Source organism: Globicephala melas, chromosome 4 (assembly GCF_963455315.2).
Source record: "Globicephala melas chromosome 4, mGloMel1.2, whole genome shotgun sequence".
NCBI lineage: Eukaryota > Metazoa > Chordata > Mammalia > Artiodactyla > Delphinidae > Globicephala > Globicephala melas.
Window position 1 is genome coordinate 105501250 of NC_083317.1, and position 72089 is coordinate 105573338.

At 41.2% G+C, this 72089-nt stretch overlaps 1 protein-coding gene and 1 pseudogene across 5 annotated transcripts; one reads left to right on the forward strand and one right to left on the reverse strand.

Annotated features, from left to right (window-relative positions):
• The window catches only part of LOC115844897 (uncharacterized), a 10018-nt pseudogene extending 9308 nt beyond the window's left edge, over nt 1-710 (forward strand).
• Nucleotides 711-11771: 11061 nt separating this feature from the next.
• On the reverse strand, nt 11772-35409 carry MFSD1 (major facilitator superfamily domain containing 1). 5 transcript variants are annotated; one of them, XM_030842347.2, is made up of 16 exons: nt 35146-35409; nt 32941-32993; nt 31891-32003; nt 30068-30110; nt 29685-29752; nt 28109-28217; nt 23208-23310; nt 20942-21040; nt 20312-20423; nt 19333-19389; nt 18820-18976; nt 17434-17531; nt 16709-16821; nt 14983-15030; nt 13660-13717; nt 11772-12501 (listed from the first exon to the last, which is right to left on the reverse strand). In XM_030842347.2, exons 1-16 carry the CDS (start codon nt 35315-35317, stop codon nt 12498-12500), a joined length of 1407 nt encoding a protein of 468 aa, XP_030698207.2. In that variant the 5' UTR covers nt 35318-35409; the 3' UTR covers nt 11772-12497. The 5 variants fall into 5 exon arrangements, with proteins under 5 accessions (XP_030698207.2, XP_030698209.2, XP_060154466.1 ...); XM_060298483.1 differs by lacking the exon at nt 11772-12501 and having other exon boundaries at nt 13656-13717; XM_030842349.2 differs by lacking the exons at nt 30068-30110; nt 31891-32003.
• Nucleotides 35410-72089: the final 36680 nt, after the last annotated feature.

Genomic DNA, 72089 nt, shown 5'->3' on the forward strand with positions numbered 1-72089 from the left:
TGCTGACCTGCATCTCGGTGCACCGCTTCCTGGGCGTGTGCCACCCGCTGTGTTTGCTGCCCTACCGGACCCGTCGGCATGTCCTGCTGGGCACCACCGCCACGTGAGCCCTGGTGGCTCTCTAGCTGCTGCCAACGTTGGTCTTCTCCCAAACGGACTACATCAACGGCCAGATGGTCTGCCACGACATGACCAGCCCAGAGCATTTTGATCAGTTTTCCACCTATGGCGTGGTCCTGATGTTGTCCTGTTTGTCTTTCCCTCCTTGGTCATCTTGGTGTGCTATTCACTGATGGTCAGGAGCCTGACCAAGCCAAGGGAGACCCTCACGAGGGTGGGCAGCGCGGCCCGGGCCAAGTCCCTCCGGACCACCCTGCTGATGTGCGGCCTCTTCACCCTCTGTTTTGTGCCCTTCCGCATCACACGCTCCCTCTACGTCACGCTCCGCTTCCTACCTTCACAGAACTGCCAGCTCTTGAAGGTGGCCAGCCTGGCCTACAAGATACGGAGGCCTCTGGCGAGCCTGAGCAGCTGCCTCAACCCAGCCCTGTACTTGCTGCCAGGTGGGAACAACAGAGTCAGGCTCTTGCAGGAACTGAGGCGTAACAAGGTGGGTGAGCACCCAGCTGGAGCCAAGGGAGAGAGACCCAGGGGTGGGCACATCTGGGTACTGTCAAGATGAAGTTCAGGGGGAAGCTCCAAGACGTTGACAATGATTTGTTTGAACACAGTCATGTGCTATGGGACAGGGGCTCAGGATCTCCTAGTGGTGTCCTGCTAGAAAGGATTTTATATTGATGAGAGACTTTTAAATAAGAATGTTTGAAAGAGTCACCAACACAAAGGAAAACTTTCTTAATTTAATGAGAGCTGACATTTATCTCTTGTCATTCAGATCTCAGCTCAAACATCACCTCGTCCAAATCCACTCCTGCCACCCTAGCCAATGTTGGCCTCTCTCCCCCTAGCCCAGTCACTCTCTATTTCCCTATTTATTGTCTTTGTAACACTTATTAGTACCTAGACTTGTTCATTTTTTTTTTTTATGGTCTCTTCCCCCTAAAATGTAGCCTCCAATAGGACAGGGACCTCTTCTGTCTGAGTGCTGTACCCCTAACACCAGCCTCCACAGCAGGGCCCAGCACATGGTGAGTGCGCAACAGATAGGGGCTGAGTGAGTGGGTGGATGGAGGCATGGATGGAGCCCTTGATATGTAAGAGCGCTTTATGAGAAGTAACTCATTTAATCCTCACAACAGCCCTTGGGAGACAGAAGCTACTGTTAGCCCCATTTACAGATCAGGAAACTGAAGCACAAAGCTTTAAGTAGCTTGTCCAAGGTCACCCAGCTGGAGAATGCTCAGATCATAGTGTTGGATGGAAGCTTTGAACCCAGGCACTGGCTCTGAAGCACACACCCCTGAGACTGAAGCAGATGGCCCAATCCAAACACTGATCAAGAGCTGGCTGACGCTATGGAGAACAGTATGGAGGTTCCTTAAAAAACTAAAAATAGAACTACCATATGACCCAGCAATCCCACTCCTGGGCATATACCCTGAGAAAACCATAATTCAAGAAGAGTCATGTACCACAATGTTCACTGCAGCTTTATTTACAATAGCCAGGACATGGAAACAACCTAAGTGTCCATCAATAGAAAATGGATAAAGAAGATGTGGCACACATATACAATGGAATATTACTCAGCCATAAAAAGAAATGATATTGAGTTATTTGTAGTGAGGTGGATGGACCTAGAGTCTGTCATACAGAGTGAAGTAAGTCAGAAAGAGGAAAACAAATACCATATGCTAACACATATATATGGAATCTAAACAAAACAAAACAAATGGTTCTGAAGAACCTAGGGGCAGGACAGGAATAAAAATGCAGACATAGAGAATGGACTTGAGGACACGGGGAGGAGGAAGGGTAAGCTGGGACGAAGTGAGAGAGTGGCATGGACATATATACACAGTACCAAATGTAAAATAGATAGCTAGTGGGAAGCAGCCGCATAGCACAGGGAGATCAGCTCGGTGCTTTGTGACCACCTAGAGGGGTGGGATAGGGAGGGTGGGAGGGAGACGCAAGAAGGAGGGGATATGGGGATATATGTATATGTATAGCTAATTCACTCTGTTGTACAGCAGAAACACAGCATTGTAAAGCAATTATATTCCAACCAAGATGTTAAAAAATAAAATTTAGGGCTTCCCTGGTGGCGCAGTGGTTGAGAGTCCGCCTGCCGATGCAGGGGACAGGGGTTTGTGCCCCGGTCCGGGAAGATCCCACATGCCGCGGAGCGGCTGGGCCCGTGAGCCATGGCCACTGAGCCTGCGCGTCCGGAGCCTGTGCTCTGCAATGGGAGAGGTCACAACAGTGAGAGGCCCGCATACCGCAAAAAAAAATAAAATAAAATTTTTAAAAAAGAGCTGGCCGAGTTTTCCTTGACAGCACCAGCTCGCTTGTTTACATAACTGCTGTTACCAGCAGACCACTGGGTATGCAGTAAGTGCTCTTTTCCTACACTTCTTAACCAGCGTTCTGGTTAAGGTCAGAAAAAGCTCTGCAGGGTAAAGTGGCTGTGTGAATAACGATCCACCTTAATCTTATTTGAACATAATGTCTCAGTTCATGACAGAAAAGTTTTACCACTGTCTTAAGTCATAATGTAATGTTCATCCTCTTAAAAAAAAAAAAAAATCCAAGGTAATCCAAAAAGAAGCCCTTAAAAAAACACCTCTAATATTTAAACAATAATGATCTCCAAGGAGTTCTCAGATCTAAACATACATTATTTAATAATTCATTATAATCTCCCTGTGAAGAGAGATAAGCCTTTTTCGTAAAAACCAAAGTGAAACCCCTCATTACCACCCCACTCTATTTACAGGAACTGTCAGAGTAAACCACGTACATATCTAAATTATAAAATTTTATTCTAAACGTGCAGTTTATTGCTTTCAAGGGCACACAATAATTAGAAGTAGACTAAGTGTTGCCTAGCGGAATTCCTCAGGATAATTAGTTTAATGAATAGGCAAGGATGTTTTCTAATTAGCAGGTCAGCTGTTTCTACATAAGTAAGTGCTTCTATAGTAGCTGAGAGAACTTAAAACTGTTTGCTCTTTTGAATATTCTCTCAGTTGTCTTGCTTATATTATTAACTTTTGTCCCTTTCTTCTCATCAACACACAGGGAAGATTCAGCTGACCTCCAGTCCTAAGTACCCCCCCTTACGAGTTAGCAAGGTTTAACATTCCTGGAGAACTGGCACGTAGGCTCCCCAGTAAAAGCTGAAAGCCATTCCACGTTCCACTGAGCCATGACCTCTTAGGCCCACCAGCCTGCCGACCCTAGAAATGGAAAGAAAATTAATCTAGACTCTTCAGGATGCATCACCTTTATCTAAAAAGCAAGCGCTTTCCACCCCTGGCCAAAGTTTTCCACCTTCAGTCCTTGTTAACCTATGTGCTTGCAATTATTTCTCTGATCCACATAATGCTCATTTTGCTTCTGCAGAATCTTCTGACCCACTTAACAGCAAAGTATAAGCATCCACTTTTAACTTATTTCTCGATAGTTGGTATCAAAAAAGTTTAACTTAGTTGTCATCGTATCCTGGTTTTCAGGGATAGCTATCGCAAGAGACAAGAATCAAAGCAGACTATTCCCTTTGAAGAAAGGGCCTTATTGAAAGGGGAGCTGGGAACCCACTGCCCAACAAAAGTCAAGGGGATACTCCTGACTCCCTTGTGGTTATCCAAAACCTACCTACACAATGGGACAAGGAGACTTTAAGAAAAAAGTTCTTCCTGAATCTCCCCACTCAATGCCCACCACCCTGGTGAAAGCCAGCATCCTCAAATGTGTTGTCACCCTGGGCCCCGAGCATCTCGCATAAGCTGCCTGGCTGCTTGGACAGGTTAAAACAAAATGGAAGGTCAGCAAATATCACGTTCGAAATACCATGACTGGGGCAGTACTGGATGCAAATATAATGGCTATAGCCACCTACAAGTGTCAAGCACAGTGCCAGCCCGTGAGGAGGTTACAGACTGTTGGAGAAAAAAACCAAAACATACAAACAACAGTATGAGCGCTAATTAACAACTTCAGCAGCTACAGAAAAAAAATCATGTCAGTTGTTGATTAATCAAAAACAAACCACACCGTCAGTATGAGGGAAGTTTCGGCAGGGGGCAGAGGCTGTGGGGACCATGAACGGCGTCATGAGTATGCTGAAGGCTGGGTGAAACTGCAATTATTAGAATTTCCCAAGCACTGGAGAGAACGGAAAATTTTGTGTGGAGACCAATGGTTGGTTCCTGAAGGGTAAGGAGGTGGAGACAATGCTGGGAGGTGGGCTGAAGTGTGATCACGAAGCGCCAAGAACCGCTCCTCAAGGCACAGGAACCCCCCAAGGGCATTTGGGCAGGAGGGTGATAGGATCAAAGCTGTGACTTAGAAACTTAATCTGGCAGCCATTGTGTTTAGAGAAGAGAAACAAAATGTCACAGCAGGCTTCTGTGAGATCTCCTAATGGGCCTTCCTTCCCTTCAAAGCCAGCCTACACACCACCTACAGATTTTCTTTTAAAGGACATTTTTGATAGATCACACTCTCCCTATTTCTGTCCATTCCCTCTCCCTATATCCTTACTTCTAATAGGATAAAGCCCAGATTTCTCATGCTGGTCTACCAGATCCATCACAGTCCAGTTCCAGCTAAACTTTTCAACTCACAGGTCTCCCACCAAACCATGTGGATTTCCACCTCTCACATGTTTACCATGGGGCCACCATTTACCACTCAACACCCTCCCCCAAACCTTCTCCACATGCCTAGGGACTCATCTTTCCCAGATCTTGGGCTCTACTTCCTCTGATCTCACAGTGCACTGCTGACTCACCCACTGGGCCTATCACCTTGGAGTTGACAATGGGCTCCTTTATCATTGAGGTCTATTTTGTCTCCCCTTCTACTCCATTTATCAATCTATAGACTATGGCATCCTAGCAACATTCTGAACACTCAGTAAGCAATGGTGATGCTGACAATAAAGAGGGGGAAGAGGAAGGTGATTACCATTTACAGGGGACCACTGCAGTGATCCAAGTGTACAGATAATGGGCGTGAGTAGACCTAAAAAGATTTTAAAACATACTGGAAAGAATGAAGACCTAAATGGGAAGGAAATCCAAAAAAGAGGGGATGTATGTATACGTATAGCTGATTCACTTTGCTGTACAGTAGAAACTAACACAACAGTGTAAAGCAACTATACTCCAATAAAAATTAAAAATAAAATAAAATGTGGTCATAGAAACAAACAAAGAATGAAGAGAAATGAAATAAATTATTGAGACATGGGTGGTAAGGGAGACAGAACAAAAATGACTCTGAGACTCCAAGCCTGAGGAATCAAAAAGAATGATCAACTAGCACCTAGCACGCGATGGGCACTCAACAGTTACTGGGGAAAGAAAAAGGAAGGAAGGAGGGAGGTGACGAGACTGTGTATCACGAGGGAGAGTTCAGGCAAGTTAAACGTGAGCTGCTAGTGAGGCCTCAAGTTGGAAATGTACGATGGAGGTTCAGAGACAGCTTAGGCTCAAGTCCTGGGTTTAGAGTTATCTGTCCAGGCAACTATTCAAAGCTGCAGATGGAAATTACATCTCTGAGGAAGAAAGGAAGAGAAAGAACAGAGGACCTAGGAGATACAGGAACCATAAAAAAAAGTCCTTCCAGGGAACACAGGAACAGGAGGTGGTGCTGGATAACAGAGCATTGGAAAATCAAACGAGGGCACAGTTTTAAGAAAGAGAGTAGTCAAGGGTATCACATGAAACAGACTAGTCAAAGAAGAATGAACAGCTTTCTCTCAGCAAACAGCTCAAATGCCACCTCTTCCAAGAAGCCTACCCTGATCACCCATAAGAAGGCTCTTTCCTTCTCTGACCCTTCATCCACATCTATTAAGGCACATCTCCCTTCTACCAAGTATGAGCAGCATTATTTAAGTCCCCTTATTTCCCCTCCTGCAGGATCTAACAGAGGCTTGAATATATGGGTACTCGCTAAATTTCTGTGGAGTACTCCTGTACTCCTGCGTATGCTTTTCTGGAATTACTGCCTGAACCCAGTTTATGAATGTGTGCCTATAAAACTAAATCACAAATCATTTGGGATTTATTTGTTCTCACACTCACCAACTGCAATTCAAAGCAATTCCAGAACACACAACACCTGTAAGCATTCTCACTTTTTAGCCCATATTTCAAGGACAGTAAAGACGGGAAATTTTTCACAAAGTCGTTTGCAATTAAACATAACCTAAGCTTATAAAGTTATGTATTCCCATTGTCTTTCACTTTCTTGTAAACAAACCAAATCTCTTGCAATTTCTCAACTTCTTGTTTTGTTGAGGTTTTTTGTTTGTTTTTAATGTACCAAACAACTTCAAAGGTAACCACCTCAAAAACAATTCCATGATAAGCAGAACTTATGTTCCTGCAGCAAGCTGTAGCTGGGCATTTTTATAGCGGTTAAATCACGAACAAAAAGCAAAAAGTGCCACTTAGAAAATTAAAGAATCAGAGTCTGAGAATGCTCCATTCTGCAAGCAGAAAAACACATTAGCCACAAGACCTTTAGAAAGCCTTAACCCAACAATCAAAGACACAGCCGCTGAACACTCCTTATGCTCTCTCTTCTTTTATAGCCTAGTTTCTTGTGAGAATAGGCTACATTTTTTATTGCAATTTCTACCTTGAATTCATATGCCAAATCATTATGAGCCGGCTGCTGCCCATCTCACCATCCCACTCCACTGAAATTGCTCTCAACAACACACCAATGGCTTTCCAGTTACAAATTGAACTGTCAGGGCCTATCCTGCTTGAGCTTCCATGGCATTTGTCACTGTCACCCACTCCCTTCTTAAACTCTTGCTTCCATAGAATGCACTCTCCTGCTTCTCTTCACACCTCTTTCTACTCCAGCCCCGTTATGTGTGGTTGGGTGGGCCCAGAGCTCTGTCCTTGGCACTCTCTACTCTATCCTCACACTCCTCCTGGGCGATCTCACTGACTCCCTGATGGACCCACTGATGACTCCCAAACCTCTCTCCAGGGAAATCCTCTTGCATTTCAAACCCATGCTTCTGTCCATACAGCAGTCCCTTGGGCACTGAAAGTTCCACAACGCCAAAACTGAAATCACCTTCCTCCCAAACCTGATTTCTTTTTTTTGAACATCTCTATTGGAGTATAATTGCTTTACAATGATGTGTTACTTTCTGCTGTATAACAAAGTGAAGCAGCTATACATATACATATGTACCCATATCTCTTCCCTCTTGCGTCTCCCTCCCTCCCACCCTCCCTATCCCACCCCTCTAGGTGGTCACAAAGCACCGAGCTGATCTCCCTGTGCCGTGCAGCTGCTTCCCACTAGCTATCTATTTTACATTTGATAGTGTATATATGCCCATGCTACTCTCACTTCGTCCCAGCTTACCCTTCCCTCTCCCTGTGTCCTCAAGTCCATTTTCTACATCTGCATCTTTATTCCTGTCCTGCCCCTAGGTTTTTCAGAACTGTTTTTTTTTTTTTTTTTAGATTCCATATATATGTGTTAGCATATGGTATTTGTTTTCCTCTTTCTGACTTACTTCACTCTGTATGACAGACTCTAGGTCTATCCACCTCACTACAAATAACTCAATATCATTTCTTTTTATGGCGGAGTAATATTCCATTGTATATATGTGCCACATCTTCTGTATCCACTCATCTGTTGTTGGACACTTAGGTTGCTTCCGTGTCCTGGCTATTGTAAATCGTGCTGCAATGAACATTGTGGTACATGACTCTTTTTGAATTATGGTTTTCTCAGGGTGTATGCCCAGGAGTGGGATTGCTGGGTCGTATGGTAGTTCTATTTTTAGTTTTTTAAGGAACCTCCATACTGTTCTCCACAATGGCTGCATCAATTTACATTCCCACCAACAGTGCAAGAGGGTTCCCTTTTCTCCACACCCTCTCCAGCATTTATTGTTTGTAGATTTTTTGATGATGGCCATTCCGACCGTGTGAGGTGATACCTCATTGTGGTTTTGACTTGCATTTCTCTAATGATTAATGATGTTGAGCATCCTTTCATGTGTTTGTTGGCAATCTGTATATCTTCTTAGGAGAAATGTCTATTTAGGTCTCTGTCCATTTTTGGTGGGTTGTTTTTTAGATATTGAGCTGCATGCCTGTATATTTTGGAGATTAATGCTTTGTCAGTTGCTTCATTTGCAAATATTTTCTCCCATTCTGAGGGTTGTCTTTTCGTCTTGTTTATGGTTTCCTTTGCTGGGCAAAAGCTTTTAAGTTTCATTAGGTCCCATTTGTTTATTTTTGTTTTTATTTCCCTTTCTCTAGGAGGTGGGTCAAAAAGGATCTTGCTGTGATTTATGCATTCTGCCTAAGTTTTCCTCTAAGAGTTTTATAGTGTCTGGTCTTACATTTAGGTCTCTAATCCATTTTGAGTTTATTTTTGTGTATGGTGTTAGGGAGTGTTCTAATTTCATTCTTTTACACGTAGCTGTCCAGTTTTCCCAGCACCACTTATTGAAGAGGCTGTCTTTTCTCCATTGATGGCCCACCTCCAGGTCCACCTCCCCACCACCTCCAAGTCCCAGGCCAGGCTTCCTGCTGCTCATATAGGCCCTGTTCCCCTTGTAGCTGATTGTCTCATCCCAGCTCTCCCAGCCCTGCTGCTGCCAGCTCAAACCCACCCTCTCTCCTCTCCCTCTCATCCTCTTCCTACCTCACTCCATCAACGGTTTGACCACCTCTTGTCCACTGTAGCCCACAAAATCTGGGCTCCATTGGGGTGGGGAAGCGGGAGAGGGATTCGCCTCTTGTCCTGATACTTTCATTCACTCAGGGCAGATAGGGTCTGCTTTGAGTGGTTAAAAACTACCTGAACGTGATAAGACACAGACCCTGGAAATAATCAGATTTTCCTTGGGAAACTGAACCAGCCTCAATATTTGGGGAGGAGCAGGGGGGAGGGGGTTGGAATGAGCCTGGCAAGAAGCTTGAAACTCTCACCAGCCCACAATTTTGGCTGTTCCTGAACAACCCACTGTATCCTAGAAATGTCCGAGCATGCTTCATTTGCTTGCCAAGGCCCAAAGGAATCTGAACGTGATCCTAAGAGGGCCCATCCTGACCAAGCCATCAACTGAATGCAAGGAATGGATAGCTATTTCTCTAGACAATGTTTTAGGTCATCCCTCAATGAATGCATATCTAACGTATGGCAATTAACCATACTTATATGTTTCATAAATTAAGAACATGAGTGGCAGAAGGAACTCTAGTGATATTCCATTTTGCTAATCAGGAAATGGAAGCACAGAAAGCTACTACCCTACTAAATCTTCGGAGACAGCACCGAAAGCAATCCCCTTCAAAAAACCAAAAAAGACAAACTCCTAAAAAGTAGATGCAAATCCCAAATGGAATACCTCATAAGTCCACTGATTTTCATTACACAACTGATTTGCAGTCAAACTTATGCGGGAAAAAAAATCAGTCCAGGGAGCAGAGTAAGTTGGGCAGGGTCGCTGCCAAGAAGTGGGACTGATAAAGATTCACCAAGAAGAGGCCACGTTCACTTCAGTGCATGACCATATATAAGAACACCTCAAGGGTATAAGTACTAATGATTTTGTAGTAAGTCTGGCTGTCTGTCCTGCCTGTATGATGTCAAGAACTTTTCAGTATTTCTTACAAAACACAAAGTTTTCCCCATTGCCCTCAAGGCAGCAAATCTCTGCTCAGAGCTCCAAGAACCTGCAAATGGCAGAAGCCAAGGGGGCTGAGGCTGAGGCCAAGTCATTCCAGAAATCATGGACAGCTTGCAGACAACTTGAAGCTGCTCTCTGCTACCACTGAGTCCAAAATATAAGTGCCTTTATCCCCCATTTTCTATTGTTTTTTTCACCTGTGGTTCCCTTCACATTCAATTTCCTTCCTGTCAATGCAAATTCCGTTTCTCACTCAGGGTCTGTTTAACTCTCACCTACATTCCGAAACTTCTTTGGAAAACACTACCTGTTACCTCCGTCCCTTCTGAACACTAACTACCACTTTCTTCAAACAGTAGCACTTAAATTTCTGTTGAATTTGGTTCTTTGTGAGTTTTTTTAAACTCTTATTATACAGTAAGTATTTACTGTTGAAAAATTAGAAAATACAAATAAGCAAAACAAAAGTCAGCACCCAGAGACATTTAGGTACATATCCTTCAGACATGTTTGTGTTTGTTTTTACAAAAACAACAGCACTCTGAATCTTCCACATAATAATGCCACCATTCCACGTCAATATGCTCTCTAATGAAACCACGTAAAGACTGCTCAATCTTCCACTTTAAGCAAATCATACAACATACCTAACAAATGGTCGTTTCCTATTTTAGGCTGTTACGAACAACCTTGCAATGAAGATACTGCCTTAAAATATATTTATGTGTATTATTTGTCTGATGGTTTCCTTAAATTATTAGAAATGGAAGTGCTAAGTCAAAAGACATGCGGCCCACCACCATCCTGCTTTTTAGGTCTTTTTATTCATAGTGCCAATTTATCCTCCAAAAAGCTTATTCCAAATTACTCTCCATTTTACTTATCCATCATTCAAAAAATATTTATTTTGTGCCTAATTTGCACTAGGCTCTATCAACACAATCATTATCAACATGACAGACACAGTTCCTGCCCTCATGGAGCTTACAACTTAAAGGAAGAGACAGAGACCCCACATACCTCATCACAAATTCTTCATTATAAGCAGAGGTAAGCTTAGAAGGAAAAGTTCAGGGTTTTTCAAAGATCACAGGAATTTTAGAAGAACCTGATAGAGCCTGAAGGGTCCGGAAGAGCTTCCACAGGAAGAATGGTTCTGAGTTGGACCTAAAGTTTTCTGTTGTAAATCCTGTGAAACCAGGTTGCAGAGAACCCTGGATAAAATATTCTAAGCAAAGGGAGCAGCATGGACAAAGCCCCTGAGAAGGGAAGGAACATGACCAATTTGAAAAAATGTAAGCAGCTCACTGTAGCTGAGGCAGAGAGAGATAGTGAAAAGAGTAAGGCAGGGCCAGACCACACAAGCCCTCCACAGCAGCAAACTTTTCCCAGCTGGTAAGGCCAAATTTCAATAGCCATGGGCCAGAACAGTCATACGGCAGTCAAAGCCTAGAGAACTAACAACTGAATGATGACACAATAAACTCTAAACCAGAAAAACGGATGTAAATCAACTTACCCTGAATAAGGAATGCACTTTCAAGCTGCTCTAGAACTTTTAAACTTACAATGTTAGGCCACGTACTTTCAAACACTATAATCAGCTAAATACATACAATAGTTGCTGTCTAAAATATCTGCATGTCCACAGAAAGCAAAACACATAAATTCCTTGACTTTAATACGTAATATGACAAGACTAAGTCAACTAAAAAGTGTTTAAGTTTGTCAGAAAAATTTCATATCTGTATTTTATTTAATGCAAAAAACATAAATGTTACTCAAGATCCTAGTCTGGAGAAAAAAACTACTCCCATAATCTTTCAATGACTGTCATTAGTCAAATTCTCTTTATTCCAACTTAGATTTTCTTATAGAGATAATTTTCCACATAAATAAGAGTTAAAATCAGTGTTTTAATATTTTTTTAAAATAAAAAGTTAAAAGACTTCAAGTATTCCTTTTGCAGTGTTTTTATTTATCCTTGTAGATATGCAATTATCATAATTTACAGGACGTTTTTTAGTAATTAATTGGACTATAAGAAAAACCGTACAGAAAGTTTGTACCACAAAATTATGTCCCTAAGGGATCAGGGTTCTCAGTAACAGAGAAATAAAGAAGCTCAAAAGGGTCACTGCTCAGCAACCTCTGGTAACTAAAGAGAGCAGAACACAATCTGCTATTTGTGGAAATGAGACTTCATAAAAATACCTTTCAAATATTCCCTATTACAAAAGGGAATGCCTATTAAAATGCCATTGTTTATTCTATATAAAATATCCTTTCTAATCCCCCAAAACTTTTTTTTTTGCTTTAAGATTAAAGGCCATATCCCTAAGATACACTTTGTGAAAATTATCTCAACACAAGATTCAAAGATTTCCATTATTTACTGTCCTTACTCAAAATCACCTGCACGTACCAGATGCAATTTTCTAAACTTCATCATTGATGAGCCTATTCCAAAGCAGAATTCTTCAGCAATACAAAAGACACAGGCTAAAATAGTCCTCACAGCTATACCTTAAAATAGATATATTCAAAATATAAATATAATAATTCTCCAGACCATTATTTTTCCTAACGACTGAACTCTAAATTAAAAGAAAAAAAAAAAAATGGAGGTTTTCAAACCAATGATGTGTGCAGCCCATTCGCATGACACAGTCATTTAAACTTCTCACCTGCAAAACACAATGCAATACATTATCAAAAAAGGGAGGAAAAAAACCATGAAACCCCATTATTACAAAATGAAAACCATAACCACTATAAAACATGCAGTGCCAAATATTAAGTTACACATTTTGCTGGATAATCTTTTCATTCCTCTTGATCATAAAAGTAATAGAGGATCGACTTAGAAAATTTGGAAAATATAGAAATGCCAAGAAAAAAATAAACTCTTCTAACCCTACCATTCAAATGGAATTGTTAATATTGGGGATTTTTCTTTCAGCATTTTTTCTATTATATATAAGTAATGGATTTAAGAAATACACATGCCTACATACTTTTTCTTGAATAAAACTGGGATATTATATTTGCATTTTTACCTTTTGTTTACTTAACACATGGCATGTTGAGTAACTCTGACTTCAAAAATCCTTCTTAAACATGATTTTAACAACATTTGTTTATAGTAGAATTACTATGTGAAAAGGGAATTTGATACGGCCAAGAATCAAGCCCCAGAAAACACAGCCTTGTTCTACCAGATTTTAACCTACTCAAAATTCATAAAACTTACAGTCAGGTGGTATATATTTACAAATAAAGTTTTTAAATCATAAAAAATACAATGTCTAAAACACTAGAAATAACAAAAGAAATAGAATCACTACTATGCTTTAGCATGCACTCATGGAAAAAATTAATTTAACTTAAACCCCAAACTAGATACTTTAATCTGTTCCAAGTGAGTCAGAGAACACATAATGGCATGTTAGTACCAGGAGAAAATAAAAGATTATCTCAACTAGTTAAGAAAAAGAAAATACGAGAAAGAATGGAAGGGTGAGCCCAGCACAGGAAGTCAGGACAAAGACCTTTCCTCCAATAAATTACAAATACTGCAGGTCTCTCTCTCTCTCCTCTCAGAAGGCAAGTTAAAGCCCAATTTGTTCTTTATCCCCTTCATTTTAACCTTTGATATCCTCCCTTTAAAATTTTTCTAACACAAAGAAAAATTATGTTACAATAGTTCCAGAGATAATTGTTGGCTCTCAAAATTTAAGAAAAAGACTAATTTCTTAAATGTCTAAACCCAATATCTTGAAATAAAATGCTACTGTTTCAAGATTTTCATAATAAAGACAAATTTTCTTTCTTTCAATACTTACTCTGCATGAGAAAGTTTTATTTCTTCCCTTTGTCTTGCAGAATAATTTAGGTTCCCACCTAAAATACAAATAAGCATTGAATCTTTTCAACACAACTATCGAAAGTAAAATTCAAACATGCACATGTGTACACACACACATACAAATGCCTTTAAGTAACAGAAGAGGCTATGGAAGGTGAGAAAGAAATAGTTTATCTCCTGGAAACTTCCCAAGGGGGAAAAAATGTTTCTAAAGAATCACTATATGATACAAATAATCACTCCTTAATGTTAGCATTTTTTAAAAAATTTTGGACTTATGTATTGCTCGAGGTTTTGTTCTTTGGGACACTGTATCAATATTCAATAATAGTGAAAATTAAGAGGCATTAAAGTAAATGACCTAAAATTATTTAAACAGCATATGTATTCATTCTTCTAAATACATGACAACCCTTAGGGCCAAGCCAGTTTAGAAAAATTAATAAAGGTAATATCAAAATCTTATACATAACAAAAAAAGCAAAAATAAATGTAGTAGATATTAGCAAATGAAAAAAATCTATAATTTCTCATTCTATATTAAACACTTTCAACCTTAAAATGCAAACTGCAGCTATAAATATGTTTACTTCTCATTTTTTAAAAATATAAGACAATAACATAGGAAGGGCTTTAGGTTATTTTTTTAGAAGTCATACAAATATGACCTTCTGCTAATATAAGAAGAACATCTAAAATTTTATATTACAAAACTTAAATTGAACTGGCCAGAAAGAACATGACAATGATTTTAATATATGGGAAGGTCCAAAATACATAATTATATGCTATGAAGTAAAATGTGTTTCATCACTATGAATAGAATGTTATTACATGAAATAAAGCCTCCTGGATGGAGACAATCCAGGAGCCCCACAAGATGATCCACTGTGGGCTTCCCTGGTGGCGCAGAGGTTAAGAATCTGCCTGCCAATGCAGGGGACACAGGTTTGAGCCTTGGTCCAGGAAGATCCCACATGCCACGGGGCAACTACGCCCGTGTGCCACAACTACTGAGCCTGCACTCTAGAGCCCGCGAGCCACAGCTACTGAGCCTGTGTGCTGCAACTACTGAAGCCCACACACCTAGAGTCCATGCTCCACAACAAGAGAAGCCACCACAATGAGAAGCCCGCACACCACAACAAAGAGTAGCCCCCGCTCGCCGCAACTAGAGAAAGCCTGCATGCAGCAGCAAAGACCCAATGCAGCCAAAAATAAAATAAATTAAATTAAATTAAATTAAAAACAATGATGATCCACTGTGGTTTAAGAAGAAAATACCTGAACTTCTACTTACCTTGGGCACGATTCACCAAGTAGAGTAAGAGCACAGATAAAAGTGAGACTGGAAATGAAAAAAACATAAGGTCCTTAAAAACATGTACTTTTCCCCAATGATTCCTATGTAATCATAATTACAAAGTAAAGCTTAGAAAATCAAATCTTTATTAATTAGCATTTAAAAATGAAAACACTCTTCACATTATTTTCCAAAAAGCACTAAGTTACACACCATTTTCTCCATGAGAAATATATTTTTAAAACCTGAGCCCAGGGATGGCAGGGACAGAAAAAGAGAAACTGAGACCCCTCTGCCCCCAGGAGAAGGGGCCAACCCACCCACAGATCATTTCTCTTTCCTCTCCCTTTGTAATGCTGGTAGTTCCCAGCACTTTCCCAAAACCCTGCCAGCTGCTAGACTGTTTATGTTTTTACAGAGAGCCAAATAGAAGTAATCCTTTGGGGGTTTTAGGTCTGAAAACACCATGTTCATTTTACAAATTAACCAAATATTAAAATGTGGTCATTAAACTCCCAGAAACCCAGACCAGTAAAGGCCTCAGAAAGTCAGGTAGTTGGCTTTTCACTTTAACAAGTGTGGCACACTTAACTTACTTTAATACCTCAACAAAAACCTTTTTAAATGGAGTGGTGTTTGGTTTGAGAACCAAATTTATAAGGAACCGCTGACTGAGATTAAACCACACGTTGCAGCATCAAAAATAGACAAAAACACTTTCACAACCTAGTACTATGAATTCGTATATGGCCCACTATTTAAGAATATATTTTTAAAATTTGATGTGCTAATTTCTAAAATTATGAGATAATAAAATGCATTCAGGCTATTATTCATAAGCAATCATCTGCAAATACCACACCTCAAGTATAGACAGTCTTTATTCCTGTAAATGAAAATGAAGTCAGATAAAATCATTACTCGGGCTTGCCATTTTAAACACAATTTATCGAAGCATGAAAGACATCTGATATGTTATGTGAACATTTTTTTTCAGATGAACACGATGTGTAAGGAGAACACAGTGGAAAAATACTGATTTATTTTTGTAGTTTTCGGCAGTTTCCTAATGCTGCCTATTTTTAACCAATGAATCATTACAGGTAAAAATTAAATTACAGGACTAAGAATAAAACCAATTCAAAACAGACTAATGAATAAACAATGAGCGCTCACACCTAAGCCACACTAATGTCCACACATTCACACCAGGGACATACTCAGGACCCTTCAAATGGTTCCACTCTAAAGAGGAAAGTGTTTTCTAACAACCATAAATATTTATGAAACAGACAAGATGAGTATGGGATCTGGGTGGCCTGTTCTGTATGGTTTTTTCACTAAGGATGTTTTTAATGTTCACTGATATTGTAACATGTATCCATACTACATTCTTTTTTCTATTATAATTAAAAATACATAACATGACATTTACCATTAAAACAAAATAAATATTTAAAACAGAATATAGAGCAGATTCCATTCCTGCCTTTAAGAACAGGAATCTCCTGAAAAAATCCTGTGAATCTTCAGAAAACTAAAAAGTCACCAGCTGAGAAACTGATGCACAGGCTAAGAATTAGGCAAATCTGAATGATACATCTTAGGGATTTGGTTTAAAAAAGGGGAAAAAAGAACAATAACAACAAAAACCTGAAAGTATAAATGAGAACATTCTGCTGCATATTAAAAGAAACTAAATGTTGCCAGGTGGCGCACTTACAAGAAACACAGGCAGTGAAGAAAACTTCTAAAAACAGATATCCCCAAGTATCCAATATCATGCCAGCAATGATGGAAATGACTGCCAACCCAAGATTCTGAATGGACTGCATGCTACAATTTAAGAAATTAAAAAAAACCAAACATTTCAATTCTAAAGTCTTCACACACAGAGTACCAATTCACTATAAATATTAGTATCTATAACCACATACTATCAGTGTTAAGAGGGTTTTCAACCAGGAATGACCTGATTAGATTTGTTTCTTTAATCCCATGACTGTTTCCACTACTTAACTTTAGGCTCAAAGGCAAGGGAGTTTGCCTTAGCAAGTACAGTCTGAACTCAACGCCTTCCTGCGGAATGAATCCAAGGGCTAAGTGAATACCAACCAGAGATGTGGTTTCCCTGTTCAGTTTTTGTGCTAGAGATTGGAACTCAACTTCTCACTGAGAGGCCCTCAGATAAACGGGCGGTGGGATGGTCACGTCAGCAATGACCTCTCATGGGGTAGCTTATCTCCAGCTCTCTTGCTGGAGGCTCGGAGCATTTTTTTTGCCACAATAATAATACAAATAGATTAACTGATTTTCTGGTTATTTCCAGGTTCAGAGCTGTCCCAAAAGCCTGAAGACGACTAGATTCAGGAGACCTGGAGTTTTATAAGATAATTAAATTGACACAGCAGAGAGAGACATTATATGATCCACAGTGCAAACACTTACAAGCCATATGCAGTTCCCAGTTGATGTTCGGGAACTACAAACGCCACCATTGGCCACAATGCACAGGCAAGCAATGAGTAGGAGAGTCCCAGGAGACACTATTGAAATCAATACGGAAAAGGGTAAAGAAGTCTTATATTTACCAAAAGGTGATTTTCTTTCGATGCAGATTAGCAAGAGTGACATAATAACTAATATATGAATATCCATGCAAATTGTGTTGCTAAATAATTAGGCTAAAAACTCATATTCAACACAAAATGGTCTTGGGCCTCTCTAACAGTATCCCTCTAGGGACAAGATACACATAACACTGTCTTAACCATTTTATATTATATGAATACATAACTGGCTGGGCCCAGGGTGCAGTCAAAGACCAAACAAGAAAATAAAGCTAATTTGCAAAATGTCTTTACCAATGTTTCAGGCAAGCTAATTTCCCAGTATTCATTAACAATTACAAATTAAGCAATCAAGGTAACATCATGCCAACAGTCCATTATCTTACTTCTGGGTCATCACCACCCAACTGGAGAGCCAAGCAGAGGACCAACAACAACCACTGCTTGATAAACATCACCTAATGCTAACTTTTTCTTCAAATAAAGAAGAAACCTTATGATTTAAGTTAAAATAAGATCATTTATCAGATTGGGAACAATTAAAATAATGCCAACGTCTAACAATGGCAAGGATACTAAAAAACAAACACATTCATGTATTATTGGTAAAGCTATAAATGGGTAGAAAGTTGTTAGAGGAGAGGTTTCACAGTATCTATCAAAATGTTAACTGTGCAAAGCCTCTGCTCTAGCATTTCTACTTCTAGGAGTCTGTCCTAGAGAATTCTAACGAAGTGCACAAATATATATGTTCAAGATATTCTTTTATTAACAGGTAAGAAATGCCAGCACTTTGGCCTATGGTCTTAAAAACGACATTCTGAAGAACAATTACAAAAACTTGATGAATTCATTATTACTTTTTGACCTACTAAAAGTCAAAGACAAAAGAACGCAAAATCATGGATACTGGGTTGACAGATGTTTTTGCCACCTATGATGGAATGACTTCTTTTAATGAAGTACTGAAAAATAAATGGAACTAATAAGCATTGGGCTTTTATAAGTCTATTTTATTTCAAATTCTATAGCAGCATTGAGGGTACTATTATATAGGCCAAATGAAATCAAAAACATCTTATGCCATTAATGATCAATATTTATATACTTTAAAAATAGCTAATCTGTAGAAACTGAAATTGTCATTGTTTTTCCCACTGTCACAAGCACTACTATCAGAAGAGCTGAGCGTTGGCTTCTGATACGTGCTGTACAGAGTCCTCCCTGAAGCCCTGAGCCCCCCAGCTGTTCGCAGCGACTTTACCATAGCAATCCAAGGGTTCCACAGAGTGAAGGCCAGCATCATGTGGGAAGCAAGAGCGGTCACCACTGCACACAGAACCCAGATGATGTTCTTTCCTGTTTTATCCACCAGAAGCCCAAATATTGGGGACATGGGAGCTGATATTACATATACAATACTGCCCAGAAAATATAAAAGATATTTAATAATATATCACAGGAAAAAAGAATTAAAAATCCACAAAGTCCTAAATCCTACAATGATTAGGTAAAGCAAACCCTAGCTCATTTAATTTAACATCCTTCTAAAATGGTCAGCAATAAATAGAAATATAAAGATATAAACAGTGGTCCAAGACTTCTTTGGTTTTCCCTTAATGCAAAGATGGCCATTCAGGATCAAGACCCAAGACAGACTTTGTTTCACACTGTAGATGTTAGTTCACATACGTCTTTTCTGTCTCTTATAACATTGGGTTATAATTAAAGACCCACAATAAGCACACAGTAAGCACTTACAGAATTAATGGAATACCTGTTAATAGCACTCGCTGCCTGGGAGGAAAATCCAAATTTCTCTGTAAAGAAAACTCTAAGATAAAAACAGAGAGGACAAAAAACAGAGACTTTAGAAAGAACTATTCTGTTTTTTAAAAATAAAGGCAAAATAAAACTGAATAAAAATAAGTTTAGGCAACTTTCCCTTCTTTATACTGTTTTCCCACCTTATTTGGTATCCATCTTCAAGCAACTGGCTAAAGATTTAGTATTTACGTAAGTACTTCACCAACTAAATAAAATATATCGATACCTATTCTTTCCTCTTTTACGTGTACAGCAAACAATACACACAAATTTTCAGAAACCCAAATGTATTACTACAAGGAATTAATATGACTTCTTTTCCTTAAAAGCAATACTGGACGGGTTCTTTGCTAAATAATGCATAAGGTTCTTGTCTCAAACTGTAAAATGACAGCCTGAATTTAAAGGTTATAATTACAGAGATGCATCTCAACAAACACACTCACACTCACACACTGCTCTGTTTAAGTAGCTGCCCGTGAAAACAGAGAGAAGGTAGAAGATAAAGCAAAGAAGAATTTGATTTAAACCCTGAATTTGAGTCTGCAGAAACGCAGTCCTAACAAATGGAGATATGCCCTGTCACTACGAGCTAACGCACTGTCTCCATTCTCAATAAGAGGCTTCCTAACAAAGAAATAAAGAGGAAATGAAAAAAGAATACAAATCCAAAATCAAGCATTAAAGTAAATCAATATTATGTATCAAAAACTGTTTCAGGTATTTCTTCAAAAACCTAATACAAGTATTAAAGCAACACTAAACCTTAAGCTAAGAAAGTCAGTTGTGTCCCAGGATGTAAAACAATTCCTGTGAAAATATCAACCGTAACAGAGAAGCAAAATTTATACCTTAAAAAAATTACATTTATGTGACTGAATTCTCATTATAATTTAGCCAACAAAAACGGAATGCTAGAGAAGACTCACTTCCCAAGTCCAATGAAAGGGAACACAGCAACATAATAGCCAACGCAGATGATGAATATGAGCCACAGGGGGAAGGAGAAGTCCTTCACGTCAGTTAACTTGATAACTTCACCTTACAGAAGAAAGGGAAGATGCTGTCAGTGTCATTTTGCATTTCTAAGTCAAGATTATTTTTCTTTTATCATGTGATTAACCTTTGCAATTCAGTTAAAAAATACTTGTCTCAGTAAATCACTAGAACATAGTTTCTAGGATAAACTAAAAAGACAACAGAAAATGCAAAACCTAAGATTAGCATCTACCTTCTTTCTTTCTTCCAGAAACACTCATCACTTTGCAAATATACAAAGTACAATCAAGAATGTAAATTCTGCCAAAACCGCTTAAGGGGGAAAAAAAAGTATCCAAAAATTTAGACAAATGGAAATAGATTAGGAAATAAAAGATTTAAATAAACTATATGCCCATATAAAATTAAAAAATTTTTAAAGTGGAAAAAAAAAGATTTAATAAACAAGTACTAAGCCTCACTGGGTTTACAACACTACATTAGGAATTTACCTCATTGTAAATTTTCTCAAAAAGGCCATAATTCCTAAAAGCCTAACTTTTTCTTGCATTTAGACTAACCTGTTTTTCCTTGTTCTTTATGAAGGATTCGTTCTGCTCTCTGATCCAAGTACGCAAGGGCCAAGGCACAGACTAGTGAAAGAATACATGTTATACCCCCTATAATAAAAAAAAAGAGATTTTTAAAAGAGAACCAAAATGAAGGTTCCTAAAAGGTAGCACATTACATTAACAGCAAAATACTTAGCAACTTAAAGGGATGGCATCTAGACACATATATGAAAAGCCTACAATTACTAAATCAGGACAGAAGGAAAGGAAGTGCATTGGGAAGCACTCAATGAACAGCAGTCGCTATTACTATTGTATATTATTTCCCGGTAGAAGGTTGGAGATTAGAGGGGAAAGACCAGAACAAACTAGTCTAGTCTTATAATCAGAATATAGACTGAAAAAAGCTGATGACCAGCTAGCAAATTAGTCCTAATTTCTTAATTCAGTCTAAGCACCAATTATTGATGGATGCCAGGGGAAACAAACCGCAAAAGCAAAGTCTGATTCTGTGATCACCTCATGTTCCCTCTGATTCCTTCCCAAGTCTGACTCTTGCTCCTACCCTGTGGCAGCCCCAAGGGCCCCAATCCTCCCACAGCACAGCCCGCTCACTCTCCTTCAGGTATCCAGCATTACTCACTAATGCTGACGTCGTATCATTACAGTGAATCAGGATAAACAGTGAATAAAGTGTACACTTCTCAAAATTTTTAATAAAAAGCAGCTTAGTAAAGTAAATGACATCTTTAATTGGCTGACATAATAATGAAAAACGGCAAAGAGTCGGTAGACGTGGGTTCTACGTCTGGCAGTAACAAGCTGATTGATCTTGGGCAAGGAATTTAACCTCTCTGGGCTTCAATTTTCCCAAGTGTAAAATCAGAGGCTTTGATCTGATGGCACAGATCTTTTCTGGCTCTGAAATTCTCTAAAATTCTCAAATTCTCCACTATGGAGAGAACTGGAAGGAATACTGAAGAGAATCTGAAAGTAAGAAAGAGGTTATAAGTGGCAAAGGATTTAATAGGGAGGGGGAGAAAGAAGGGGTCTCTAGACACAAGTTGCCCATCTAGGATTACCTCTCACTGTCCTCCCTTTAGGAGCCTGTACCAGGGAATACAAGGAATAAAAGATGGCACAGAACCTTCAACCCAGCACCCACAGGTCTCCCTAGGGCTCTGCAAGCAGCTCTCCACATCCTGTGGGGCTCAGTTAGACAAATTCACTGCTCAGAGAAGAAGCACAGGTGGTAAACCCAGAGAGCATCATGCGCTTCTCAGTGACCCACCCAGCAACCAGCAGAACCCAGCTTTAGCCAAGAGAACTTAGGGTCAGAAGGAGCCTATACAGTTTTAGTCCAACACCCACAGTTTTACAGAGAAGAAAACAGTTTTACAGAGAAGAGACACAGAGGTTAACTTCCTGTCCAAAATGAGCCAGGACCAGAACCTAGACTCCCGACTCCCAACTTGGTGGATTTCCCATCACATCCTATCACCTCTGACTTCTATAAAATCTAAGCTCCATAAGCGCATGAAATGAATTTGATCAAAAGGAAACAATCCTCCCTTCTGCTACAGCCTATTAATGAACACCTTAGAGGTACAAACTCCCTGACTGTTTTCAGAGTTCTCACATACACTCTCATTTGCTCATCACAACAAAACCAAAGCACAGGGACTTCCCTGGTGGTCCAGTGGTTAAGCATCCACTTTCCAATGCAAGGGACTCAGGTTCAATCCCTGGCAGGGCAACTAAGCCCGTGCGCAGCAACTACCGAGCCCGTGCGTCACAACTAAAGAGCCCACACGCTCTGGAGGCCATGTGCCACAACTACAAAGCTCATGCGCTCTGGAACCCACGTGCCATGACTAGAGAGCCCATGTGCCACAACTACTGAGCTTGCATGCTCTGGAACCCACCACAACTAGAGAGAAGCCCACGCACCACAACTAAGACCCGATGCGGCCAAGAATAAAATAAATAAATATTTTTAAAAATCTATCCTTATTTAGAAAAAAAAAAAAAACCTGAACACACGTGGTGGTACAAGATCGTTATTTTAAGAAAGTGGAAATAAAAATACAAATGGGGTGAATGATTGCCAATATGTTCACTGTGTCTAATTAGGTCCAAGAACTAGTGAACTGTACAGGCAAAACTATAACCAAGTGATCTAAGCCCAATTCCTGTGTTCTTTCCTCCCTGTCACACCATTTCCTATGACAAGCTTTCAGGACAGATAAAAGGTGGGACTTCAAGATTCACTAACCGATAATAAGTGTGACCCCAAGGGTTGTGTGACCAGCAGAACCCAACGAAGCTTCAACCTTAGAATACAGCCATCCCATGAGGTTCATGTTTACTGTACTTCCCTGAAAGAAAAGGAAAAAAAAAAAAAAATCAACATAATTTTCATTTCTATCTGTCTTGCTCAGAAAAAAAGGATGTCAGTTAGCTTAGAGAAATAGGTTTAATAGGGTTCAGATTAAACAACAGATAATTTTTAAAAAAAACACTACAAGGAAAGAGCTAACAACCTAGGATAAAGCCACAGATAAGATTACCACACAAAAATGCCAATTTATAGAAAATGCTAGCATTCAAAACAGCACAGTACATCTAAATCTTCCTAGTAGCCTAAACAAAAATGAAACACAAGTTATAAAATTCACAGGGTACCCAAGACAAAAATAAACTTTGGCTCATAAAAAGCACAGCTTTTCCTGATCCTGACATCTGAAAAAAAAAATTCATCCTCTGATCATCCTTTAGAAGACAGTAATAGTACTACCCTCATTCATTTATTCTTTCATTCAGCAGTTATTGAACCCTGATTACATGCCTGTCACTGTTCTAGTTACTGGGAATAAAATAAAGAACAGAAAAATTTCCAGCTCTCATAGAGAGCAACCCCATTTTAGTGGGGTAGAAAAGGTAAAATATACAGTATATGAAACAGCAATGAGTGCTTCTAAAAAATAAGGAAAAAAGATAAAGCATAGGGGCTTCCCTGGTGGCACAGTGGTTGAGAGTCCGCCTGCCGATGCAGGGGACACGGGTTCGTGCCCCGGTCCGGGAAGATCCCACATGCCGCGGAGCGGCTGGGCCCGTGAGCCATGACCGCTGAGCCTGCGCGTCGGGAGCCTGTGCTCCGCGGTGGGAGAGGCCACAACAGTGAGAGGCCCGCGTACCGCAAAAAATAAATAAATAAAAATAAAGCATAGAAGGAGAATAAAAAGGGGTTGAGACCTTGCTGAGAATGTGACTCTGGGTTAAGAACTTGAAGGAAGCTGGGAGGCTACCCGGAAGAACAGCACAGCACTCCAGGCAGAAGGAATAGCCAGGGCACAGGCCCCGAGAGGGAGGCTGCCCGGCGTGCTCAAGGCAAGGAGCGTAGAGACTAGAACAGTGTCAATGAAGAAGGGAGAGGATGAGACGAGGTCCCCAGAGAGGAACTGATGGGAAAGCTAGCTATTGGTAATAAGAACTTCTGGCTTTTACTCTGCGTGAGACGGGAAGCCATTGGGGTTCTGAGCAGAGAAGTGGCACAATCCCTTACGTTTTAAGAGACTCACTCTGGCTGCTATATCCAAAGCAGACTGTAAGTGAGGATGGTGCAGAAGCAAGGACATCGGCTGGGGGCGGCTGCAATAATGCAGAACAGAAACGATAGGTCTTGGACTGGGGAGACTGGCAGTGGGCACAGTGGGAAGTGGTCGGAATACGGACATACTCCGGTGGTAGAGCTACCAGGATTTGCCAACGGAAAATACGTGGAGAGTGTGGCGTTAGGGATGGGGGTACGGAGTGGTTCAGGGTGACATCAAAGTTTTTGCCCGAGCACCTGGAAGAACAGAGTTGCTCATAACTGAAGATGAGAAAACTTCAGCATGAGCTGGTTTGGAGGACAGTAGGTGAAACATTTAGGGCTGGGCTTTGGCTGTGTTGAGTTTGATGTGCCTACTAGACATCCAAGTGGAAATGTCAAGGAGGAAGCTGCAAATACGGGTGTGGAATTCAGCGGAAAGGCCTGGACGATATAACTTCAGGAGCAAAGACACACTATTTAAAACTTCAAAACTAGATAAGATTACCAAGGAAGTGAGCGTCAAAAGAAATGAGAGGGTGTCCAATGACCAAACCCACATTTACAGGTTGAGAAGACTGAGGTGGAACCAGCAAAAGAGGTAGAAGGAGCAGACAGAAGGGCAAGAGGAAAACTATGAGACTGTGGAGTCCTAGAAGCCAAGAGAAGAAATCAAGGAAAGGGGAGTGTCAACTGTGCTAACGCTACTGATAAGGGGACTGAGAAATAAACATGTCCTCAACCACGTTCCCACAGCAAATACAGCAGCAAATCGCATGTGGCTATTTCTCACAAAATGTTAGCCAGTGGCATTATTCAGATGCTCCTCTGAATAAGGTTATAAATGGAGAACTGCTGGAAACGTTCCTCAACATCAGCAAAAATACAAGCCCCTCAAAGACATATTGTCTCAATAACCCTTTAATTCTAAAATGCCTAACATGACCTGGCTTAGCAAGTACTCAATAAATATTTGTTGAAATAAGGGGTTTTTAAAAGTAACAAATTACAGAGGAAAATCAAAAGAGTGCTGGACTTCCAACCTCCAGCTAAGACAGGAATAATAAGAAAAGTGAAAAGTCCACTGCCTGAATGATAACAGTCCAAGGGTCTAAAATCAGAGAAACTCACAGTTCAGCCGACAAAAAACTCACAGCAAGGTAAAGCCAAAACCTCTATGATCATTCTGAGTATGTGCAGGGCCAAGAGAAGCACAAAAAAGACTGAACCTCCATCTACCCCAGCAACTCTGTAATGGAGTCCTTTGGTCTCCTGCGTGCCTCTCACAAGGACCCTCAATACACCAACCAGATCAGAGCCGAGCCACCCTGGCTGACGGAGAGGTGGCTGCCTGAGATCTGGCTCCTGCCACCTCCTCCTCAGGCCCCCCCACCATTCCCATAACCTCCACCCCACATCCTAGAAGCCCCTGAGATTCCGTTCTAGAAACTTAGGGCTCCTGGGGACGCAGTTGAATGGATTATAACTAGTTTGTGACCACACAGAAAAGAACGTGAAGATCGTTAGTAACCACAATGGCGTCACTGAGAATGAGTCTTGCTCAACTGCTCCTATTTCCTTCTTTTAGAAGTTATTAGACGATGAGATCCACCAGCTGCCACAGACATGTCTTGACTTGCACAAGATACATAAGGAAGTACCAGGAATGTCCTTATGGATAAAATTTAGAAAATGTGGAAAACCACACTAGTTATCAAAGAATTACAAATTAAAATAATGTTTAGGTGTTTCCTATCAAATTGATAAAATGACTTTTTTTTTTTTTTTGCGGTACGTGGGCCTCTCACTGTTGTGGCCTCTCCCGTTGCAGAGCATAGGCTCCGGACGCGCAGGCTCAGCGGCCATGGCTCACGGGCCCAGCCACTCCGCAGCATGTGGGATCTTCCCAGACCGGGGCACGAACCCGTGTCCCCTGCAACGGCAGGCGGACTCTCAACCACTGCACCACCAGGGAAGCCCAAAATGACTTTTTTAAAGTACTATCAAAGCTACAATAAAAAGGATCCTCTCATATCTCACAGATGGAGATGTAAACATCTCTGAGAGGAAAACGTGGAAATATGTCTCAACAGTCTTAAAAAACCCTAACAAACCCTCTGACTCAGTGATAATTCCATTCCTAGCAAGCTAGCCTCAGGAAATAATCAGAGATGCAGACAAGTTCTGGAGTGTTGCACAACAGCTCTATTTATAATACTGGAAAATTAGAAAGAGCCTACATGTACAAAAATATAGAAATGTTATATATGTATGACATATGTACGTGTTATATATTTCATAAGATGAAATATTACATTAAAATATTTCATTTGTACTGGGTTTTTTTGTATTGGATTTCTTCCCTCAAGACTATGTTCCAAGCATTTTCATGCCACTTACAGTCTTTAAAACCTTGGTTCTTAATGGCAAGGATCTTTTTAAAAACCTCTATTCACAGGAGCTCATGAAGGAAAAAACCTAACAGGGGTTGGGATGGCCAAAACACCTTCCAGGTTGCATTTATAATAGCATAATGTTGTTCCCCTGCGTACCCTCTACCAGATCCCCTATCATGAAACACCACGATCACTTCCAGGTTCCAAATGCTGCTGAGGAGTACTGGCCACCTGTGATGAAGTCCAGAGAGGCGGGAGCGCCACGGTCAGGGAGCTGAAACCCATGCCACATGGCTTAGACAAGCACAGGAAATGAGCATGTCTGACCAAGACCTTCAGAGTTGTCTTCATAAGCAAAGTGCTGCTGCACAGCAGAGAAAATAAACACTCACTAGAGGGCAAAAGTCGGAACAATCACTAAAAGCTACTTGTACAGGCAGATCTCATCTCTACGGGAGACTGAGCTTCACAGAGTTAATTGCAGTAGATGAGCTGTCCCATCACACAGCGAGCTTCTAATCACTAGAAATGTGCGAGCAGAACCTGGATGACCATATGTAAAGACTTTCGTTGCAGGAACGCCGAAAATGGGTAAAGAAATTAGACAACAAAATCTATACGATCCATCCCCATGCTCAGGTTCTCTGAACTAACAAATGTTCAATTAGCCATTTTAGACTGTTTCCTAAGTGAAATAAGGTTAGAAATGCCTTAATTAAAGTCAGGTAAATGGGGGTTTCCCTGGTGGCACAGTGGTTGAGAATCTGCCTGCCAATGCAGGAGACTCGGGTTCAAGCCCTGGTCCGGGAAGATCCCACATGCCGCGGAGCGACTGGGCCCGTGAGCCATGGACGCTGAGCCTGCGCGTCCGGAGCCTGTGCTCCCCAACAAGGGAGGCCGCGATAGTGAGAGGCCCGCGCGCTGCAATGAAGAGTGGTGCCCGCTTGCCACAACTAGAGAAAGCCCTCGCACAGAAATGAAGACCCAACACAGCCAAAAATAAATAAATAAATAAATATATATTTTTTAAAAAGGTCAGGTAAATGGTATACTATGGTCTAGAAAAATATATAAAAAATCAATACCTAACTTATACACAAACACATTTCATCCTGTAATCTTTAAGAGATAACTACAACATTCAATCTTTTGCTTCCCATTTGGCTTCATTATCTGTGTCATACTTACAATTCTAGCCATGCTAAGCTGGAGTCCAAACACCAAGTTTAATTCTTTGCCTTTAAACCAACTCACAGCATATGTATTCTGGGCAACTGCTAAGGACTCCCCACCAATCCTAGAATAAGGAAAGAAAAGTCACAGTTTTTAAAGAAATACGCCAGTTAACAAAGCAGCAGGTGTAAAATTTTGACACCCCTCCCATCAAGAGGTGGGGTCTATGTCCCGTCCCCTGAATCTAAGTGGGCTTGTGATTGCTTCAACCAGTAGAATGTGGTGGAGGCAGGGTTGTGTGATCCCAAGGCTGGGTTATAAAAGGTGAGATCTGCCTTTCCATTCAAACATTCACACTTAGAACCCTGAGCCACCTTGTAAGAAGTCCAACTACCCTGAGTTCGCCACACTATGTGAAAGCCAAGAGAGGCCCTGTTTAGGTGCTCCAGCCAGCAGTGCCAGCCTTCAAGTCATCCCAGCTCAGGCTCCAGACACACTGTGCACACTGTACCCTGTCCAAATTCCTGATCCACAAAGCCCACAAGGTAAGGGATGTTTTATACTCAGTGTGGGTAATTTAATACACTGCAATGACAACCACGACCAGCAATAAAAGGAGTTTGAGCTACCACATCACCATCTATGCTATATAAAATGCTCATGTGGGGAGAGCGGTCCGTACTTGTGAAAACACAAAAATTCACACTTTCCAGGCCAGTACCTTCCATATTCGACATTCTCCTACTTCCCGGATTTTAATTCTCCTTCTGTAAGTTCTACACATTGACCTTTACGTAGGAGCTTCCTCTCCCCTGCATCCTAGCACTGAGTCCTCCTCATCACTGTCCTCGTCCAAAAATATCTCCCCTCTTCTACTAATCCAAATCCTATACTGATGTCAAGGCCCACTTCATCCACGAGGCCATTTCTGACCACACTTCCATCTCTGAATCCCTTTCATATGTTTATATACTTTTTTTTTCCTTCTCTCTCACTTAGAGCACTTTTGGGGGTGTGTCACCTATGTCTACATGTCGCTTGTACCTGTAAAAAGCATGAGTAAGTTATGTCATCTGCATCCCTCTGGGCAGGAAGCCCAAGGCTGAACTCAGAATGGGTTTACTGAACAGACACTGAAATTCATTAAGAGCAGTTTGTCTTCTGGTAATTTACTCCTTCAAGCCTCTTCAACACGGTTCAAAAGGACCTACACATACCCGCTAAGAAGCAGCAAAATGTCCATTAATCACCAACCTAGAAAATGATGGTCTATGCTTTTCTAAATGAGGTTTAAATCACAGTCTTCAATACTACAGAAAAGCAAAACACTTGAGAAAAATATCATTTCTGGAGAACTATTTAATATTCAAACCCTACACAGAGTTAACTATGACCCCTCAAAATTGTTGCTTACTTTAAGGGAAAATTAAGACAACCATTGAACAATCTTACAAATATAGCTAGATTTCAAGGATTTGAAGTAATTCTCCAGAAGATATAATAATATATCTTTTTGTAAATCTTTAATAAATTGACAGATGAACACTAAAACAGTAATATGTTGGGATAAGTGAAATCATGCATAACTTACCCAAACACAAACCTTCCAAATTCCATCAGCCAAAAAGCATTAAATATTCCACCCAGAGCAAAAACAACCTGTAATGTAGAATATAACGTAAGATCAAAGAAAAAGTAAATTCAAGGAATCTAAGAGAAATAAGTGACTTACGATGAAACACAACCTCTACAATGATTTTAATATTCCTTCTTAGTAAATCTGTGAAATTTAAGTATCAAGGTTCATCTGTCTCAAGGCTTAAAATGCATTACTATGCATTACGTTACACGGGCATTTGTGAGCCGTGCTTAATTAAGTCAGGCATTCACTAAACACATCTTTGCTGGTGGAATGAGACAAGAATTCAAGAGTCACTGTCACAATGAATCAATGAACGTTTTGTCTTTTCTTACCTGTCCAACGCAAACAAAGCAACTAAAAATAATGGTGCCCCATCTGTTAGAGAAAGAGAGAGAATGAAGGAAGAGTATATCACCGAGTCCTTCTTGGGTTTCTCTGACCCCTCTGCATTCCCTCCAGAGAAAGGGGTCGGCCTCTGAAGTCAGCAGCCTTCCTAGGCTGCATGGTGACCTACAGAAGTCTTGACTTCCAAGGAGATTCCAGAGGCTTTAGTGATGGCATATGCTTGTTTAAGCCATTATCATATCTTAAACACAACTTATTAAATAATCTTCAAGAAGTTCCCAGGGTTCCCATTTAAAAATGGATATTCTTTATAAAATTTTTATTGAGTTTAGGATTGACTCCAAGGAATCCTAGATTAAGTAATTTTAAGTGGTTATAATTCTTGATAACTAAAAACTATCTTTAAAAGGAAAAATAGCAACCATGCTAATACACTTATAAATGTGCCTACTCTAGTATCCCACACTCTGAATAGCTCATTAATGTTTCCCCAGAGTAATAAAATACCAGTACCAGGAGAGTTCTTAAAGATCATATGAGTAAACCATTCTTCGGAAACTCAAATCCCTCCAAAGATCCTTGTGAAACGGTCATACCAGTGTCTCCTGAATGTTCTCTAGCACTGGAAAACTCACTGTGGTCCCAAGGCACCTCACAGCCCCACCTGTCACCCTGATCAAGCAAAGTTTCCATCATACTAAGTGGAATCTGGCTCCCTGAATTTCAAACTTATTCTGCCCCTTTAGACCAAGCAAATTAAATTTAAGTCCTCCTTTATACCCTCTTCAAAATGTTTAAAAGTTAGTCCCCAAATTTAAACACTTATAGTTTCTTCAATTCTTTTCCACCAAACATGGTTGGAAAACCCCTCGTCATTTTGCCCCCTGCCTTCCGAAAATATTCCCAGACTACCTCCCTGCTAAAGTCTCCACTAACAGCACACACACAATCAATCATTAGGATGAAAACTGACAGAGCTTATAATGTATGCCTTCCTCAGCTAAGAGGAGTGGCCACAAAAAGTTTGATGCCTAAAGAAAGCCAAAAGAGAAAATCTCATTAGGGCTGGGAGAGGTAAACACTAACTACGTGCCAAATACTGTCCTTCCACCTCTCTCAATCCTTATAACCACCTTGCAAGACAGGAATTACTATCCACATTTTATCAATGAGGAAACCGAAGATCAGGAAGCTAGGAACAGCTCAAAAGAGCTAGGAAGTTGAGTAAGTGGCAGCAAAAGGACTCAGACTCTGGTTTGCTGATTCCAAGTGAGGGCATAATTTACCTTTAGATAACTGAGCTACCACATTCCCTGAGCAGCATTTATCTTAACTGAAATACCAAGTTTCAAAAGCCAATTCCAGGGGCTTCCCTGGTGGTGCAGTGGTTAAGAATCCACCTGCAAATGCAGGGAACGTGGGTTTGATCCATGGTCGGGGAAGATCCCACATGCCGCGGAGCAACTAAGCCCGTGCGCCACAACTACTGAAGCCCACGTGCCTAGAGCCCATGCTCAGCAACAAGAGAAGCCACCACAATGAGAAGCCCACACACCACAACGAAGAGTAGCCCCCGCTCGCCACAACTAGAAAGCCCACGCAGCAACAAAGACCCAACGCAGCCAAAAATAAATAAATTTATTTTTTTAAAAAATTCCGGAGATATAAAAATCACACACACACAAAAACTAATGCAGATTATCACAGTCAATACACAAGTTTATTCAGTTCTTTCCAGAAATACTTAATCTAGTTCTGTGTTTTCTTAATAATCGTATCTACCCATAAGTGAGATTTTTCCCAAGCTTACCGTATTCCAAATACGCGGTCTACCAAAAAGCCACCAAAGAAACACAAAACTACATTGGGCCAAGAATACCAGGCATACAGCAGCATGAATTTCGTGGTATTCACCTGCATATCCTATACGGAAAGAAAACAAAACTATTTTTTTCCAGTTAAGTTTAGCAACTAACAAATCAAAACATTCTTTCTGGAAGGGCAGGCGTTTCTTAATCATTTGCAGTTGCTAAGTGCTTTGAGACTCTCATGACATCTATGGTCGCTACCCCAGAAAAATGGTCACACCGAGAAACTTCCTGAGTGTGCAGTCATTTCAGAGGCTTCATGGAGTTCAGGATCAATCAGCTCTTCCACTACTGGGACCACTTCTGTCTGCATCTGCCTGTATCTTCTACATTTTATTCACCATGTACAACCTGCTGTGGAGTTCTATACCCACATGAAAAAGGGCCATCTTAGCTTATCCCTTCCCTCCCCTCCACTAATTCCTATCTTCCTTCCCTTTCATTCTAGAATGTGAAGGGCCAATCTATGTATTTCTTCCTATCCAAAGGTGAAAAAACATACAAAGGAAAAAAAATCTAAATACACAAGAAACTGTAAATATCAAATATATTTTTATAAAGCCAGACTAAAAATACTGACATGGACAATCCTCTGGAATCAGTAGCCGCATTTTAAAAATGAAATAACAACAAAAACATATTTAAGAAAGCAAAATGCCATCATACCAAATCATTTGTCATTCCAATGATTACACAATGAGAGAAATGCAAACAAAAAACTGCCAAAATACTTTTTGGCAATACTGTAGAAATAGCAATTACTTATCTAAGATGTGAAACGATATCAAGTCACAAGTGCTATGAATGAATTTTTTGTGGCCATTCATTCCAACTCAAGAATACTCCTTGCCCACACAAATTTGGTGACAATGGATATTAAAATGGATTCATTAGACAATGTTTCAGACCGGGCAACCTGAGAGCTGATGATGCCTCAACAGTATACCTGTTCCAGAGCCAACAAAAGAAACAAAGGTGAAAAGTCAACTTACCCGTTTAACCTGAGTCTGAAGGGCAGCAGGATTATCATAGCAAAAATAGCTGCCTAAAAAAGAAAAAGCAATTTTCTTCTAAGTAGTAATACTTTCCATATAAAAGTTTCAAGCTGCAATTACTACTCAAATGCTGATTTTAAATGTCTATACTAGGGGTTCGAAGACTGACACTGGAACCTTTTGTAGACCACTTCCTTGTCCACCAATATTCTCTAAATTGCAGCCAAATAATCCACAGAAAACATGCCAAGTTATTTACAAATTATGAGCCTGCATACACAGCAAATACTGGGAACCTGGATTAAGAAGTTAATCAACAACTAATTGTTCTTCCACCTTACTTTCATCATGTTTTGTATGTCTATTGTTTTATTAGCGCCTTCATGAAACAGTTGTATTTTCCTTAAAGCTACCAAAACACACATACACTAAAAATTTCAAAAACATCCTCAGCAGTTTCCTAGTAACGTTACCTAAAGCCACCACTTATCTTGAGAGCAGAGGAATGGAGTTTAACTATTCTGATTAAACCTGTTTTTAAAACAAGAACTCTTAATTCTACAAACAGCATACCCAAGATCAAATAATTTAGCAAATACAGTGCCAGGAATGAAGAAAAATAAAACAAGAATTCTAAAGGGTTAAATTAAAACATAATAATAACGTCTTTTGAAGGGTAAGAAAGAGAAGTGGAGAGAGGTTGGACATTCACGCACTCAGAGTTATTTTTACAGTAATAAAATCGACAGATTTTTTTATAGGCACAGGATAATGCTGCCTCCATTTCTTCACCAACTCCGTCTAGAAGTATACATTAGAAGCCACCAGTTCAAAAGAAAGAAAACTGTCATTAGTAAGGTATGACTCTGGCTTCTGAAACCCATCCAGGTAACCATAATTTACTAAAAATAAATTGCTTAAGTACGTGGTATTTTAAGTGTTTCGTGTTGTTCTTGTTTTTTGTTCCTCAACTCAGCAATTTATGATTCCTGCTTTAATCTCTGTCAGGGATACCAATCTCAGGCTTTAAAGCCAATGAATGGGCACCATCTTTCCACAAAGTGAGAAGAGGGGGAACAAAAAGAGATGCAAAGAAACTAAAGCCCAAAGCATCCTGCATGCCTACTTATATATTCCAGCAGTAGCATAAAGCAATCCACCATCATGTTCCTAAATCTGTTGATTCCACCAATTCCAGCCAGCCCATGAAAAACACATTACTACTTTCCTACCAAACTGATATTGACATTAGAATGTTGCTGAATAAATTAGTTGCTGAAATATAATAGAGAGATATTTTAAAAATTATCTCCAGAAACTGCTTTCAGAGTCACCAAATTTCATGACTGAAACCAAACACCACAAGTCCAATCCAGTTATGACTGCTTCACATTGGCAGAGCGGGAGTACAAGTACACATCTACTCACTGAAGCTATCAAGATATACTCATACGTTTCACCAAAGAGGGTGAGAAACATATAAATAACTGCCAACGAATTATTCAATCGAAAATTTTAAAGTATGTGTGGGGTTTCTTTGGGGGGAGGGGGCCAGTTAAATCTTTCTGAATTCCTTCTGAACAGTGTCATGAGAGGGTTACCAAGGGGGGAAGCGGGGAGTGGGACAAACTGGGAGATTGGGATGGACACATATACACTACTATGAATAAAAGAGATAACTAATGAGAACCTACAGTATAGCACAGGGAACTCTACTCAGTGATCTGTCGTGACCTAAACGGGTAGGAAATCTTAAAAAGAGTGGATATATGCATACGTATAACTGATTCACTTCTCAGTACGGCAGAAACGAATACAACATTGTAAAGCAACTACACTCCAATACATTTTTTTTAAAAAAAGGATTAAAAATAGTGTCATGAGAGGAACCCTGACGATCTAGGCATTTCTTCGTATCTGTGGCCCCAGGGCCCAAGCTGCTAGCCTTTGGGACTTCTTGGAAGCAAAGGAGTGGGACGAAACTCGCCCAGCTCAGTCCCCTGACCCCCACCTTCGGGACGCTGAATAGCTAGCAATGTCCACAGGCTTGGGTGGGGTCGCGAAAGTTAAAGAAGGGAAGCCCAGGAGCTGAAGCAAAAAGCTTCCCTGAGGCCACGTGGCACCTAGGAGCTCAGTGCAGCTCCGAGAGAAAGTCGGGAATTCCTTATTATCAACCCCACCCCACCAGGCCAGCCGGCTCACCGAAACCAAGGAAGCACATCAGCAACAGCACCAAAAGCCGGTGCGCCAGGCGACTGGGGTCGCAGAGGGCCGGCAGCGCCCCGGGGGCAGGGGGTGTAACGGGGGCGCCTCTGCCGGCCTCGTCGGGGCCGCCGGGCAGCAGCGCCCTCACTTCCTCCTCCTCCTCCTCCATCGGGCTAACGGGAGACCGAGAGACGACAGCGACTGCAACTCCGGGAGGAAGCCGCTGCCAGAGCCCGGCGAAAACAATGCTCACGTGACCGCAGTTAGTCATGTGACGCCGCGGCAGGTCAAGCAGGGTTACGCTCACGTGAGTGGGCGTGAGCACGTGGTGGGCAGGGCCGGCAGGGAAAAAGGGGAGGCGGCGACGTTCGTTTTCTTCAGCAGCGGTCTAGGCGCGGAACCCCGGCCTTCCACCGTCGACCGCGCTGTCCTCTCGTTTCTTGCCCTGCTCTCGTTGCCGTCCCCGCGCCGCTCCTTCGGAGAAAGTGCGGGCCTCCCCTCCGGCCCGACGCCAGGCGTGATCCCACCGCGAAGGAAGCGAAAACGCCCGCCGCCCTTCTCGCAGCGCTGCTCTCCGCAGCCTGTTTGGCTTTTCTTAATAACACACAGTTGATTGAGCACCTTATGATGTATCAAGTTACGTGCCAGGTACTGGGAATACAAAATTGAGTGTGACAAGCTCTTGGACCTCAAGGAGTTCACGGTTTAGTTGGAGAGATCGACAGAAACTGATACTTTAAAGACCAGTTTGGTTAATGGATGAATGTAGTGAGAACAGCGGCTGAAATGAGCACTGAATTCCATAGGAATGCCTGGGAAAGGCGTTCGGGAAAGGGAGAGTAAGTGTACAGTTTAACTAGCTTTGGGGGTAACTTGGCGGCGGGGGGGTGGGTGAGGAGTGGAAACAGATTAAGTATTTCGCAGGTGAAATGGATGACGTTGTGAGTAATAGCTTATGAGGTCTGAGAGAAAGGCAGGATTTGAGAACATCTCCCAGATTTCTAGTGTGGGCTCCCCAATGTAGATCAGAATATAGGAAGAGAAGAGAGTGGGGGAGGATGCCAGAGAAGATAGATCAGTTTGGAATGTGTTGCCTTTGAGATGTCTGCACAAGAGGACTCCACTTTCCACCTCCCATGGTCTCTTCAGCTCCAAAGGAGGAGCCCCCGGTCTAATAAAGCTGACTTTTGTTAGATGACTAACAACTCCATCTTCCCAATCACAGTGGTCACTTCTCTGTCCTCATCTTACTCCACTTCTCAGCATCAGTTGATGCAGTTGACAGCCCCCTTCTCATGGCCTCCTTGACACTACACTTGCCTTGTTTTCTTCCTAGTTTACTGGGCTCTCATTTGCTGTCTCATTTGTCAGCTCCTCCTCTTCTACCTAAACTCTAAATGTTCAAGGGCTCCAAAATCCAGTCCTGGGCTCTCTTCCACTCATCCAGCCCCATAGCTTTAAATATCATCACTGTTCTGTACTATCCAATAGGTAGCCATCACCACATGTGACAAGTTTATTTTCTAGGAATTCTCTTCATATCCTTTGCTTATGTTTTCAGATGAGTCGTTTTATTTTCTAGGAATTCTCTTCATATCCTTTGCTTATGTTTTCAGATGAGTCGTTTGCTTTCTCTTACTGATGAAATTGGCTTTGTCAGTGACGTGAGGTAATTTCTTTTGACTATGTTTATGGTATATTTTTCCATAGAGTTTTTTAGTGTAAATGGTTTTTTTTTCTCAGAACTCCAGGGATTTGCTTCCCACACAAGATTTTCAGCAGCCTTAATTGGGTTTCCTACTTCCACTGTTGCATTTCTGTGATATGTTGCCCACACAGCAAATCAGAATGATCTTTTCGGTTAGTTTTGGGGTTTGGTTTGTCAAAGGGTGATGAGACAACCGTCCAACATGTGAATTAAAAAAGACAAAACTGGAGTTACTGCGTACTCTTGTAAGGGAGAGCTGTGTGGGTATGCACAGTGTCACCAAGCAGAGCAGGCCGTGGATCCTGTATAGGACTTACAGGAAGTACAGGGTTCAGAGACAGGTACATTTAGGAGGCAAAGGGTTGGGCGTCATCTGTCTAACTGCACTGGCTAATACCTCCAGTTCAGCGTTAGATAGCAGTGGAAATAGTGCACATTCTTACCTTGGACCTGGGTAAATGCTAAACAAACAAAAAAGGGGGAGACGGGAAAGCTTTTCCTTACAGTGGAGACCCAACTAACAAATGTAGAAGGAACGATGGAGGTAAAACATCACAATTTAGCAACCATCATAGTACTGATTCAGGCAAGAATCATCAATGTTTGCTGAAATTAGTGGGTGAAATTTTGAGGAGGGGTAAGATACATATATAGTCTCAAAGTATCTCTTCACAAGACACTTACTAATTATAAAAAGAAAAAAATAATGGAAAAACCTGGCACACGCACCACCTGAACCAGGTGATCAAAGGTAATATGACCAGTACTGAGATAAACTGACATCATGGGCCTCCTGATATTATGCACTGAAATGGATACAGCCCTCTGTAGTAGACCTACCAAAAGCTCATGCCTAGGGCTTCCCTGGTGGCGCAGTGGTTGAGAGTCCGTCTGCCGATGCAGGGGACACGGGTTCGTGCCCCGGTCCGGGAGGATCCCACATGCCGTGGAGCCGCTGGGCCCGTGAGCCATGGCCGCTGGGCCTGCTCATCCGGAGCCTGTGCTCCACAGCGGGAGAGGCCACAACAGTGAGAGGCCCACGTACCGCAAAAAAAAAAAAAAAAAGCTCATGCCTAAATCTAACCATGAGGAAACATCAGACAAACCCAAATCGAGGGACATTCTACAAAATAACTGCCCTGTACCCCTTAAAAAAGTCAATGTCATAAAAGACTAAGGAACTGTTCCTGATTAAAGCAGACTAACGGGGCATGACCACTGACTACAACATGTGATCCAGAATTTCTTTAGTTGTAAGAAGCATTATTGGGTCAGTTGACAAAATCCGAATAAGGCCTATGATTAGATAATTTATACTCTATCAATGTCATTTCCTTATTTTGACTATCACACTGTGGTTATGAAAGAGAGAATACTTCCTTTTAGAAAACACACTGAGATATTTAGTACCAAGTTACCTGAAGCTTACTTTCAAACAGTTCCAAAAAATGTGTGTGTGTATGCATACATGTATGTATATGTGCATAGGTATGCAGAGGGAGGGAAAGAAATCAAATGTAAAGTGTTAACATTTAAGGGATCTGGGTACAGGATATATGGGAATTCTTTGTACTAGTCTTACAACTTTTATGTAGGTCTGAAATTATGTCCACCAGACTTTAACCTCATGAGAGCCTTGTGCATCTTTGTATTTCAAACACCTTGCACAGGACCCAGCTTGAAAAAATGCTGAAGTGGATGGATGAGGCTCTTAAATCCGGGGAGAGTTGCACCAGCTCGTGGTGTAATAAGGAAAGCATACTGCCATGGAAAAGCCCATTCCTGCCTGTACAATAAGCATGCTTATTCTACCTTCATCGACCTTTTACGAGTCAAGCAAGTCACACTTAAAATTACCGAGTGATGGAAAAATAGGAATGAGGGTATAGGTGTAGATTTTATCATCTGGCCAGGACACAAGGCCATTAGATTGATCAGCTGGTTTCATTGGTGTGGGGATGGCTGTAGCCTCTGGAGCAAAGTTAGCCCCACAGGCAGAGAAGAGGATAGGGTTCTCTCAAAAATCTGAGTTCTAGATTCAGCCTTCACCTGCCTTTGCTTCCTACCACTCATCCTGAGGGCTGTGTGGGTCAAAACATTCCCCTAAACCCATCCTATTCGGAAGCCAAGCTGGAAACCATATAGTCCTTGTCAGTGTCTTCTTTCCCTCCTGGGTCTGCCCCAAACCCACCTCTCCCCACCAGCAGTGTGAGTTTCTAACGTGGAACAAGCAGTAATAAGTGAGCTTGATCTCAAAGAACAGAGAAGAGTGAGGGAGGAGGAAGAGGAGATTGAAGGTATTTCAGGCAAAAGCAACATCATATGCAAAGGCTTAGAAAGATATTCAAAAGCACATCAACTGACATATCAGCTTCATCCAATTCTGTGTGGAATATGTGCCAAGGAAAGCTTTGGATATAATATAAATAATTTTTAGGTTGATTTAAGTCCTGGAACTAGAATTTAAGTCTGGTTTTTCCATTTATCAACTCATAACAAATATTTTATAGGTCTCTGGTCAAGTTTATATGATCAGAATGAAAATTTTGTAGATCCTTATTTGAATGAGGTACCAATTTTTAAAAGAAAAATATGTGGTTTAGTAGTATAAGATTGCCTTTATACTTTAGAGTTTAATTGGCAAAACTCGTGGACCAGATCATGAAAAGGCATCCACTAGGAGGTCTGGGGAGCCTTAGCTAATTCACCTACTAATCATTCTTCTTTTCTTTTCTTTTTTGACATTACCATCGTGACCTGAGAACCTGTGTCTTTCACACATTTTGCCTGTTACCTTGCCTTTGACTGTCCCTGGTATGGAGAAAGCTCTTCCTTCACCTCTCAGCTCTGGGACTCAGGTAATGTTCCTGTTCATTCATTAACATTTCTCTCAGCAATACATTTGCAAGGAAGTCCACTCTGAATATCTACTTCCTTTGTCCAGAATAGAAAATTCAGTCTTTATAAGGAACAATAGCATAACAAAAAATTAAAATGATGTCCTCATAAAGCATAATTTTAAAAGTTGCTTGAAATAGAAGTGCTTTTTTCAGTAAAACAAGATATTCACTATATGATTTGGGCTCATTTCAGATTTTAATTTTCCTATCAGTAAGAATCATATTTGTGACCTGCATAACTCACTGGGATGCCAAAGTGATAGTGGGATTTTTAAGCATGTCCATGTCCTCATGTGGAAAAATATGAACAATAAATACTAATCTTAATGTCTTTTGGGTACAAAGTCTTGAATATAAAATAATTAAAGCCAAAGAGTAGTCTTTGTGGATCACAGCCTCTGCAGCCAAACTTTTTTTTTAAAGGTCTGAAAGAATGTTTACATGCTCAGTAAATAATGCTTTTTATTATATAGCAAAATACATAAGAATCATTTAGATCTATTTTACACACTTCCCATGGAATAATTCTGTTTTCCTCATTTGTTTATGGCAAACTCGAGTCCTGAAGGAGCAGAATTTGTTGCAACACAAATTAGTGAGTGAATGAGGATTAAAAGTAAAGTACTGTATAACTTACTTCAAACCACTGGTTAAAAGAAGGAAAAGGATTGCAAAAGATATTACATTATTTATATATATATATATGACTATTCCACTGAATGAAAAAATTCATTAAAAATGCAAAAATCTATGGAAGTATTGGAAATATGTGAAGCAATATGACCAAACAATAATAAAGAGATATGTAATACAGAATTACAGAATGAAGAAGAAAAGGTAAGAAAAGACTAACACCAAAACCAACACCTTGTAAAAGCAGCCTTAGAAAGTAAATATGAGTGTGCTGGTACAGCAGCATATGAGGTTTCCCACTGGGAAGAATAAAAATTGGGAAGGGGAAAACTCTTACACCTCAGAGCTCGGAGCCTCTGACCCTCAGATGCCAGCATGACTGTTAGAGCTGTAAGTACATGCGTGTGAAGTCTAAGAGTAAATACATACGTGTGTTTCCATTTATACAGATGGGCACATTATTATCTGTTTTGAAAACTAATTAAAAACTAAGGGGGCTTCCCTGGTGGCGCAGTGGTTGAGAGTCCGCCTGTTGATGCAGGGGACGCGGGTTCGTGCCCCGGTCCGGGAAGATCCCACATGCCGCGGAGCGGCTGGGCCCATGAGCCATGGCCGCTGAGCCTGCGCGTCCGGAGCCTGTGCTCTGCAGCGGGAGAGGCCACAACAGTGAGAGGCCCATGTACCGCAAAAAAAAAACCCAAAAATCTAAGGGACCTGCTCCCAAAAATACTAAGTTGGTGAATATGTCAGGATGAAGAGGAGAAAAGTCTGGCTTATGGGGCACAAAGATAGGTACAATGCCTAGGATAAAATGCCATCCAAAATTGCCCCAGATTTCTAACACCAATGATTAAATTTATGTCCTACAGACTTCAATTTTTAATAGTTATATCTCTCTTACTATGAGCGTTATCTGTGTATGCATTCTTCTTTCAAACTATTTCTGTTTTTCTCTTTCTGTATGTGTCCAGCTATGCATTCATTCATATGCCTATACACTTATCTGCCTATTTGTCTACTACAGTTGTGGAAGTCTGTTTTACAGTCTAATTGCAAAAATAAACTCACCATATTTTTCCTCCTTCATAACAGGTGAAGGGAGTCAGGAAAGAATAGGTAATATTACATTTTCTAATTGGAAAAATCTAAAGGAACTCTCTCTCTTGGTAAAATAGAAAAATATATACACGTATAAATATGTATGTGTATATATGAATATAAGCAATAAAAAATATGTGCACACGCTTATGAATTACATATTGAAGAAGAGAAAGACAAAGCATGAGCAAATATTTTAAGAAAGAATTAAGCTGTTAGAGGAACAGCCATAGCAAGTATATATGGACACTCCTTATGCAGGTTATGGTTTTACTGTCTGAGCTCCAGTTCATCCTTTTCACCTATTCTGTGACCATTTAAATATGCTTCCTTCTCCAACTGGCACCAGTTGACCTTTGTCAGTAGATGGCGCAGGAGAGACATCTCAGATGGAAAGGGTTTCGCCCCCAGGTCTCCTATGCTCCTTGGGCTTCTGAGTGCACAGGCTCACCAGCACCCAGTTCCTGCAGCACAGGTGTTTTTTGGTTTTTTTTTAAGGAAAAATATTAAGAAAACCACAGCTTAATAGAAGAAAGAAATATAGTACTATAAAATTAGTACTGTTACAAAACTATACAATAAAGATACCTCTGAAATTCTAAGAGAAAAAAGGATGAGAAAAAATTACACTAAATTAGATTAAATTAAATATAATCTAATTTAAATGACCAGCCTGCTGGAAGAACAATGATAGAAAGGGAAATAGGAGCATACCTCTACAGAAGCATGGCAGATTTCACAGTCTGGGAAGCAGTAATGTCTTCCCTACTCTAAGCTTGAAATTTGAGTCAACACACACCCATGTCAAACAGATCAGTGTAAAATCTTGAAGTAAACAGTCTTACTAGACTCTGGTCCACCTGCTGTCATCTGTTCAAGTGTGATTTGTCTGTAAATACTGCAAATGGCAGAGTCAATGTGTGATTCAATTCATATACCTAAACCCAGACATTTTTATTTTCTGCTTCAGATATCTATCTGAAGCAGATATATCTACGTATGTAGGTATGTATGTATCTATCTACCTATGTATGTATGTATGTATGTATCTATCTATCTATCTATCTATAGAATGACTATCCCTGATAGATTGCATTAGTGAGTGTATCAAGAGGGCTGGCCCATGAAAGACAAAAACAGGTATCACAGGTATCATACCTGGCTTGAAATGCTTTTCTCATCCGTCTTTACCATGCCTGATTCACCACAAATTTCTAGCACTAAAAATTTAAATTATCTCCTGGATTACATAAAAAAAAAAAAAAGTATTGTTACCAATGTCAGTCATTAAAAGTGGTTTCTCTCTGCCTAATGATCTATCCTGAAAAGCCCTCCATATCAGTTCATATAGATCTTACTCTTTCTTTTCTTTCTCTTACCTGCATAGTACTGTATTGTATGTATGTACCATAGTTTTTTCAACGACTTTCCTATATTGAGGCATTTATTAAGTTTTCAGCATTTTGCAATTATAAATCAAATTGCAGTAAATAATTTTGTGCATATGTATTTTTATATTGTTGGAATTTTCTCAGGGTCAAAGTGCGATTGCTGGGTCAAAGAATAAATGCATATGTGGTTTTGTTGGATATTGAAAAATTTCCCTTTAGAGGGGTTGTAACATTTTGTGTTGTGAAAATACCTGTTTTCCCACAGCCTGACCAAGAGAGTATGTTGTCAAGCCTTTGAATTTTTGCCAATATGGATTGGCATATGCCGCATAGATTTGTAAAAATAATGTGAAGAAGTGTATGCAATAGTGGATATAAATTTTTAAAGGTGGAAATCATTTGCTTTTGGATAGATGTGTTCAGCTATGTAGAGCATCTGTCTTTGAATGTTCTCTTTCTTTGTCACTCCTCAGAGGTGAGCTCTCTCCCCCATAGTCACGAAAGCTGTTTGGCCAGTGGATGTCACTTTTGTGCTACTTTAAGGGATAGATTCTAGTACAACCCTCTCAGTTCGTATATTTTAGGACAATGACCCTCTTTAAAAATCCACCCCATGTGTTCATTAGATAAAGTAGGCAAGAGTTGAAAAGCCCAAGACTATCATGCTTAACAGGAGTGAGCGGGAGCTTTTTGAAGGTCTAAATTCAGCATGTTCTGATTTAAGCTGTGTAGTAGGTTTGAGCTGATACCTAAAATCAGCTAAATTAAGAACAAACTTCATAAGCAGTGAGAACTAAACGATGATCATGTAGCTCTTTGATGTACGTAAATATTAAGAGCTTGGCATTTTTGTCCTTGATGAAATGTCCTGTACAGGTTCAGAGAACTAGATGGAGAGGGTTTCCCTGCACTTCTACAGACCCCTCTCCAGCCGAGGGCAATGGCTTTTTTACTTAGGACAGTATACAAACACGAAATGCAAATCTTTTAGCTTAGCTCTTGCAGTCCCTCTCCTAACACTACCTTCGTAAAATTGATCTTTAAATGAATTCCTGAAGCATTTATACATTTTTTTTAAAATTGGCAAGGTCGATCTTAAGGACTGGGGAATCCTTGAATTAGTTACTTTGTGCATTAAAGGGAAAGAGAAATCTTAGCCAATCTAGGGCAGTTAAATATTCATTATTGTTGCTCTTTAGGATTCATTATTGTTTACTTCAAAAAGCAGGTAATTTTCAAATCCGAGAGAAAGAAAAGGTTAAATTCAGGGATTAGAGCTGTGTTATTTGTCATCAATCCAGCATATTTGTTATCAAAATTAATTAAATATAGTTATTTTTAAATAGATATTTTATCAGGAGACTCCCAGCAGAAAAATGATAGCATATTCAAATTAGGATACATCAAAAAAGGTTCGAAGAATCTTAAAGACCACAAAACATTAGTTGGGATAGCCCCACTCCCCATTCTGGTATAAGCTCAGTATTCAGTAAACATAACCATGATTAGTAAAACTGGCAACAGTGATACACACTGAGTTCTGGTATAAACAGGTAAATCCCTCCGGATGACAGCCCTCAGGCAGGGGTGGCCGAGAGCTCATCTCCATTCTGAACCTTTCCCTCCACACTGGGGAAGTCTTGCCACACATTGTCACCTGCTGGCTCAGTCCTGTTTGGGCCTTTGTTCCAGTTGCCAGGCCGCCTGAGGTTCTTGCTTGTGCTCTTGTTCCAAGATCACCTTAAGTGCAGTCTTCACAGGGGAGTTCTCAGGAGCACCCTCTTCCTTCGGCTGTGCTTGCTAAGCATTCGTTGTTCATCACGTGTGACCACAGGACTGGCTGTCTCACGGAGCCCATGAGGCCCTGTGGCTTCTGTATGTTTCTCATGTGAGCACTCTAAATTTTTTGGCCGTGGCCTCTCTCTTCTCCCCACAGGTGGTTTTGGAGGGGGAGGAGTTTTCAAATCTGTTCTGTAAATATTGGACTTTTTTTAAAAAAAGTGAAGATTAAACTGTATGGATAGTAGAGGGTACAGTGAACTTAGGAGAGTTACCACTTTATTACCTTCCATTCCTTGAGCAAGAATGTCACTAAGTCTTCCTAGCAACCTTGATTTTAGGAGTTGAACATGTAAATCACTCACAGCTGTTTGAGAGGAATAGTATTTTACCTAGAACTTCTGACAGTTTTGAAAAAGCTGAAATTGGAAATCGGCTGAGAGTTCTTGAAGAATCCATTACCATGCTAGTCTGCTGATGCATTGCAAGGAGCAAGTTGAAGCAATCTGGGCGTTCTATTCTTCTAATAAATACACATCTGCCAACTAGTTATAAATACCTAATAATAATAGTTAACTCTATTGAGTGCTTACTGTGTACCAAGCACTGTTTTAGGCACTTGTATTATCTGACATAATCCTCGTGGCAACTCTCTGAGGTAGGTACTCTTAATATCCCCATGTGACGGATGATGAATTTCTAGCTACGTAAGTAGGAAAAGGCAGAGTGAGGAAACTGTAAGTAAGCCAGAGAGTTCTGGGGAGTGTGGGAACTCTACCAAGAGCAGACAAGGTGGATCAGCCCCAGTGGACACACACAGCACCCAGACAGGGAGACTATCGCTCAGTGTGTAGCCTGATGGAGGAGGCTCCGTCCGCCTAGGTGCCCCTTCTGTGGGAGAGGAAGCCTCCCATTGACCTACTCATTAGACTGAGCTAGTAAAGAGGTGAAACAAGAAACAGTAAACCAAAGCAGGGATTCCTGTGCCCAGGACTTGAGGGTGGAGAGGGAAGAAGAAGGACCACATCTCTGTCTCGAATAGATAAGGCAACCTCTCCCTTGTGCTCATGGTGCCCCCGGCGAGGCTGCAGCTTACAGCGCCCTCTCCTGGAAGGAAGGGCCTCTCTGGTGGGAATGAAGCACAAGTAATCCATCTTCCCTGTGTTGCTAAGGCAGGTGATGAGCACCTTGGGAAAGACTGGGCAATGGTCCTACTTCATGTTTGATTTCATGCCTTTTAGGAGCGGTAGCAGAAGTGCCCCACCGTATCCTCCACAGGCACATGGCATGCTTCCAGCTGCAGCTCTTGGCTTCAGGGCTGGCTGTGGCCACCAGAGCCCACTGGGCCCATGCACAGGGTAGGCTGGAAGTTCCAGATAATTAATACCAACTCAGGAGTTGGTGGATAAATATTACATCCCCCCTTGCCACAGAAGTGCATGTTCTACAATCGTTCCAAATTCCCCAGAAGAATTTTGTCCCATTCACCCACTCTGGTAACTTATTTGACAATATATACCTTTAAGGCCATCATCCCTTCCCTTCTTAGTGTCTCCTGGGATCACCTCCTGTGTTGAGGTCTCCAAGATCACCCGTAGGTTCAATGATTATGTAGAAGGACTCACACAACTCAGAATATATTCGTACTCGTGGTTTTGATAGATTACAGCTAGAGGACACACAGCAAACTCAGCAAAGGGAAAAGGTGCATGGGGTGAAGTCCAGAAGACCAGGAACAAGCTTCCAAGACTTCTCTCCCAGTAAATCACACAGGATGTGCTTCATTCCCCCAGCAACAAGTTGTGACATGCTGTGTGTGAAATGCTGTCTGCCAGGGAAGCTCTTGAGAAGCTCACTGTCCAATGTCTTTCATGATAGGTGGTCACATAGACACCCTCTGCCTGGCCTGTGCCCAAATCCCAGGCTCCCAAAAGGAAAGCGTGTGTTTAGCACAAACCACATTATTGGCACAGTTTAGGCACAGTGAACCATTCTTATAAGGGTTTTGGGATCCTTCCCCAAATCCAAGTTCTCAGATGACCACCAAGGGCCTCAGGATAGCAGTCTCAAGCCTGCATGTTAATGCTTTTCTCTACCTCTCAGGTCCCTGTCTCAGGGTTCACTTAATCCAGGCTAATCCTGGAGCATGCCCTGCCTCTGAGGGTACTGTCCAGTAACTCTGTCATAACTCAACATATTTGCTTTTAAAACTCCTTCATGGGCTTCCCTGGTGGCGTAGTGGTTGAGAGTCCGCCTGCCGATGCAGGGGACGTGGGTTCGTGCCCCAGTCCGGGAAGATCCCGCATGCCGCGGAGCGGCTGGGCCCGTGAGCCATGGCCGCTGAGCCTGCGCTCCGCAGCGGGAGAGGCCACAACAGTGAGAGGCCCGCGTACCACAAAAAAAAAAAATAATAATAACTCCTTCATGTTTCACTCGTTTTCACAATGCTTTGGATTTGTATAAAGTGATACTATACAAACTAAAAAGAACTGAACATGTGGCGTAGTGGCCAGACCCCTGCTCTGGGAGTCACAGGGGTCTTAACTTCTCATCCATATGTACCTCACATAAGGACTGGCTCACATTGGTGAATTGCAGTTTGTTACCACCAATAATCCCTTGTTAATTCCTGTTTTAGTCCATTCAGGCTACTATTGAATAAAACAGAATGCCATAGACTGAGTAGCTTATGAATGACAGAAATTTATTTCTCACAGTTCTGGAGGCTGGCAAGTCCAGGATCAGGGTGCCGTCAGGGACAGTATCTGGTGAGAGTCTGCTTCCTGGTTCTTTTCACTGCATGCTTACATGGCAGAAGGAACAAGGAAGCTCTCTGGCTTCTTTGTTATAAGGGCACTGACCCCACCTCCCAAAGGCACCACCTTCTAATACCATCACTTTGGGGCTTAGGGTTTAACATTGAATTTTAGGGGGAAAACAAACCTTCAGTCTGTAGTAATTCACTACCTGCATAAACCCCACATTTCTTTGATTTTTGTCTAAAAATTTTTATCACTTTTATTAAGGCATAACTTACATTCAGTAAAATGTATACTTTGTCACTGTACAAGTCAATGACTCATGACAAATGTATTCCATTATGTAACCACCACCCACATCAAAACATCACCCCCCAAAAGTCCTTCACAGCCCATTACAGTTGATCCTTTCCTCTGCTCCTGTCCCTATACATCCACTGATCTGGTTCCCTTCATTACAGTTTGCCTTTTCTAGATTTTTATATAAGCAGAATCATAGAGTATGTAGTCGTCGTTATCTGTCTTCTTTCACTTAACATAAGCCATTTGCGATTCATCTATATTGTTGTGTGCACCAGTAGTTTATTTCTTTTATTCCTTTGAAGGGATATAGAATGGTTTGTCTATCCAACCACCTTTGCTGAAATCTTGAGTTCCTTCCAGTTTAAGCTATTATGAATAAAATTGTTAAGGACAATCATGCATACGTCTTTGTAAAAACATAGGTTTTTATTTCTCTTGAGTGAATACCTGTGAGTAGGATTGGTCAGTTGAATGGTAAGCGTATACTTCAGTTCTTAAGAAACTGCCAAACTGCTATGCAAACTGGGTGTGCCTTTCAGCATCCCCAACGGAAATGTATGAGAGACCCAGTAACACCACGTGCTCATGCACACTGTGTATTGTAAGGTTTTTTCTTTGATTTTAGCCATTCTAAAGGATATGTAGTAATAGCTCTTGGTAGTTTTACTTTATATTTCCCTGATGACTAATGATGTTGAGTGAACAACTTTTCATGTGTTTATTTAGCATTTATATATCTTCTTTGGTTAATTGTCTATTCAAATCTCTCCTCCATTTTTTCAAAATTGAGTTGTTTGTGTTCCCAATATTTAGTTGTAAAAGTTTTTTTTATATATTTGGGATGTAAGTTCTCTAATCAGATTATATTTTGTAAATATTGTTTCCCAGTCTGTGGCTTGCATTTTTATTTTCTCAATGAGGTCTTTTAAAATAACTTTATTGAGATACCACTAACATACCATACAATTCAACCATTTAATGTGTGCAATTCAATCGATTTTAGTATCCCTACAGAGTTGCGCAGCCATCACCACAATCTAATTTTATAACATTTCCACACTCCTGAAGGAAACCGTTTACCCATTAGCACTCACTCTCCATTTCCCCTTACTGTCCCCTACCCACCCAGGCCTCAGGAACCACTAATCTGTTTTCTGTCTCTATAGATTTGCCTGTTTGGAACATTTCATACAAATGGAGTCACATGTGTGGTATATTATGATTAGCTCCTTTCCTCTTATAAAATGTTTTCAAGTTTCATCTGTGTTGTAGCATATATCAGTACTTCATTCCTTGTAATTGCCAAATATTAGTCCATTGTGTGAATATACAACATTTTCTTTATCTGTTCATCACTTGACGGACATTTGAATTGTTTCCACTTTTTGGCTATATTGAATGAAGCTGCTATGAACATTCTTATACAAGTTTTTGTGGATATATGTTTCAATTCTCACTAGTAATGTATAAGGGTTTCAGCTTCTCCACATCCTTGTCAATACTTGTTATTGTCTTGTCTTTTTTTATTATAGCCATCCTAGTGGGTGTGAAGTCATATTTCTTTGCTTTGCATTTCCTGATGGCTAATGATATTGGGAATCTTCTCATGTGCTGATTAGACTTCATAGATCTTCTCTAGAGAAATGCCTATTCAGATCCTTTGCCCATTTTTAATTGGATTGCCTTTTTATTATTGGACAGAATGAATAGTTCTATCCATTCTTTTCTGGTTATATAGACTACCCAAAATTTAGTGGTTTAAGCAATAACCAATTGATACTACGTGGAGGAAAATACTTTATAGCTGGGGAAGCCTTGTGAAAACATAAGGGATTATTACTACTGATGCTCCAGACTAACTTAAGTTCTCACCAATTCCAGCCAACTAACTGGGAAAGGAGTAAAATAATGTCTAATAATGTACTAATGCCACAGTTCTGAGCAATTGTAATCCTGACCAACGTCTAACCAGCAATGTCTCATGTATACTCTAAGGTGAAGTCACCTATCAGAGAAGGAACTGGGCATAAATCCCCCTCCCCTCTCTCCAGATGAGGCAAGCTATGGCAGCCCAGTCCCCCTGAGAAAGAATAATATGGAAAAGAAGATGCCAAGGCAAGATGACACATGGGAAACAGGGACAAGGAGAAAGGTAGCTCATTCCTTCCTTCCTCCAAAAGATCCTGGATCTTGTCAAACATTCCTGCTTGGCTCAAGGATGATCCAGGTTCTAGCCTGGCCCTACCACTAACTTCTCTATCACCTTGGACAAGTCCACTTCATCTCCCTGGGCTTCAATTTTCTTACTTTTTCCCGCCCCCCCCCCCCAGCTTAATAGTGATATGATTGACAAATTAAAATTGTATTTATTTAAGGTATACAATGTGATGTTTTGATATATGTATCCACTGTGAAATTATTACTATAATCAAGCTAATTATTATATCCATCAACTCACATAGTTATCATATTTTGTGTGTGTCGTTAAAACACTTGAGATCTACCTTTTTAGCAAATTTCTGTTAGTACTTTGTTATTAACTGTAGTCACTATGCTCTACATTAGGTCTTCAGAAATTATTCATCTTGAAACTGAAACTTTATCCCCTTTGGTCAATATCTCCCATTTTCTTCCACTCCCACCCCTGCCTGTGGTACCCAACCACCTTTCTACCCTCTGCTACTATAAGTTCCACTTTTTAAAAAATTCCACATATAAGTGAGATCATGTGACATTTGTCTTTCTGTGTCTGGCTACTTCACTTAAAATAACATCCTCCAGCCTTATCCATGTTGTAGCACATGGCAGGATTTCCTTCTTTTTATGGCTGAATAATATTCCATTTTATATACCACACATTTTGTTGTCCATTCATCTCAACACTTGTGTTGCTTCCATATATTCCTAATGTGAATAATGCTGCAATATAAAATGAGGAAATTTAGCTGAGTCTATGTGATTTTTTCCAGTTTTAAAATTTTATGACCCAAAGGCAGTACAGTCAGCCCTCCATATCTGCGGGTTCCACATCCACAGGTATGAAGGGCCAACTGCAGGTCTTGAGCATCCATGGATTTTGGTATTCATGGCCGGTCCTGGAACCAATCCCCTATGGATACTGAGGGACGACTGTAGTTGCTAACCGCCTGTTTGAGTGCACAGTCCTCACATATGCATATTTATTTAGTTTCAAAATGTATGCATGTATCACAGTACTAGTACCTTATAGTAATGAACACACACACACACACATTTTAAAAGATGAGAGTTTAAAATGAAATAATATTTTAGATATTTTGATAACTGGGATGCTCTATATATCATTATCACTATCTCAAGCCACAATATAGATTTTGTCAATAAGGATAGTGAATGTGAATCCATTTTTTATAGTATTTTTAATCTTAAAGTTTTGTGTTGATTTTTATTGTTGTTTGTTGTAGCTCTGTTTTTTTTCTCCTGCTAGGAGAAAGAGGCATGTCTGCTAGTCACTTTCTTCTTCATTTGTCCCTGCCTTGTTATTTAGCTGAGAGTCAACAAATAACCCTTATCTGTTACCCATGTGTGTTCCAAGACACAGTCAGAGATGGAGATCAAATTGATAGGTGTTACACTAAAGGGCCTTATGTACAGAGAAGAGTTAACATAGCAGGTCTGCCCTGCTTAACTTGAAAACGCTTGCAAGGTTGGCCGTTGGCTGGCATCTGGGAACTTAGATTTCAAGAGGGTTCCCATCCATTAACTGATAAATGAGGCTCACTGTGCCAAACCGTTTGTACAAATAGTGTAGTTTATGGTAAACACGTGCTTTCCTTCTGGGAGCCTGGAATTGGGATATGTGCTAGATAGAGTGCTGTGTGATCAGTCTCCAGGGAAACCTCTAGGCACTGCATCTCTAATGGACTTTCCCGGTTGGCAACATTCCGTATGTATTGTCACAGCTTGCTGCTGGAGGAATTCAGTGTCCTCTGTGACTCCTCTGGGAGAGGACTCTTAGAAGCTTATGCCAGACTTCACCTCATACACCTTTTCCTTTTGCTGATTTCGCTTTGTATCTTTTCTCTATAATAAATCACGACTACAACTTACCTTGCGTCCTTTGGGTCCTCCTAGAAAATCATTAAACCTGGGACCTCATGACATGGCCTGCCAACACTCCCTGAAATGAAATTGTACACCTCCCTTTGTTGAAGTATTTGAAAAGAAAGAGCCTTTGTCAAACTTTCAATTTATTTATGAAAACAAAAATAAGCCCACATACAATATCTTGAGAACAATAGCAAGGAACACACAAGCTAGTCAAAGGAAAGCAATACAAATCTGTGCCTTTGGCCCGTGCAAATTCTCTTTCCCTTCCTTTTGGCCTTACTGTATACACATAGGCTGAACTCAATAAATGCTTACATACTAAAAATATGCATTCTGCAAATGAAAATGGAACCTTCTCCAAATGTTTCATAATTTCTTTCAAACGTTTAAAACATCTCTTAAATTAGCATTAGGGATATTGGGTGTTTTTTTTAATTATGCTGCCAACCACCTCTTAGATGAACTAAACGCATTTTTGTCCAAACTTGTTTTAACACTGTCTAAAAATAAACATTTTTCTCTCATTAAAATGGACTCAGTTATAAATAATGTTTCCCTGTTATGAAATTACTTTGAATTTAGACTCTCTTTACTTTGGTTTGTACTGAAGTAGTTCTTAATTTAATTATGCCAGCGTAGTTGTATCCATGCTGGCAAAATAAGCATGAGACAATCCACATAAAACTAAACAGACCTCAAGGGAATTATATTTGAATGGAAAAAAAAAAGCCAATCTCAAAAGTTTACAAACTGATTTCATTTATACAGCATTCTTGAAATAAAAAAATTATAGAAATGAAGAAAAGATTAGTGGCTGCCGGAGTTGGGGACTGGGCGAAGGAGGCGGGTATAAAAAATAAACAGAATATGATTATTAATCAGAAATGTAGAAAGGTGAAATCCTATATATCATTTATTTGAAAAATATCATTACACATTTAATCTTTTTCATTTCCAACCATGTATAGTTTTCACCTTGGTGATGACCTTGCTGAGTGGGAAACATAATATCTTTAATACATGAGTTAAATCTAAGATGATGATCAAGAGGACTGCAGGTAACCATTTATGTCAATAATAAATACAGTAGATTACTTAAAAAACCCATACTTGGGGCTTTTTATTACAGATGCAATTGCTGACTTACCATAAATCAATGTGCTTAAAGTGCCATATGATATCAAATGTTTAGCTTGACAGCATAAAATTGAGCAGAAACTATAAAACGTGTTTTATAGATGCTATAAAACCCTGAGGCTGGAGGTCCCGCTTTTTTGCATTACTTTGATCCATCAGGTCCACTGAAAATTCTCGATAGCCAGTACACTTGGGAACTGAAAATTGGCTTTCAGAGTTTTACTCACTTCGGTTATTATGACCTCCAAGGAGAGCATTTTATGTTTCCTAACATGAGGAGAGAAGCAGAGGCTAGTGTAGGACCCACTGAGAGTTAAATCATTGTATCCTTTGTAATGCTCTTTGTTACTAGTCTTTCCTGTTGTATCAGGTCTCCCCTACCCCCGACCCCTTGTGGGCCTTTAGTATCTGAAAAGAAGCTAATTGATATGGCAAGAGGGTAGTCTTGTTTGTCTTAAAATGTTTGTTTCTGTGAGCATTCATTTAGCAAATTGAGTCATTAAGCACTGTTCTGTGGTTTAGCAATAGAAAAGACTGGGTAGAGGCAGTAAGAAAGAGTATGGAGGATGTGGATGGATGTGAGGGACCTTTAATATATAGAGGCGGTCAGATTTGGTGATAAAAAGAGATGAGAAAGAGGGGGAAGTCAAAGATGATGCCCAGGTTCTAGGCTTGGCAACCTGGTCGATGGTGGTGCTATTGCTGAGATAGAGTACAGAGAAGCGAGCCAGGGCAGAGAGGGAGGATACACTGAATTTGAGATACTCATGGGTAATCCAGTATAAATTTCCAATAGCAATTGGTTATTGGATCAAAACCAGAAGGCAAATTAAAAGGAGTTAACTGTTGTAAACACCACTGACGGTGTTTTCCTTTGTTGCAAATGTAGTCCCTTCCATGTAAAACCATGTATCTCATGGATTCCTTCAAAGAATTACCTAGTTCAGCCTTCCATTTTTACTTATCCATCCAACCATTAATTTCTAAGCTTAAACCATCTATTGCCCACCCCTTAGCACTCAGAAGGTTTGCTACTTTTCCTCTTCAACCTATGAAACCTGGAACTGAAAGTAATACCTTAGTATGTAGCCAGAGATCAGCACTGAAGACATGAAAACACTAAGTAAAGAAATCTATGACATGTTAATGAAGGGGTAATATGGAATGATAAAAAAATGTTTCAGTCATTCAAGAGAAGGAAGGGAAAAATTTTCAATGGAACATAAAGCAGGCGGGTTAATTAGAAAACAAATAGTAAGATAGTCACTATAAACCCAACTATATCAAGAACTAATATAAATTAAGCCAAGTAAAAAGCTAAAACTGTAATACTGTATAAAAAAATAGACACATTTGAAATATAGGAACACAGAAAGATGGAAATTGAGAGAATGAGTTCTCATGCAAATGTTTACTAAAGGAGCTGGGGTAGCTCTCCTAACATCAGACAGTAAATTGTGAGGCAAGAAGCATCACCCAGCAGGAAGCGGGACACTTTATAATGACCAGAGGTCAATCCACCAGAAAAATAACACAATCTCAAATGCTTACACACACAATAACTTAGCTTTAACTTAAAAGTACAAAAAGTAAAAAATTGACAGATCTGAAATCCACTGAGGGAAGTCACGGATCAAGTTCAAAACTGATCTGAAGAGTGACTCACTTCTAACTCTGAACTCATTATTGCAAACCACCTGACTTTCTTGAGCACCATTGGCCTTGAAGTTGCCTCAGGGACAGTCAGGAAGGGGCAGCAGCTGGACAGTGAGCTGCATCCATCCCACTAGATCTCTTGCTTAGTGAGACCTCAAGGAAACATCTCCAGGCACTTCAAGTAAAACGCTATGTGTTTATTACATCATTAAGTGAGACAGTTGCATTCCATCTGCATTTTTCTAAATGAATTCTAATGTCAGCAGATCACCAGGGCCCTGTCCTGCCTTGGGATCCTCTAGCTTCTAGTCTTGTTGTCAAAGGACCAGGTACCTGGTCCCTCAGGAGCCCTCCTCAGACACTTAGAACAGTGAAGCGCTCCAGGAATATGGTCCAAAGGATGGTAAATATGTAGAGGATTTTAAAATGCTGGTTTCCTCCCCAGCAAGGAGCACATCGTTCGGTTCCCTGTGTCATGACTAATTTCTGCCCCAAGAGCTATTGTTACATGAGGATCATTTAACTCTCTCCATCGAGTCTGCAGAGTCACCTGGTGCCTGCCACCGTAACACACACTGCCTACTCAGGGCACAATCTCAGGTCAGAGGTCGCAATCTCTGCATTAGAATCCCTGTCTCTAGGAACAGGATATTACTCTACTACATTTAACCATCAAAGAACGTGCACCATTCTTTTGAGGTGTCCCCTCTCCCTGACATAGGGCTTTGGCCCTAGAGTTCACCCACTTCCTCTTCCTCCAGGAGAAAAGACCCCCTTACTCTTCTTTAGTGCTGGGAGAACTTCCTGGGATTCCAGCCACTGCCTTCTCCCCAGAACTCCCTGTATTTCTGCCATCTCTGCAGGATCCCACATAATCCACCTCCAGCAGTTCAGGAAGTAAACCCAGCCTCTCTTGCTGAGGGTGGCTGGAGGGGTGAATTCAACAATGAGTAGGTTATTATTAACAAACATGGTGAGATGTTACCTTGAGATATTAGTCTGTGGATTTTTCTTTCCCTGCTTCCTTATACAGTGACCAAGTGACCTCATGGGAGAGTAAAGTTGATAGAAGGTGATTGAAAAGAGCCAGAAATAGTTAATGTTGAGATTTGTGACTCCAAAGCAGCTTTAGAAAAGCAAAAAGTGAGGCTTAGGGCATGAAGCATGGAGAGAAACAGAACAAGGAGAGAGACTAGAGGAATTGCCAGACAACTGCACCCCAGTGCCTCCCAGGGAGGCCAGAGTAGGTCTGCTGGGCTGGGCAAGGGGAGGAGCAGGTAAGAGCACCTGGAGAGGAACAGGTCAGCATCAGGAACCTGGAGAGCACCTGAGAGGGCTCCCCATCAGCACCCTTCCTCCTGGGAGGCTTTTGGGGGCAGCATACTCCTGGAGATGTTTGCTAAGCCCTTTCCACACTCCTCTGATTGGACACCCTCCCCACTTCCACGTTTCAGGACTCTCACAAGCCCCATGTATCTGTTAGGAATGCTTTCAGTTGCAAACAACAAAAAAAGTATATGATTTGCAGTGCCTTAGGCACCAGAGGTTTCTTTTTCTAATGTAACAAGAAGGCAACTGCATTTCAGGACCCAGTTCCTGAGGACCAGATTCAATTAGTTCTGGAATAACCTTCGAGGATCTGTAATTTTAGAAGCTTCCCAAGTGACCCAACCAGATGTGGAGCCACTGTTCCTGAGCTCACTGAACCTACTGTGCTCTCCCCCCTTCTGAGTTTCCAGAGTCCTTTAGCTTCCAAAGGAGCCAACAGCACTACCAGTAAACACCTGATTCATTTATTCATTCAAATAGTCAACCAGCAGTAACTGCTCACCTTTTACATGGCAGACAGCTGAGCGAGGGTCATGAACTAGACCTATAGATGCGATGATTTAACTTTCTCAAACTAGGTAGAATTGTCATAGAATCTATTTTAAGTACTTTTTTTCCATTGAAAGATGAGGTAACCTTCCAAGTAAACATGGTGGATTAAACACCCTCTTTTGCCTCCATTCTGTCTCAAAACCTCATTACGATATAAAGATTTTGTTAAAGGCAACAAAATCCTCAAGGATAAAGCTAAAAGAAAAGGCAATAAGAATGGAGAGAGAGATGTGAACAAAATGTTGGAAACTGGAAAGCAGATAGCAAGTAAGAAGTGACTTAGAGACCAGGCATGAGTTGCAGATAGGGGGCAGGAAGCTAACAGATTGGCCCCATAGAGCCCCTGAAAGGCAAGGGATTGGAGACACCAGGAACCTCTCAGGAGGTGGGGTGACCTCCTGAGAGGAGGGGGGGGACCCTCCTCTCTAAATGCAGGGGGACCCCTGGATCACTCCTCCACCCCACCAGTGAGGCATCTACTTCATCCAACAGAAAACATGCTGGAGAAGGAGCTTAAAGGCAAGTTGGCATGCTGAATGAATGGTGAGAACCACCAGCTACAGGTTGGAAAGTTCTTCTTTAGGGTAACTGAGCTCAAAGAAAAGACTTATAGACCATGATTGTTGGGAATCCTAATCAAACACAGGAATTCAGAGGAACTTAAGGCAGCCCAAAGAACAGCATAAACTTTCAGGAAAATCATAATTAATATCTTCAGAGAGGTAATGGAAGATAATTGCACCAATGAAAAAATACTACTTATAGAATAAAAATGAGTTCTCAGTTTTAAAAAAATATAAAGACAGAAAAAAAAAATCAATAGAATCCAAGCAGGCTTTATTGGGAAGCTACTGGAGGATGTGTTCCACCCAAACGAGGGAGTAAACCAGGGAAAGAGAAGACATAGGTTTCAAGAAACAGGGATTCAACACAGGAGAGTTGGATGACACATCAGAGCAGGAGGCCAGTGGGCTCCAGAGGGGCTGTGTTAAAAGTAAAACATCAACAGGTTACCTGACACCTTTGACTGTTATGAGGAGATTAACAATTCTGGCAAAGAGTTGAAAGAACATCCAGAATAGTTATAAATCACAAGATAATTTTGAACTCCAGGGAGAAAAATAAATGTTGCATTACAAAGGAAACATTATCAGTTCGCCTGAGCTGGGAAAAATATTTACAATAATCACCACAGTGTTAACCTTGACTATTGATTTAATAAAAAAAATTATGAGACAGTTACATTGGAAGAATGGGCAGAACAAGAGTGCCAAATCCTCATCTTTCACAGCAGGAAGTCAAGAGTTTATATCTAAATCTGAAAAATCAATACAGAAGCATATGATTTAGACACATGGAGGAAAGATCCAGAAGAAGCAGCGGAGCCAGTTGAAATTGAGACTCATTTCTCCGATGAAGAGGAACATGTGGGAAATGGTAATCTGTCAGACCACAGGGACTTTTCTGGTCAACTAGTCCCAGGCTTTTGTAATTCTTTCCCCCTAGTTCACAGGGTTCAGCCAAAGTCCTCCCTTGAGGATTGCCAAGTGTAAGCTCTAAGGAAACATACAAACACACACAATGAACTTCAATTGAACTTTGTTTCATCCTTTTTTTTCTAAGCCAAAAGCATCATAACAACTAGGGAAGGCGCCAGAGCCACACGGATAGCTGGGGGTGTCTGTGCAGAGGCTCTATTCCCTGAGCCTCTTGTCAACATGGAGACCCATGAGTGTCTTCACCCAACGTACAGGCACAGGTTTGAATGAATGAATGAAAGCGAAAGAAAACCCTACTATTTTTCATACATCGTGAACGCTTAACAAATTTTAGGACCAACACTGTTTGCCTCTAGCGCTTCTTTCTGACTCGCTCAGAGATTTACTGGTCCATTGTGTGTTTTGATATATATGAAGTGTGCATCTCTAATGTGCAAGGGACACTCCTGCCTTCAAATATATTACTATCTGTTTGGGGGGGCAAAATATGAACAAAGGAAAATTTAAGCTTATGGCCGTGGGCAGTTGAGCAGTGGGTGCAAAGGAAGAAGTTACTATGGGACTTGAACCCATAAGCTGAGTGAGGGTGTGGTGCAGGGAGGACTGACTTTCCCGACACTGGCTGCAGAGTCCCTCTGTTCTTTCCCAAGTATTTTGTTCACACTGAGGATGGAAAGAAGGGAAGACAAAAGTCAACAAAGTGCAAATTTGGTTGGCTTCCCGCAAGCATTCTCATGTTTACCTTAAGGCTTTCACTCTAAGTCAGAGAAATAAGTTTCTCTGGTGATGAAATCTCACCAGTCTTTCCTTCCTGCCGGGAGGGCCGTGGGAGGAGTGCTAGGCAGCTGCCTGCTCTGCTCACTCCTTGACTCCAGATATCAATTGATTTCCTCCATTTGTGTATTTCTTCCCACTGGAACAAGCATTAAACCATTATCCAGGAGTAGCTAAGAGAACTTTCACTGGTCTAGGCCCCTACTTTTGGTGTTTTCTAATTCTGCAATTCTGTGTCTCCACTTCTGTGTCCTCAGGAATTTACTGGGTACAATGCCAGACACACCAGTTCACATCAGAACAGCCCCTTCCACATTCTAGGAGGAATGTCCCAGTGGAGGAGAATTCTTGGTCTCACATTCCACTTGTTCAGACTTCCAAGTATAGTGTCTTTATTTCTTTAGCTCCAGTTCCTTTGCTTCTATTTACTCTTGTAAAAATATCTGGAGAGCAATACTCTCAGTTTTGTAAATATTCCTTTTTAGCAAGAGGCATGCCCTTGACATTTAAACATCCCTGACTTTGGGAAATAAGATAACTACAGCAGGCGTACAATCTTAAAAGGCTCTTGAACTCTATAGGTTGGTCACTTCCGGGGATCTGGTTTCTTGTATGTGTGTGTTGGAGTGCTCAGTTCTAACCATGTGTGTCCAGAACAGAGCCTTGCTTAGAGAAGTCCCTCCATAAAGATTTTTAGGTGAATGAAAAATAAAAACCTTGCATCTGATAGCCGTAAGCTTTTTCTACCACACAAGAGAGTGTCAGAGAGTTCTCTTTTGTGTTCTTTTCATATCCACTTGTCTATCCTGTGAGCTTCCATAGACTCTACCAATTTTGTTTGAGGCTGGCCTGGAAGCCCATGTATGCTGATTAATCTAGTGGTTCTATGGCTCAAATGTAGAGGAAAAGACCTCTCTCCTGGCTCTTTTCAAATCATCTCCTTTGTGAGTCCAGCTCCTGGAGGCTGGGGCTCAATCTGCCATTTTCCATGAATCACACAGGCTCTCTAGAGTGGTTTATGGTGTAGGAAAATCTGTGTGGACAGAAAGCAGGTCTCCCCTTAGAAGGCATAGGAAGAAGGTCCCCATACTCTGTGTCCTGACCGTGCTCCATTTAATGGTTCTCTTGGGGGTGCTGAGCACCTACTACGTGTCAGTGGTAAACAAGACAGACACGTTTCTGCTTTCAGGGAACTCGAAGTCTCGTGGAGGAGCTGGAAGTTGTAGAGTCTTATAAGGCTACATAAAGGGACACATGGCCCAGATACCCAGAGAGTGATCTCTAAGAGCTGAAACCAGGCCAGAGCAGGTGGGCAAGGAGAGTTCCCAGCAGGGGAACAGCCCATAGGTGAGAGATGCTGTGATATATTTGGGCTAAACCTGGAACAGAGAATGCACAGAGTGCAAGAAGCTGCAGATGAGGGAGGGTGAGGGAAGCAGGGAGAAGATCACAGAGGCATCATATTAGGAGGTTTGGGCTTTATCCTGAGAGAAATGGGAAGTCACTGAAGTATCTTAAGTGCAGGGCGAGGGGGGCATAATCACATTTGCATTTTAGAAATATCAGATGGTGATTTGAACAAGCAGAGTGACAATGGAGATGAAAAGAAGCAGCAGAATATTAAGAGTCTTTTAGGAGACAGAATTTATATGTAGGAGGGAAAAGGATATGGGGGATGACGGAGGAGGAGAAGTCAAGATGAAGCTGCAGGCTTCTAAAATAAGCAAGTGGGTGAACGAGGTGCCATTCCCTGAGCTAGAGCCCACAGAGGAAAAGCAGGTTTGGAGAAGGTGGGAAGACAGCTGATTCAGTTTTAACCTGTTGAATTTGACTTACCTGCAGGAAATCCAAGCATAGATAAATGTCCATTAGATGGACACTGTGTATTTGGGTCTAGAGCTCAGCAGAGAAGCTGGGCTGAAAACAGGGACTTAGATAGCATCAGCACAAAGATGGTAAGGAAAGCCGTGGAAGTGGATGAGAGTGTGTCAGAGAAGAAGAGAAAACAAGGACAAAGCCTTGAGGAGCCCCAACATTTAAAGGCAAGACAAACGAAGAGGAGTCTGTGGCGGAGACTGAGGGGAAGCAGCCAGAGAGATGAGAGAAAAACCAGGAGTATGGAGACAGGGAAGGAAGAGAGGAGAGAGTTGTAGGGGGAGGTGAATATCTTTGTCCAGTGATGCTGAAGGATTAAGCAAAACAAGGGTGGAAAAGTAGATGTTGGATTTAGCAGCAAAGCAGATTTTTTGAGTCGAATTGTGTCCCCCATTCCAAATTCATATGTGGAAGTCTTAACCCCCAGTACTTCAGAATGTGACTGTATTTGGAAATAGAATCTTTAAAGAAATAATTAAGGGAATTCCCTGGCGGTCCAGTGGTTAAGACTGCACTTCCACTGCAGGGCCCGCGGGTTCGGTCCCTGGTCTGGGAACTAAAATCCCACATGCCGCGCAGCCAAAGGAAAAAATAAAAGTGATTAAGTTAAAGTGAGGACATATGGGTGGACCCTAATCCAACATGACAGGTATCCTTATAAAAAGAAGATATTAGGACACAGACCACACAGAGAGAAGACCATGTGAAGACACAGGGAGGAGGCAGCCATCTACACGCCAAGGAGAGAGGCCTCAGAAGAAACCATCCATCTGACACCTTGATCTCAGACTTCCAGCCTCCAGAACTGTGAGAAAATGAATTTCTGTTGTGTAAGCCACCCAGTCTGTGGCACTTTGTGGTGGCAGCCCTCGAAGACTAACTCAGCAGCAGTGGTGACTTTGACAAGAGAGGCGGATTTGAAAGCAGCATGAGGGGAAGCCAGGTGGCAGGGAGTGAGGAGTGAGCAGGAATGAGGACATGTCAACGATCGTAGAAAATGTTTTCCAAAACCCTGTCTGTGAAGGGAAGGAGAAGACACAGATGGTACCCGGAGGAAGCTGTGGGGTCAATGGAGGGGAGTTGACTAGTTAGTTGCTGGATTAGTTAGTTGGTTTAAAAGTGAAACAGCTAGTTATTAATAGCTCTGCCACTGAAGATTCATTTCAAGAAGGTCACTTTGTTTTTTACATGTTTTATAAATTTTATTTCTAAAAAGTATATGTTGTGCTAGTGTAAATGGTATTTTTTTAATATCTTTATTGGAGTATAATTGCTTTACAGTGTTGTGTTAGTTTCTGCTGTATAACAAAGTGAATCAGCTATATGCATATGTATATGCCCATATCCCCTCCCTCTTGCATCTCCCTCCCACCCTCCTTAATCCCACCCCTCTAGGTCACTTTTAACATTCCAAGGCTAGAATTTAACCAAGACCAAGCTAACACCCATTCAGGTCAGGATTCTAGAGTGGCACTCTCCAATAGAGCAGCCACTGGCAGCATGTACTTATTGCAATTTAAATTAATTACAATTGAATAAAATTTAAAATTCAGTTCCTCAGTCACACTTGCCACCGTTCAGGTGCTCAATGGCCGCATATGGCATATTAGGCAGCACAGAGGATATACAACATTTCCATCGTCACAATGGTCAATGCTGGTCAATGCTGCCCCAGAATTTATACTATCGTCAAGTGAAGAGCTGGCGCAAACTCCACCATGTCACATGGTACAGCTTAAATGAATAGGGGAGGGTCAGCAAGAGAATGCATGTCAATCCCAAGCCACTTGTCATTCAAGAAAGATATGCTCCTATTTACAATAGCCAGGACATGGAAGCAACCTAAGTGTCCATCGACAGATGATAAAGAAGATGTGGCACATATATTCAATAGAATATTACTCAGCCATAAAAAGAAACGAAATTGAGTTATTTGTAGTGAGGTGGATGGAACTAGAGACTGTCATACAGAGTGAAGTAAGTCAGAAAGAGAAAAACAAATACCATATACTAGCACCTATATATGGAATCTAAAAAAAAAAAATATGGTTCTGAAGAACCTAGGGGCAGGACAGGAATAAAGACGCAGATGTAGAGAATGGACTTGAGGACACATGGAGGGGGAAGGGTAAGCTGAGACGAAGTGAGAGAGTAGCATTGACATATATACACTACCCAATGTAAAATAGATAGCTAGTGGGAAGCAGCCGCATAGCACAGGGAGATCAGCTTGGTGCTTTGTGACCACCTAGAGGGGTGGGATAGGGAGGGTGGGAGGGAGGGAGATGCAAGAGGGAGGGGATATAGGGATATATGTATACATATAGCTGATTCACTTTCTTATACAGCAGGAACTAGCACAACAATGTAAAGCAATTATACTCCAATAAAGATGTTAAAAAAAAAGAAAGAAAGATATGCTGGCTCAGACCAGGCACAGCTGGACACAGCCTGGCTTGTGCTCCAGGAGAGAGTCTCCTTGGCTCTCCCTTTTGCTATGGACTTTGAGATTTGAGACCAGGCAGTAGAACCTGACCGATGGTATGACTTTTATGGTCAGGAGGCCTGATAGTGGAGATGAACTTCCTGCCAGCTGAGCAGGGGCCCCTCTCCTAGGGGCCAGGAGTGAAGCTGAGGCATGGGAGTCCCAGGGAAGGACCTCTGTGTCAGCAGCTTGGATTGTCCTTCCTAGAATTTCCAGGCACTGTCTCTGGTGCTAGAAAGTATGAAATGGGTTACTTTTCTTTAACCATTCTACTGGTACTGTTTTTTGCTGTTGTTATTAAAATGGATGTATTTGTTGCTTTTCATTTTTTAAGACACAGCCATGTTTGACTGCGTCTTTTTTTCTTTTCTTTTCTTTTTTTCTTTTTTTTGTTGTGTTAAAATACACATAACATAGGGCTTCCCTGGTGGCGCAGTGGTTGAGAGTCCGCCTGCCGATGCAGGGTACATGGGTTCATCCCCCGGTCCGAGAAGATCCCACATGCTGCAGAGCGGCTGGGCCCGTGAGCGAAGGCCGCTGAGCCTGCGCGTCCGGAGCCTGTGCTCCGCAGCGGGAGAGGCCACACAGTGAGAGGCCCGCGTACCGCAAAAAAAAAAAAAAAAAAGGGAGTCTTCCCTGGTAGCGCAGTGGTTGGGAGTCCACCTGCAGATGCAGGGGACACGGGTTTGTGCCCCGGTCCGGGAAGATCCCACATGCCGTGGAGCGGCTGGGCCCGTGAGCCATGGCCGCTGAGACTGCGCGTCCAGAGCCTGTGCTCCAAAACGGGAGAGGCCACAACAGTGGGAGGCCCGTGTACTGCAAAAAAGAAAAAAAAAAAAATACACATAACATAAAAATTTACCATCTTAACCATTTTTAAGTATACAGTTCAGTGGTATTAAATATATTCATCTTGTGTAGCCATCACCACCATCTATCCCCGTAACTCTTTTCATCTTGTAAAACTGCAGCTATACCAGTCAACAATAACTTCCCATTCTCTCCTCCCCCAGCCCCTGGCAACCATCATTATACTTTCCATCTTTATGATTATGACTACTCCATATAAGTGGAAGCATACAGTATTTGTCTTTTTGTGACTGTCTTATTTCACATAGTGTGATATCTTCAAGGTTCATCTATGTTGTAGCATATTGCAGAATTTCTGTACTTTTTAAGACTGAATAATATCCCACTGTATGTATAGACCACATTTTGCTTATCCATTCACCCACTGATGGACACTTGGGTTGCTTCCACTTTTTAGCTATTGTAAATAATGTTGCTATGAACACTGGTGTACAAATATCTCTTCAAGACCCTGCTTTCAATTCTTTTCGGTATGTACCCAGAAGTGGAATTGCTGGGTCATATAGTAATTTTATTTTTAAATTTTTTGAGGAAGCTCCATAATGTTTTCCATAGTGGCTGCACCATTTTACATTCCCACCAACAGTGCACAAGTGTTCCAATTTCTCCACATCCTCACCAACACTTGTTGTTTCCTATCTTTTTGGTAGTAGCCATCCTAATGGGCATGAGGTGTTTCTCCTGGCACTTTTTTGGAATACTCTAGTTTAAATATGTCCATCCAAAACTGACCACAAAGCTGACCAGTCCAGGGTTACCTGAGCTTAAGCTGTCAGTAGGGTTTGCTGCAGCGCATCACTCTAAAGGGACCTATTACACTAGTGGCCAGCGAAACCACACACACACACACACACACACACACACACACACGTTTTAAAGAAGTTGTCATTTAAAAGAGGAATGTAACCATGGTTAAAACGTTCAAACAGTATAGAAGTATATAAAGTGAAAAGTAAATCTCTTTCCACTGCTTCTCAATCCCCAGAATTCTACCATCAGGAGAGAAACACAGTTGACCTGTGTATCCTCATGGAAATTTTCTATTCACTTCCTCACACACCCTATTTTATACCACCTGCAAACTGATCAGGAAGACACAATAAATCTCATAAATTTTGTATTTTAAAAATATATATGTGTATGTGTGAATACGCCCAGTTCACTCCTACGTTGTGATCTCCCCCCCATGTCGTGGGCTCTCAGCTAACAAGAGCTAGTGTGGTCACCTGTGGGGTGTGTCTATATGAACCTATGTATATATTTTACACAAATGAAAGCTTACCTCATATACTTTCTGTATAAGTAAGGTATAGTAAGATACACTTACTTTTTTTTTTTAACCTTTTAAAGATATCACAGTGTGATGGGTTAATTTTATGTGCCAGCTTGACTGGGCCATGGGGTGCCCAGATATTTGGTTAGACATTATTTCTGGGTGTGCCTGTGAAGGTGTTTCTGGATGGGATTAGCATTCGAATCTGTCGACTGAGTCAAGCAGATTGCCCTCCCCAGTGTGGGTGGGCCTCATCCAGTCCGTTGGACGCCTGTGTAGAACAAAGTGTGAGGTAAGAGAGAATTTGCTCCCTCTGCCTGTCTTCAGCTAGAACATCCATCTTCTTGAATACTTGGACTGGAACCACACTACCAGCTCTCCTGGGTCTCCGGCTTGTAGATGGCAGATCTTTTTTAAAATTTTATTTTAACATCCCTATTGGAGTATAATTGCTTTACAATGTTGTGTTAGTTTCTGATGGCAGCTCTTTTAACGAATCTTCGTAAAATTCATGATCTACTCTCACTGTCCTGACCTTAAGCTGCTTAACATTTTTGTCTAATTAGTTTTCTCTCCAAGAATGGCTCTGACCTTTCCTAGGGTGATCACCTTAGAGAGGACACCCCTGAGGTCCCACGAAAGGCCCCTTGGGGAGGGGAGAGCAGCCCGTCAGTGACTCGAGGAGTGGATGGCTGCCTGCACGCCTCAAGGGCAGGTCGGGAGGAAGGACCCTAGGTGTTGCCCTCATTTCAAAATTCGACATTCCATTGCTTGGCCCTTGCAACATGTCAGAATTGGATATCTTTTGTTTTTCAAGAGAACCAATCCATGATTTTATTTAGTTACTTTTCAATAAGTTTAAATCCTTGAGGGGGTACAGCATTGCACAGTTTCTACGTGCAATGGCCCTAGCAGGAAGACCGTTCCTAGCAGTTCGGCAGGAACTGCCACTGTTTCCATGGGCACGAGTTACCTTTCTCCAGATTCCTCTGGTTTTGTTTGGTTTGCCGCCAGAAGTCACTCTGTTGCGCTTTATGCACACGCCTCTTGCCCAAACAGAATTCGGTTTCATCTGGGGGCATAAACACTTTCAGTTTTAAGAAGAGCTGTGTGCTCCTTCTGGTTGCAGAGACCTCACTTAGAGCCAGCAGAAGTGGCCCTAGGCCCCAGCCTCCCCAGCAGTTACTGCTGTGGAAGTCCCGTTGCTGGCAGGCTTCCACAGGCGCCAGGATGGTGAACAGAGTGGATTTGATCTCTTTTGATAGGGTAAGCATCCCTCTGTTCTAATTAGAGAAGAACAAAGTATTTTTTAAATGTAATTTGTCGCAAAATAAACTATTTTGATTGCTGAATCCAAGATGCAGTGATACATGTAGTCCTAAATCTTACTCAGATCCCCTAAAACCAGCCTTAATTTCCAGAAGGTTGATACCATATTATTTTGTTGGTACCATTTATTATTTTGTGGCAAAAAATTAACACTACAAAAACGTAATAGCTCCACTAAATAGTTCTGCCAGAGAAAACTCACTTCACTTTTTTAAGATTTGAAAGACAGCATATCAGTTTACACGGACATTGCCTCAAAATTCATAATTAATCCCCAAATGATGTAAGTGAAAGTTTTGCAGGTCAGTAAGGAGGAAAATAGAAATGAATTTCATTAAGAATTACGATTGCTCCAAGTATGGCCTGAAGCCATGCCCTCTCAGGCTCTGTAGGATGGTGTCCTCAGGCAAAGTGGGGTTGGGGTAGGAGAGAACACAAGCAGGACACCACCAAAAAGCACCCTGGGGTCTAGCAGGATGCGGCAGTTATGATTTAGGAAGCCTCAGGCCCGTTGGGTCAGCAACAAAAATATTTAGCCCTCCTGGGGTGCTTTTGAAACCTTAGAAGCTCCTCAAAGCCCCACCGTAGGCCCAGGACACCGAGTTGCTGAGAAAGGTCACCGCTACAAATATTGTGTAACCTGAGGTCTTGGTGGACAGACTGGGGGAAAGGAGACGCCAACACTGAGTGGGTGTTACAGTAACACCCTCTTCACTGAGCTGCCAGCATCCTCCTGTGCCTGTTCCTGTATGTTCACAGCAGGGCAGCCAGAGTGACCCTTTCCAGACACTTCTGATCGTGTCAGGCCTCTGCTTAAACATTCAGGCCTCATGTCACTCTTAGAACAAGGACCACATCCTCCTAGGGTCTTCAGGCCCGCCTCTCCACCTTCATCGTCTACTTCCTGCTCCCACGCACCAGCCTTCTGTAAGCTCCTCAAGCATTCCATGAGGGCATTTTGCTGCCCTGGAGCTCTGTACAGGCTGTTCCCTCTGCCGGGAACTCTCTCCCCTCGCCTTTCCTCTGCCTTGTCTCACACTTGTGCTTCAGATCTCAGCCTAAAAGTCAGTTCCTCCATAAACTTCCTGCCCCAGGCTAGATTGCCTCTCCCAGCACCAAGTGTCTTTCCCTCAAGAATTTATCACAATAGGACTTCCCTTGTGGTGCAGTGGTTAAGAATCTGCCTGCCAATGCAGGGGACACTGGTTCGAGCCCTGCTCCAGGAAGATCCCACATGCCATGGAGCAACTAAGCCTGTGTGCCACAGCTACTGAGCCTGTGCTCTAGAGACCGCGAGCCACAACTACTGAAGCCCGCGCGCCTAGAGCCTGTGCTCCGCGACAAGAGAAGCCACTGCAGTGAGAGGCCCACGCACCATAACGAAGAGTAGCCCCCGCTCACTGCAACTGAGAAAGCCCGCATGCGGCAACGAAGACCCAATGCAGCCAAAAATAAATAAATTTATTTATTTAAAAAAAAGGATTTATCACAATATGCAATTATGCAGGCATGTGCATGATTATTTTATGTCTTCCTCCTCCACTTAGGCAGTGATCTCCACAAGGTCAAGGCCCATGTCTGTTTCGCTCACCATGTTATTTCCTAATGCCTGGCACAGGTACCTCATAGGCTCTCAATAAATGCTTCATGCATGAAGAAATGGTAGAGTGCTGTCCCATCCTTTATAAATGTAAGATTGGGGTTCACTCCCCAGCACTCCAGCACAGGGTATAATCAGCATGCAAATTTCTATCACAAATACAGTGAAGGTTGCCTTGTATCTTATCCTCTAGGATTTAATTGTATTTTGATTACTTCAATTTGTGTATCTCTGTCCTTTAAAGACAAAGAAAATCACAGACTCATAACGGTGAAGGGGACATCGTTATTTTGACTGGGTAGTTTAAATATTAGGCAAATGTTAAGCAGTCTAGTCTAGTTAACTGAGCTTCCTAAATTTTTCTACTGTTAGAGATTATCTCCCTGCCCTGGAAGTCTAGTCAAATGCCACTTAAATCTTCATGCACCCTAATAGACAAGGAAAATTTCTCTTTGCTTTTCATGTACCCTCCCTCTGACTGATGGTCTGGGAAGGGAAGATCAACCAGATGTAGTTGCAGCATCTTCCTCATCCTTCATGAGCTGTCTGAGTAGCTGACGGATGCTATGCCCTCCGTTCTCTGAAACATTTCTAGCTTCATTCCTTTATTTAAAGTGGTTTTTCTTCTTAACTTCTGTGTAGGTGCCATGGAAAAGGCAACTTTGGAAAGAATTGTAAGGAGGAACCAGCTCTGCCAAATATTAAATACATTATAAGGCTACGATAACTGATGAGACGAGCGCCAGGATTTCTGCTTCAGTAGCCATGTCCTTCGGGCACCAGAGTAACTAAAGCGCTGGAAATCCCGGACAGTGCTGGCCAGGGCTGTGATCCCTCATGGCTCCTCAGGGGGTTCCCCACTTGACCCACTTGAGGCTACCTCTAGGCCAAGGCACCCACTTAAGGATCACAGTTTCAGCCTGAGAGTGCCTAGCTTCTCCTGGCTTTCCCGGCCTCACTTGTTTTCTGGTCGCTATCCCTTTTATCCTCTGAGTGAAAGCCCTGCTCTCTTCTCTTCCCTTACAATATCTGTGGTTAGCTTATTGGGAAGACCCTCAATTGCCCTTTCAGTGATAAGCCCCACTTGTCATAAACTGACAATCAATCCTCAAGGGCAAGTGGTGCCCATTCTTCATCACACCTGATAAGTCTCATCTTTACTCCAAGGAGAGAAGAGAGGTGTTACCTCTCAGCCCTAGAGAAATTGGACCTCACACCCAGAATGGACCAAGCTCTACCATCCACAAAGAAAAAGACAATGAAAGTTGAATATTCATTTAAAGAGAAAGTTTATATTCTGCTTTTCAGACTATAATCCATTTAATACTCACAAATATCTCCAACATACACACACAAAAAAGTGATTACATTTTTTTATATTTAAAAAACTCCCCTTGGAAAGAACACTCATTGTAATTTGTATTTTGTTTAATGTTCAATTTACTAAACCTTCAATTTTAATAAAACTTTGAAAGTTAAATTTTCTTATACATTCAAGCAATGATCATATACTTATATTACCATAAATTACCTAAGCTACAATTAAAATTTTAGCATGACTCATTTTTGAACACTTCACACACGAACACAATGACTACGGAACCCTTCAAACTACTCTAAATTATCAACCCAATTCATTTCCTAATTTTTTCTATACTTCCTAAGCCTTCTCTAAGTTATACAAAATCTAGTACTATTTACTACAATACCTTTCTAGTATTATGGAAATTTTGGTCCAAGATTTGTTGAACCCACTGTTTTTGGAAAGCCAGCTGTAATCATGGCCCAACAGAAGAAATAAGTGGGTGTGTGTTACTGTTCTACTTGTTACAATCAACCCAAAGTTAAACACGTGTCATCGCATTCATTCTTCTACTATGACCTCCTCTTCATTCATCTTATATTTTCTTTTTTTTTTTTTTTTGCGGTACGCGGGCCTCTCACTGTTGTGGCCTCTCCCGTTGCGGAGCACAGGCTCCGGACGCTCAGGCTCAGCGGCCATGGCTCACGGGCCCAGCCGCTCCGCGGCATGTGGGATCTTCCCGGACCGGGGCACGAACCCACGTCCCCTGCATCGGCAGGCGGACTCTCAACCACTGCGCCACCAGGGAAGCCCTAACTTTTCTTTTAAATGTTATTAACTTTGTACAAATACAACAATTCCAACTATAATTACCATTCCCTTTGTGATGGTCAAAGGCAGGTGGGAACCTCCCCAGGTCAATTCCTGTGTCCTTCCAGCACAACTCTGGAAGTCCTGGAAATCATTCTTGCTTTGCTCCACATATATCCTGAGGTTTTCTCTGCCCTGGACATGGACTCAGCTACCCTCTGGGAGTCCTGTTTCCTTGTAGAGACCAATTCTGGGTAGAGGGGTGCACAAGAGAGTGAGTGTGGGGAAAAGTGCCTCCACTGCTTTTCTCCATCATTAGCAGTGCTAGCAGGAAGTGTCTTTAAGGACTTGCATTACAATAAGGTGCTCTGATTTAACAGATATTGTTGTAACCCACTTTTCTCTTTTCTTTTTCTGTCTTGTAATTGTTACCATTTATTATTTTTTTAATTGGAGTACAGTTGTTTTACAATATTTTGTTAGTTTTTACTGTACAGCAAAGTGAATCAGTCATATGTATACATATATCCCCTCTTCTTTGGACTTCCTTCACATTTAGGTCACCACAGAGCACTGAATAGAGTTCCCTGTGCTATACAACAGGTTCTCATTAGTTATCTGTTTTATACATATTAGTGTATATATGTCAATCCCAATCTCCCAGTTCATCCCACCCTCCCTTTCCCCACTTGGTGTCCATACTTTTGTTCTCTATGTCTGTGCCTCTATTTCTGCCTTGCAAACCTGTTCATCTGTACCATTTTTCTACATTCCACATATATGCGTTAATATATGATATTTGTTTTTCTCCTTCTGACTTACTTCACTCTATATGACAGTCTCTAGGACCATCCATGTTTCTACAAATGACCCAGTTTTGTTCCTTTTTAGGGCTGTGTAATATTCCATTGTATATATGTACCACATCTTCTTTATCCATTTGTCTGTCAATGGGCATTTAGGTTGCTTCCGTGACCTGGCTATTGTAAATAATGCTGCAGTGAACACTGAGGTGCATGTGTCTTTTTGAATTATGGTTTGTAACCTACTTATAGTGTGAGATTCATTCACCACCACGTTATTTTCTTTTCTACTCTTTCTTTCCTCAAGGCAACTGTGGCTGAGAGAGCTTATGTAATGGGTCCCAGGTGACATCATCAGTAAGCAGCAGACGGTATTTCAAACCTGGTCGAATCCTAAAGCTCATATTCTCTCTGTTACACAGCACTTTGTGAACCAGAAGCTATGGTCCTAGTCCTTTGTTCATTTATTCCATCAATCAGTCCTTCCATATAGCTTAGGACTTGTCTTCTTTCTCCATCCTCTGTCAAGGGTTATAAGGTGATCCATTCTGGACACACTACCAATGAGGAAGAGAAAAAACGGTTCCTGTGATTTCATCAAAATGAGAAAGAGTTCTTTTTAAAATTATTTTTATACCTTTAAGAACTATTCTCTCAAAGCGATAAAATTACCTTATGTTTCAAGGTCAAGGTCAGGATAAAGAGTAGAGTATACGTGAACAACAAAAGAAATAACCTGGACAGTGCAAGCCAGCAGAAGGACAGTTAATGAGGATTCAAATCTCGCTGAGCCCTAAATTTCACAATAAACGATTTGCTTCCTCCTTATACAATTGGCCTGATGATCAAAAATCAGCCCATGTAAAGCTCTTATCCCAGCACCTGGCATAGAGCAAGTGCTCAAAAAATATTATCGACCATTAGTAGAGTTACTTCTTTCTGAACCAACCAGCTTTTGGAACACCTACAATATGTACAGTATTATG

Excerpts from the sequence above, each read along its gene's own strand:
- MFSD1 (XM_030842347.2), bottom strand. The coding sequence starts at position 35,317 with ATGGAGGAGGAGGAGGAGGAAGTGAGGGCGCTGCTGCCCGGCGGCCCC. Across the intron at positions 30,111-31,890 it reads GACCGCGTATTTGGAATACG|ATGGGGCACCATTATTTTTA; the intron begins GTAAGCTTGGGA and ends TTTCTCTAACAG. Across the intron at positions 19,390-20,311 it reads CCTTTCATTGGACTTGGGAA|AGTTTTCTTTACAGAGAAAT; the intron begins GTGAGTCTTCTC and ends TTTTTATCTTAG.